This window comes from Sciurus carolinensis, chromosome 9 (assembly GCF_902686445.1).
Source record: "Sciurus carolinensis chromosome 9, mSciCar1.2, whole genome shotgun sequence".
NCBI classification, from domain to species: domain Eukaryota; kingdom Metazoa; phylum Chordata; class Mammalia; order Rodentia; family Sciuridae; genus Sciurus; species Sciurus carolinensis.
Genome location: NC_062221.1, coordinates 83,065,139 through 83,137,227, shown reverse-complemented (window position 1 = coordinate 83,137,227; position 72,089 = coordinate 83,065,139). Strand labels below are relative to the sequence as shown.

At 40.3% G+C, this 72,089-nt stretch overlaps 1 long non-coding RNA gene and 2 pseudogenes across 1 annotated transcript; all 3 read right to left on the bottom strand.

Annotated features, from left to right (window-relative positions):
- Positions 1-2,704: 2,704 nt before the first annotated feature.
- Positions 2,705-3,460, bottom strand: LOC124993010 (tropomyosin alpha-3 chain-like; annotated as a pseudogene).
- A 9,001-nt stretch (positions 3,461-12,461) lies between these two features.
- On the bottom strand, positions 12,462-13,826 carry LOC124993229 (phosphoethanolamine/phosphocholine phosphatase-like; annotated as a pseudogene).
- Positions 13,827-37,358: 23,532 nt separating this feature from the next.
- LOC124993183 (uncharacterized) lies at positions 37,359-60,682 on the bottom strand. The gene is made up of 4 exons (XR_007110261.1): positions 60,522-60,682; positions 48,834-48,949; positions 48,393-48,623; positions 37,359-38,828 (listed from the first exon to the last, which is right to left on the bottom strand). It is a non-coding gene; the product is annotated as an uncharacterized LOC124993183 (long non-coding RNA).
- Positions 60,683-72,089: the final 11,407 nt, after the last annotated feature.

Sequence of the window (72,089 nt, the reverse complement as noted above, 5' to 3'; positions counted from 1 at the left end):
GATAGAATCAATGTTGAAGCTGCCTTTTCTCTTCAGGAAAAAGAAGATATTACTATTTTACTGTTTTTAATTGATCAGATGTGGTGTGAGAGTCTCAAAGGAATAAAGGGACAAGAAGCACATAGCTTATGATGCTCTTCCGGCACTCTAGAATAATTCTTGGCACATGTTACCTTCATCTACCAATGATGAGCTAGCAAACAATCAACTCAAAAGGACACAGGAATTTATATTCCAAAGGAAAGAAAATGTAATCTAAAAATAATCATCCTCTCATTTCCAAGAAAGTTTTTACTAAATTTTACATTGACATCGGGTCACAAAGAAAATCTGTTTCCAAAGAGGAAGTCAATATTTATATTTTGGGTTTATTTGAAACTAAATTGAGATCAAATTAAATAGAAATCAAATCTATTTTCTCATGTGGCATGGCCTGGATTTGAGTCTAAGCTGTGTTCTCATCTTAAAACCTATTTGTTTCTTGGGATAGCCAAGGAACTGGTGTCTATGACTCCGAAGACTTCTGCTTGGAAGAGGGGCTCCCTCATTCTAAGAGAAGACTAAATATAAAATGCTTCTGTTTGCTTAGAAAATGGGACAGGATATGAGAGGAAGGAATCTCCCTCCAATGCAGGGTGAGACACTAAAGCCAGAGGCAACATGATGTGGAGAGCGGTGACTGAGATTGGGGGTCCCTGATTGCTTCATGGTTCTGGAGCTCCTGCTGCCTGGGAGTATTTCTGTGCAGGATGGCCAGTTGCTATGGTGATGACCTGCCCAAAGAGGCTCTGTGCAAGAGTTTTTATCAGTTTTGATCTTGATCTCAGGCACAAAGCTCCAGGGGATAAAAGAATTCTAGCATGACGAGACAACTACAATATTTCACGAGCGCTGCTACTTCCAAGCTTGCCCACTTCACAGTAACTTTACACAATGGGCTTCCTGAGTGCTGTAGGAAGCTCCAAGCATTGCAGCAGTTAAATAGCTACAAGAATGTTCCTAGCCCTGTAACTTCCTTTCTTTTTTTTTTTTTTTGTTTTTTGTTTTTTTGTTTTTTTGAAGGGACTGGTTCTTTATTTCAAAAAGACACTTGTCAATATTCAGTATCAAAACAGTTGCACTATTGGTTTCTCTTTCTCCAACTGGCCCCAAAGAGACCACAACAAAGGAGAGTACATTTTAAGCCAATAAGCTGCAGGATGTACACCTAACAGACCTCACAGAAACCTCATCTAAAAGTGGGGATTGGGTTGTGAAAGAAACTTTGAAAGATCAGCACACTGCCAGCCCAAGACTATAGGACTCTCACAGTCAGATGGGGTGGCCAGGTACCCCAGCCCCAAAGATGCAAAGTTTCAAAATAATATAAAATTCAAAAAGTTTTGTACACAAGCTATTCAAGATTTTCCAGCACTGACTGACACAAAGCACAATGAGATGGCATTTAGATACAGCAGCTTCAGACCCAGAAAAGGGTGATGAGTTTCATATGGCTAAATCAGTGGCAAAAACCTAATTTTCTCTTTCTTTCTTTCTTTCTTTCTTTCTTTCTTTCTTTCTTTCTTTCTTTCTCTCTCTCTCTCTCTCTCTCTCTCTCTCTCTCTCTCTCTCTCTCTTTCTCTCTCTCTCTTTCTCTCTCTCTTTTTCTCTCTCTCTCTCCCTCTTTCTCTTTCTCTCTCTCTCTCTCTTTCTCTTTCTCTCCCTCTTTCTCTCTCTCTCTCTTTCTCTCTTTTCTTTCTTTCTTTCTTTCTTTCTTCCTTTCTTTCTTCCTTCCTTTCTTTCTTTTTTTTTCAAGGAGGCAGGAGAGCAATTAAGTGGTCACCTCAAGATTAAGGGGCCCATGATCCATTCTGTGAACACTTGGAAGGGAGTAGAGATGGGAGAAAAATTTGGTCTCAGGGCTAAGGATATGGCTCAATGGTAGAGCATCTGAGGAACATGCAAGAGGCCCTGGGTTCAATCCCCAGCACCACAAAAACAAAAAGTCTCAGAGGTTTCCTCACCATCTTGATTTGGTCATTTCTGATGAAAAATAATAATAATAATAATAATAATAATAAGTAAAAAATAAGAATAAAGTTGTCTAAAGATACCTTAAAGTTAAAAACAAAACAAAACCTGAATAGCATGGTTTTTGTTTTTTGGCTAACTCCTCTTGGAATCACCTTTCTGATTTGACTGGTACTTTGCACAGAGCAATGAGGTTCCTATAGTACAGTCTTTCCCTGGGCTCTGTTTGGCTTTCAGTAAGGCAAGCCCATTCCTCTTTTCCTCCTCTACAGAGAGGGCAATTGGGATTAGGCTGGAAAGTTACCTTCCAAAAGTGAGAAAGGAATTAGATTGCTGCTTCAGAGCTATGAAATTATTTGGAATGTTTTACAAATGGTTACTGTAACAACAAAAAAAGTAATTACAAAATGTGTACCTCACAACATGCTTTTAAAGACACTTTGTGTTGTGCTCACATTCCCTTAAATGTTGTTCCCAAAAGTGCTCAGCCTTTAGCCCAGCTGGAATCTTCTGGGAAGAGGCAGAGACAGTTTGGTGAAAAAGACAAGGGGGTGGGGGTTGAGGGGGTGTTGAAAGGAGAAAGCAGCCTTCCAGTTAAAGATCAGCCCTCAGTTTCAAGGTCAGCTTCAGGCTGGCTGTCCTCAGGTGGTCAGGGTCAGAGGGAGGAGCAGCAGCAGGGCGGGACTGGGGAGCTCTACATCTCATTCAGGTCAAGCAGAGTCTGGTCCAGCATCCTTTGTGTACAGAGGTGCTCCTCTTTGGTGCATTTCAGTTTATCTTCCAAATCATCAATTGTCTTTTCCAGTTTGACTACTGATCTCTCAGTAAACTCAGCACAGGTCTCTGCCTCCTTGAGTTTATCAGTAAGAATCTTTATTTCTTCCTCATATTTGTCTTTTTTTGAGAGTACTTTTCTTTAGCAGCATTCAGACACTTCAGGTTCTGGTCCATCAGTCTGATCTGCTCATCCATCTCTCGGCAACAGGATTCTGCCAGCTCAGCTTGTTCCTCTGTGCGTTCCAAGTCTCCTTCAATAATCACTAACTTACGAGCCACCTCTTCATACTTCCTATCTGCTTCTTCTGCAATGTGCTTAGCTTCTTTGAGTTGGATTTCCTGGAGTTCCATTTTTCTTCATCTTTTAGGGCACGGTTTTCAATAACCTTCATACCTCTCTCACTCTCATCAGCAGCTTTTTCTGCTTCCTTCAGCTTTTGCAGGGCAGTAGCTAGACGCTCCTGAGCAGAGTCCAGCTCCTCTTCAACTAGTTGGATCCTATGGTTCAAGGAGGCGACCTCAGCCTCAGCCTGTTCCCGGCCCGCCTTTCTCCCTCAACTTCCCGTTGGAGGCGCTCAGCCCTCTCCTCAGCATCATGAGCTTGCTGCTGCAGAACCTGGATCTTGCGCTTCACCGCCTCCACGGTGGTGATTCTGGCCATGGTGCCCACCCAGCCGCTCCTCGATATCCGCCTTCTGCCTCAGCCCTGTAACTTTCTAGTGCACAAAGAACAATGCCTCTATAGTCCTTAAAGTCTTGATTATGAGACCCTATAAAAATAAACTTGTTGGGCCAGCTTGTTAGTCACCATTTCTCCATCAGGGGGCAGTGTTCCACCTGAAAGATCCCAGTTTTCTCTCAAAATCGATGTGTGTGTTTTTTTTCTTAATCCCCCATCACCCCTCACTGGTTTCTCAGGTTCAGCTGTGCAGGTTGCAGCAGCATGGAGCCAGGATGGTTGGAAGCAGAGTCACCATCTGATATGGTAATGATGTATTGTCATGGGAAGGCATTGGTGCTCATCATGATGTAAAATGCAAGATTTTAATATCATTGCAGAAAGAAATGGAACTGCCTTATATTGTAGTTTCACATTTCATACTGTACATTGTCATATTTCACATTTTTAATAGATGCATTTTGTTTTCACTTTAAGACAAACCTTCTCTGTGAAGGGATAGATTGTAAATACTTAAGCTTTGGGTGTCATATAGGTCTCTGTAGCATGCTATTCTTTTTTGTTCTTGTTGCTTTTACACCATTTTAAAACTATAAAACCATTCTTGGCCCACTGATCAAAGAAAAACAGGCCTTGGGTCAGTGCTTGCTCTAAGACATTAGGCTTTGTGTTGGTATTTGGGGAGCATGCTGTGATGGGAGAGGGGCGGGTTGGGGGTGGGTGTGCCTTGGTTTTCCATCCTTCCCCCTCAACTCCCCCCCTGTGCCCTGGTGGTTGCTGCTGGTCAGATTGTCAAGTTCTTCCACCAGTTCTTGCTATTCAGATCTGACACCTGGCGCTGTAGAGAAGGAATAAGTAGCTAATTCTGCTTCACTCCAGGGATCCTGGTAGCCGTGCTCTGTCCTCTGTGTTCCAGATCATGATGCTAGAGTTGGAGAGACGAAGGACACTTTCCCCATTCCAGCTTATTATGTGTACCTGTACACCAGTGGCTCTTGATCAGTGGCTTACTGGACTACAGGAATGCTGGGAAAGAAAACAGGGTCCTAAGTGGGCATCTGTGCTCAGCGCTGGCTGGGTATACACATTAGGAGCCAGAGGCTCTGCAGGTGTGCCATCCCATGGGTATGAAGCGTGGGAAACCCTGGCTGTGTGCATCATGCTAAAAATCGGAGCAGAAAAAGAATGTCATGACAGGTGCCAGGTGGGAACTGGCAGGACAGTGTTTCCAATTACCTGTGAGACGCCACACGGAGGCATTTAGGGGAAAAAACAGCAGGTTCTTGGTAGAGAGCACAGACCAAGCCAAAGCAGTACTGTTTCCTACCGTCAGCGTTAAAATGGGAAAATCTGAAGACTTGAAGATGGTCTGGAGAAACACAGCTCCCATGAGCTTGTCAGTTTGTTCCTGGTGTTGTTTTCCTCTGATATAAATCAAAGTGACAGTTTTCAATGAAGAGAATAGTGCTATGTGATCTGGAAACCAATGTGTCCGTTCTAGTCAGGCTACACAGTAGCTGCATGACCTTGGGAAAATCCCTTCATTCTCTTGGCCTCACTTAGGTTGTTGTTGTTGTTGTTGTTGTTGTTCTTCTTCTTCTTCTTCTTTTTCATATGGTCAGGTTGAGTTTATTTCAGAAATTCCAATGTGGTTTAACAATAGGAAATCAAACAATGTAATTCACCATATTAACAGAACAAAGGAGGAAATTCATGCCATCATCTCTATAAAAAAATTTGAGAAAATTTGATTCTCACTTGTAACCTTTTAAAAACACATTAATGAAGTAGAAATAGATATGAACTTTTTCTCCCCCAGTGGATAGTGCTGGGGATTGAACCCTGAGCCTCGCTTATGCTAAGCACACACTCTGCTTCTGAGCTATACCACCAGTCCAGAGAGAAACTTTTATTCCAATATCTACACATTTTCTAGAACAATATCATATTTAATTATAAAATATTGAAACCTTTGCTGTGTAAGAGAATGACGTGAGGTCTGAGGATGTAACTAGAGATGTAGCTCAGTGGTAAAGCACTTTCCTATTGTGTAAAGTCCTGGATTTGATACCTAGCACTACAGGGTAAGAGGAGAGGATGACACAAATATATCTACTAAGACCACTTGCAGGCAATATTGTACTGGAGGTCCTAAGTATAAGGAGTGGAAAAGAAAAAAAAATTGTCGTTATTTGCAGGTGGCAAGATCATATACATAGAAAAATCTAAGAAAAAAATATGAACAACTAGAATAAGTAAGTTTACCAAGGTAGCTGGATTCAAAGCTGATTTTAAAAAATCAATTATATTTTGATATACCAACACCACAGGAATGGAAAATAAATTTTTGAAATTATATAATTTGCAATAGCTAGCGTAAGAACATCAGATATCTGCTGGGGGTATGCTATACTCAGTGACATAGCACTAACCTAGCATGTAAAAGCCCCTGAGTTCAACCCCAGCCCCATGGAAAAAATAATTTCCAGGTGGGGTGTGGACAGAATTAAAACGGGTAAAAGAAAGAGTTTCTAAAGAAAATATAGGAGACTATCTTCAAGATTATAGCATACACAGAGTTTTCTTAAACAGGACACAAAAAGCACCAAACATAAAGGAAATACATTAATAAATCATTAAAATTAGAAACTTCTATCTGGACCATTGCTGTAATGTAATCAAAGAAACTTTTTTTTTTTTGTACTGGGGATAGAACCCAGGACACTCTGCCACTGAGTTACATTCCCAACCTCCCCCCTCCCTTTTTTTTTGGTTTGGACTCTATTTTTTTTTAATTAAAATATTTTTTATTTTTTCAGACATGTTTTGATTCATTGTACACAAATGTGGTACAACTTTTCATTTCTATGGTTGTACACAATGTATATTCATTTCATTCATGTAATCACACACATATATATAGGGTAATACTGTTTCATTCTACTGTTTTCCATCCCCACTCCCTCCCACCCCTTTTTCCACTACACCATCTGAAGTTCCTTCATTCTTCTCTTCCCCCCGCCACTCCCCACTCGTTATATATTATCATGCACTTATCAGAGAAAACATTTGGCCTTTGGTTTTTTGGGCTTGGCCTATTTCACTTAGCATGATATTTTACAACTTCATTCATTTACCAGCAAATGCCATAATTTTATTCTTCTTTATGGCTGAGTAATATTCCATTGTGTTTATATACCACAGTTTCTTTATCCATTCGTCAGTTGAAGGGCATCTAGGTTGGTTCCACAATCTAGGTATTGTGAATTGAGCTGCTATGAACATTGATGTGGCTGCATCACTGTAGTATGCTGATTTTAAGTCCTTTGGGTATAGGCCAAGGAGTGGGATAGCTGGGTCAAATGGTGGTTCCATTCCAAGTTTTCTTAGGAATCTCCATATTGCTTTAAAAGTGGTTGCACCAATCTGCAGTCCCACCAACAATGTCTGAGTGTACCTTTTCCCCCACATCCTTGTCAACACTTATTATTGCTTGTATTCTTGATAATTGCCATTCTAATTGGAGTTAGATGAAATCTTAGGGTGGTTTTAATTTTAATTTCTCTAATTACTAGGGATGATGAGCACTTTTTCATATATTTGTTGATCACCTGTATATCTTCTTCTGTGAAGTGTCTGCCCAGTTCCTTAGCACATTTATTGATTGGGTTCTTTGTATTTTGGGTGTAAAGTTTTTTAAGTTCTTTATAAACTTTGGAGATGAGTACTCTGTCTGAAGTGTGTATGGAAAAGATTTTCTCCCAAAAATCTTTTTTTTCTCTCTTTTCACACTTTTGATTGTTTCCTGTGCTGAGAAAAAACTTTTTAGTTTGAATCTATCCCATTTATTGATTCTTGCTTTTATTTCTTGTGCTATGGGGGTCTTGTTAAGGAAGTCTGGTCCTAAATCAACATGATGGAGATTCGGGCCTACTTTTTATTCTATTTGGTGAAAGGTCTCAGGTCTAATTCCTAGACCCTTGATTCATTTTGAATTGGGTTTTGTACAGGGTGAGAGATAATGGTTTAATTTCATTATACTGCATATGGATTTCCAGTTTTTCCAGCACCATTTGTTGAACAGGTTATTTTTCTCCATTGTAAGTTTTGGGCACCTTTGTCTAGTATGAGGTAAATGTAATTATGTGGGTCTCCGTGTCTTCTATCCTGTACCATTGATCTACCTGTCTATTTTGGTGCCAGTACAATGCCGTTTTTGTTACTATTGCTCTATAGTAGAGTTTAAGGTCTGGTATAGTGATACCTCCTGCATCACTCTTCCTGCCCAGGATGGCTTTGGCTCTTCTGAGTTTTTTGTTCTTCTAGATGAATTTCATGATTGCTTTCACTGTTTCTATGAGATATGTCATAGGGAATTTTTTTTTTTTTTTTTTTTTTTTTTTTTTGCAGTGCTGGAGATTGAACCCAGGGCCTTGTGCTTACAAGGCAAGCACTCTACCAACTGAGCTATCTCCCCAGCCCATGTCATAGGGATTTTAATTGGAATTGGGTTAAATCTGTATAGTGCCTTTGGAAGTATGGCCACATTGATAATATTAATTCTACCTATCCAAGAACATGGGGGATCTTTCCATCTTCTAAGGTCTTCCTCAATTTCTTTCTTCAGTGTTTTGTAGTTTTCATTGTAGAGAACTTTCACCTCTTTGGTTAGATTGATTCCCAAGTTTTTTTTTTTTTTTTTTTGAGGCTATTGCGAATGGAATTATTTTCCTCATTTCCCTTTCAGATGTTTCATCGCTTATGTATAAAAATGTTTTAGATTTATGTGTGTTGATTTCATATCCTACCATTTTGCTTAATTCATTTATGACATCTAGAAGTTTTTTGGAGAAGTTTTTTTGATCCTCTAAATAGAGAATCATGTCATCAGCAAATAGTGACAGCTTAAGTTCCTCTTTTCCTATTTGTATCCCTTTAATTTCTTTAGTCTGTCTAATTGCTTTAGTATTTCAAGTATGATGTTGAATAGAAGGGGTGAAAGAGGGCATCCCTGTCTTGTTTCCATTTTTAAAGGGAATGCTTTCAGTTTTTCTCCATTAAGAATGATGTTGGCCGTGGGCTTAGCATAAATAGCCTTTACAAAGTTCAGGTATGTTCCTACTATCCCTATTTTTTCTGTTGTTTTGAGCATGAAGGGGTGTTGTATTTTGTCGAACGCTTTTTCTGCGTCAATTGAAATAACTATATGATTCTTATCCTTAAGTCTATTGACATGATAGATTACATTTATTGATTTACAAATGTTGAACCAATCTTGCATTCCAGGGATGAACCCCACTTGATTGTGGTGCACTATCTTCTTAATATGTTTTTAGATACGGTTTGCCAGTATTTTGTTAAGGATCTTTGCATCTATATTCATCAAGGATATTGGTCTAAAATTTTCTTTCCTTGATGTATCTTTGCCTGGTTTGGGTACGAGGGTGATATTAGCTTCATAGAATGAGTTTGGTAGGGTTCCCTCCTTTTCTATTTCCTGGAATGCTTTGAAAAGTATTGGAATGAGTTCTTAGAAGGTCTTGTAGAACTCGTCTGAGAACCCATCTGGTCCGGGGCTTTTCTTGGTTGGTAGGCTTTTGATGGCTTCTTCTATTTCATTGCTTGATATTGATCTGTTTAAATTGTGTATGTCCTCCTGGTTCAGTTTGAGAGGATCATATGTCTCTAGAAACTTGTCAGTGTTTTTGGTATTTTCTATTTTGTTAGAATATAGATTTTCAAAGTAACTTCTTATTGTGTTATGTATTTCAGTGGTGTCTGTCGTGATATTTCCTTTTTCATCATGAATTTTAGTAATTTGAGTTTTCTCTCTCCTTCTCTTTGTTAGTGTGGCTAAGGGTTTGTCTATTTTGTTTACTTTTTCAAAGAAACAACTTTTTGTTTTGTCAATTTTTGAATTGTTTCTTTTGTTTCAATTTCATTGATTTCAGTTCTGATTTTAATTATTTCCTGTCTTCTACAACTTTTGCTGTTGTTCTGTACTTCTTTTTCTAGGGTTTAGAGCTGTACTGTTAGGTCATTTAGTTGTTGACTTTTTATTCATTTCTTGAATGCACCCCATGCAATGAATTTTCCTCTTAGTACTGCTTTCATAGTGTCCCAGAGATTTTGATATGTCATATCATTGTTCTCATTTACCTCTAAGAATTTTTTTTATCTCCTCCCTGATGTTTTCTATTATCTATGCTTCATTCAATAGCATATTATTTAGTCTTCAGGTGTTGGAGTAATTTCTGTTTTTTATTTTGTCATTGATTTCTAATTTCATTCCATTATGATCTGATAGAACACAAGGCAGTATCTCTATGTTTTGCATTTCCTAAGGGCCACTTTGTGGCATAAAATATGGTCTATTTTCAAGGAAGTTCCATGTGCTGCTGAGAAGAAAGTGAATTCACTCATTGATGGATGGAATATTTTATGGAATATATGTCTGTTAAGTCTAAGTTATTGAATATGTTATTGAGTTCTATGGTTTCTTTGTTTAATTTTTGTTTGGAAGATCTATCCATTGGTGACAGTGGTGTGTTAAAATCACCCAGAATTACTGTTTTGTGGTCTATTAGATTCCTGGAATTGAGAAGGATTTGTTTGATGTACATGGATGCACCGTTGTTTGGGGCATAAATATTTACAATTGTTATGTCTTCCTGATTTATGGTTCCCTTAAGCAGTATGTAATGTCCTTCTTTATCCCTTCTGACTAACTTTGGCTTAAAGTCCACTTTATCTGAAATAAGGATGGAAAATCCCCTTTTTTTTACTGAGTCCATGTGCAGTAGGTTTTTTCCCATCCTTTCACCTTTAGTCTATGAGTGTCTCTCTATGAGATGAGTTTCTTGCAGGCAGCATATTGTTGGATCTTTCTTTTTAATCCATTCTGCCAGTCTATGTCTTTTTTTTTTTTTTAATTATTGTACACAAATGGGATACATGTTGTTTCTCTGTTTGTACATGGCGTAAAGGCATACCATTTGTGTAATCATAAATTTACATAGGGTAATGTTTGATTCATTCTGTTATTTTTTCCCTTCCCCCCACCCCTCCCACCTCTCTTTTCCCTCTATACAGTCCTTCCTTCCCCCATTCTTGCCCCCCTCCCTAAACCTAACTCTAACCCTAACACTAACACTTCCCACCCCCCATTATGTGTCCTCATCCACTTATTAGTGATATCATTCTTCCTTTGGTTTTTTGAGATTGGCTTATCTCACTTAACATGATATTCTCCAATTTCATCCATTTGCCTGCAAATGCCATAATTTTATCATTCTTTATGGCTGAGTAATATTCCATTGTATATATATGCCACATTTTCTTTATCCATTCATCAATTGAAGGACATCTAGGTTGGTTCCACAATCTGGCTATTGTGAACTGAGCAGCTATGAACATTGATGTGGCTGTATCTCTGTAATATGCTGATTTTAAGTCCTTTGGGTATAGGCCAAGGAGTGGGATAGCTAGGTCAAATGGTGGTTCCATTCCAAGTTTTCTAAGGAATCTCCATACTGACTTCCAGAGTGGCTGCACTAATTTGCAGCCCCACCAGCAATGTATGAGTGTACCTTTCTCCCCACATCCTCGCCAACACCTGTTGTTGCTTGTATTCTTGATAATCGCCATTCTAATTGGGGTGAGATGGAATCTTAGGGTGGTTTTGATTTGCATTTCTCTTATTACTAGAGATGTTGAACATTTTTCCATGTGTTTGTTGATTGCTTGTAGATCTTCTTCTGTGAAGTGTCTATTCATTTCCTTAGCCCATTTGTCGATTGGATTATTTGCATTCTTGGTGTAGAGTTTTTTGAGTTCTTTATAGATTCTGGAGATTAGTGCTCTTATCTGAAGTATGATTGGCAAAGATTTTCTCCCACTTTGTATGCTCTTTCTTCGCATTGCTGATAGTTTCCTTTGCTGAGAGAAAGCTTTTTAGTTTGAATCTATCCCAGTTATTAATTCTTGCTTTTATTTCTTGTGCTATGGGAGTCCTGTTGAGGAAGTCTGGTCCTAAGCCAACATGTTGAAGCTCTGGACCTACTTTTTCTTCTATAAGATGCAATGTCTCTGGTCTGATTCCGAGATACTTAATCCATTTTGAGTTTAGTTTCGTGCATGGTGAGAGATATGGGTTTAGTTTCATTCTGTTGCATATGGATTTCCAATTCTCCCAGCACCATTTGTTGAAGAGGCTATCTTTTCTCCATTGCATATTTTTGGCCCCTTTGTCTAGTATGAGAAAATTGTATTTATTTGGGTTTGTGTCCATGTCCTCTATTCTGTACCACTGATCCAAGTCTATGTCTTTTTTTTTTTTTTTTTTTTTTGTCCCCCTTCACCTCCTTTATAGTTCTCAAACACCAGAGGGAGAAGGGGCTTGGTTTTCCCCGACTCTGCTTTAAAACATCATGGCTTTCTGTCCCATATGGAAAGAGGGGGACGTGGAGGATGATTTTGGTGAAGTCCCTGGGCTCTTGCTGCATAGACGAGGCTCGGTGCTCGGAGATACCTTCGCAGGCTGTGAAGTCCCTGGCTGGTCTTAACGGAGGTGGACGGTGTACTACCTAGTTCTACCACCAGGAGGCGACTGTTCCCTCTGGGTTTTGTTTTGTTGTTTTGTTGTTTTTTTCCATTTAGAGGTGCTGGTGGGCTGGGAGGGGGTCCGCAAGGTGTTGCAAGTACAGAAATAGTGTGGGATTTCCGTGGCTGAAGCAAGATAGAGGAGGTCTGGAGCTGTCAGCAGAGAGGATCTGTCTCCACGGAAAGTCCGGTGCGGCCATGAGGAGCTTGGGGTCCTGGGTCTCCTTGAGAGAAGACTGGGGGAGGGGAGGTTATGCAGCGGAGGCAACAGTTAAAGCAGTGGGAGGTGTTCGTTTTCTCATCTGCCAAGGAGCTCCTTCCTCCCAGTTCGGAGCACAGGGTTTTGGAAACGCTGCTGTCCTTCAGGGTATGCACACCACTCCGGTATGGACAGACTCCAGAATCGAACTGTTCGCTGTGGAACTGGGGACGGCAGCAGATCTGGGTCAACTGCATAGATAGGGATCGTTCCGAACCTCTCCCAGAACGAAATTCCAGAAATTACCGGAGGGACATAGCAAAGCGAAAAGGGAAGAGGGAGTAGTAAAACTAGGTTTGTCTTTCCCAATTCCCCCTCCCTGCCCTTCCTCAGCCCTCTCACCGGGGCGCCCCCTCCAGGCGGCAGTGCTCAGCACGTCTTCAGCACCTGTTGCAGATGGAGGCGCACATCGGTGGCGGTTTCCCAGGGCACCACGCTGGCGCGGAAGGAGCTGGGCTCGGCCTTTTGTGCCTCCTGAATGAGGCGGTGCATGGGGTAGCCAGGCGCGGGAAGGCCACATCACTGCCCGCCAGCAGCCCCATGGGGCAGAAATCGTTCGCACCATCGCCCACGTAGAAGAGGCGCTCGAAGTGCACACCATCGTGGGCCCGCTCGCGCAGGTAGTCGCTGAGCACCTTGTGCTTGCACATGTTGGCTGGGCAGCGCGTGCAGCTGTGTGTGTGGAAGGGCCGCAGCACCAGCAGTCCCCGAGCGTCAGGCCCGGAGGGATTGCTGAGGATGCGACGGAACAGGCCGTGGTGGCCGGCGGCACGCAGGGCGCTCTCTACACCGAAAGTGTTGGCATCCGAAATGAGAATAACTTCGAAGCAGGAGCCCTGCTTGGCCACAAACTATAGCAAATCTCCCATACCCGGAGACAGGGGGATGGCCTCGTAGATAGCGCGCAGGTCCCGTGGCCGCACGCCCTGCTCACCCAGATACTTGAAGACGCGCTGCATGTACTCGTTGTAGAAGCCCTCGCGGTAGGTGGCTCTCAGGCTCTTGGGCAGCCGCTGGCCTGGCGCAGCGCGCACAATCGAGTCGTCGCTGTTTTCGTCCACGATGGTCTCGTGGAAGTCGAAGGTCAGGAGGAAACGCGGTGTGCCCTGCGCAGCCATCCCGCTGTCCTGGGAGCAGGAGGAAGGGGTGCAGGAGGAGGAGGAAGGGACAAGCGAAAGGGGGCGCGGCGGGAACCGGCCGGGGAGAGGCTGGTTAGAAGGCCACGGCCAGAGGCGCTGGCACATCCAAGACCCTAGCAGGCATCGGAGGCCAGCAACTGGAAGACACCCAGTCATTGTCAGTGCATCACCCTGAGCACCACCTCTAGGGACTCTGTTGGCTGCCAGCCATTGTCCAGAGCTCCTCTGGCAGCTTTGTCCTGAGTGATCAAATCCTTTTGTGGTCACCAAAAGGGTCTCCAAAAGAGGTCAGGATCTCTGAGTTTCTCCCTCAGGGGGAAGTTGGGGGGACGCGGTGTCTTATCCACCCCCGGATTTCTGGGCTTCGCTTACGAGTCCCTCCAGTCCCGAGGGACCGTGGATGATGTGCGTCTAAGCCCTCCCCTCCACCTGGCCCCCATCCCCCCTATGTCTTTTGATTGATGAGTTTAGGCCATTAACATTCAGGGTTGTTTTTGAGACATGATTTGTATTCTCAGTCATTTGGGCTTATTTTTTATTTTTAACTTGACTTGGTTTCTCTTTGAATGGTTTTTCCTTTAAGGTAGTTCCTCCCTTTGCTGACCTACATTGTTGTTTTTCATTTCCTCCTCATGGAATATTTTGCTGAGAATATTCTGTAGTGCAGGCTTTCTATTTGTAATTCTTTTAACTTTTGTTTATTATGGAAGGATTTTATTTCATCTTCAAATCTGAAGGTTAGTTTTGCTGGGTATAGGATTCTTGGTTGGCAACCCATGTCTTTCAGAGCTTGAAATATGTTGTTCCAGGCCCTTCTAGCTTCTAGAGTCTGGGCTGAGAAATCTGCTGATATCCGTATTGGTTTCCCCTATCCCTATTGGTTTCCCCCATATGTAATCTGATGCTTTTCTCTCGCAGCCTTCAAAATCCTATCTTTATTTTGTATGTTAGGCATTTTCATTATAATGTGCCTTGGTGTGGATCTGTTGTGATTTTGTGCATTTGGTGTTCTGTAAGCCTCTTGTTTTGATTTTCCATTTCATTCTTCAGGTTTGGGAAATTTTCTGATATTATTCATTAATAGGTTGTTCATTCCTTTGGTTTGTATCTCTGTGCCTTCCTCAATCCCAATAATTCTTAAATTTGGTCTTTTCATGATGTCCCATAGTTTTTAGAGATTCTATTCATGATTTCTTACCATCTTCTCTGGGCAACTTTATTTTCAAGATTAAATATTTGTCTTCATTGTCAGAAGTTCTGTCTTCCAAGTGGTCTAGTCTTTTGGTGATGCTTTCCATTGAGTTTTTTATTTGGTTTATTGTCTCCTTCATTTCAAGGATTTCCGTTTGTTTTTTTTTTTGGAAATCTCTATCTCTTTGCTGAAATGATCTTTTGCTTCCTGCAGTTGGTCTTTCAACTGCTTATTGGTATTATTCATTGCCTTCATTTGCTCTCTTATCTCATCCTTTACTTCACAAATCATTTTAATCACATATAATCTGAAGTCCTTTTCTGATATTTCTTCTACCCTACTGTCACTGGATTCTATTAATATAGAATCTAGGTTTGTTTGGATCATTTTCTTCCCTTGTTTTTTCATGTTGTTCATGTATCTTCCCCTCTAGCCATGCAGATCTGAGGTATTGCAGTTCCCCCCTATAGGCTTATAGTGACTCTATGGGCTTCCAAAACCTTTTCTTTAAGGGGGAGATCAATATTAGCAGTGCCCAGTTCAGACAGTATGCAACCCGAAACCAAATAGCCCCTATGAGGACATTAACAATATTGTCATAATAAACAGAATGAGTTCAATTATTATCTTTAGTATAACAAATAGATTTGCAATAAGGTCTGCAGTTTCTAATGGAGGACAATGATGATGTGGAGGGGTGTAGGATGCAGTTGTTAATGGGATAAGATAAGAATATATAGAAGTTCTAGATCATAGAAAGAGTGAGAGTGTAATCATAACAAGTTGGTTTTTAGCATGTGAAAAGGGAGAAAGAGACTCTGAGGGAACAGGTAAACAAAAGGAAAAGCGAGCAAGAAAAGTAAAGAAATAAAAACTTAAAAATTTTCAATAAGGAGAAAAAAGAAAATCTACACTATAACAGTCTTATAGTATTCAAACCTCCCAGTCTTCAGTAGCCTGATGCATGAGAGGTATCTGACATTGAGCTTCAAGTCTCCAGCAGGCGTCTCAGGATGGTATTTGCCCCACCTAAAGATGGGAGATACGGCTTCCAGGATTATCCAAGATGACCGCTCTGGCTTCCAAATGTGTTGGCAAATGGGGAGCTGCTGCTTGGGGTGTGGGCGTAGTCAGCTGGAGGTCCTGGAGGCAGGGTGCAGTTGGACAGGCAGGGGTTCTGAAGGCGGGTTGTTGTTGGTCTGGTTGCGGGATCCTGGAGGTCGGGTGCAATCAGTCAGTCTGGGGGTCCTGGTGGTGGGGAGCCATCAGTCAGGCTGAGGGATCTGGGAACTGGGCTCAGTCAGTTCAGCCAGGGGTCCTACAAGTCCTGGCTGTTGTCTCAAAATGGCAGCAGCCACGTGTAACCAAACCTGCAGGTACTGTGACAGTGACTGGCAGTCTGTGGTCAGTCTGCTGACTGCTGTTGGACGATCGGGAGGTGAACCTTGGGCGGTGGGTGATGGGTAGGTGAAAGGCAGGCGATGAACAGGCAAAAGGCAGGCAAATGGTGGATGGTAGGCACCAGACAGTGAACAATCTGCACTCAGAAATTATTGATATGGTGGCAGAGTGCAGGTGATTGCAGTAGACAAGTGGGGTAAACAGCAGGGGATTGATAAGCTGCAAAAACTGCCTCACTAAGAAACAGATATCCTCTGCTTGAAACCCGAGTTATGGAGCTACAAGGAAGGCAGCCTCCCTCTAGTCTGCCACCTTGGATCTCCTCAGGTTGTTCTTCTGTATACCAAGAGTTAAAGCAAAAGATGTCTGAGGTCATCATTGTTTTAAATGTGTTCTAAAATAACAGTAAAGTTGTTAACGAACTAGCTGTTTAGAGTCACCCAGCACATCAGAAACATGGAACTAAGTAACAAGACTCTGAAGGAAAGCGAGTCTTTACCCTCAAGAATTTTGGTAAAGATAAACCAACAATCACAGCACAAGCTATTAAGAATTTGGGTAGCTGCGAGATTGCAGAGGATGGACACTTCCACAGAAATCAGACCCTGGACCACACAGTTCCTGTGCTATCACTGCCCTGGACCTCAAGAACCAGAGAAGGAGAGAAATGAAAGTGGTGCATTGACAATCCAACATGGCTGCTAACTCAGTCACACTAGACCTCCCCTGCCAGCGTGTGGAAACCTCCGTGCTTCGGGACAGTCTGTATGGGTGGGGAGGAAGGGACAGGAGCTTCACTGTCTTTCATATTCACAGTTCATATTGTAGAACAATTTCTTCCCTTACATTTGTATGTGGGGAAGGTCCCACAGCTGTGTGTCACCTGACTTCAGGTGTGCTGGGGGAGCTGGACCTTGGGGGGGTCACAGGCACCAAGGACATTGCAGTCCCATCAGGGTGGGTGTGATGGAGCCAAGTCAGAGTGCAGCCCCAACCTGGGAAAGGCTAATAAAGGTGGCAGGATTAGGAGTAGTGGCAACGAGAAGGTAGGGACTGTTTCCTGAGCAAGTGACCAAGGAACAGAAGGCATAAGTCCAGCAAGCCTGGGGAGGTGCAAAAAAGGGGGACAAAGTAAATTAAACAGAATTGAAAAGGCTTCCCAGGGGAGGAGATGCTTGAATTGCTGCTGGAAAGAAAGAAGCAATGTCTAGATGGACAAGCTGGGGGTACAGGGGGTGAGAGGTGGTAGGGATGACAAGGAAGGATGGCAACAAGCAAGTTTCAACCGAAGGGACTAGCATTTGCAAAGGCCCAGGGCGTGAAATTTGGTCAGTCTAGTGAACTGCCTGGCTGGGGATTCGAGGAGCGTGGACGAGGTCTCTTCATTCCGAACTGACATTCCATCACCTCCAGTTACCAACTGCTGAACCTATGTGGGCACAGTGGGAAAGATTTGGTATACATGAATGTGATGATGGAGAGATAACTAGTCATCATTCATTTATTCATTAAAAATATTTGGTTTTGCTACTGTGTATAAAATATGCCATTGTCCTCAAAAATTAAACCAGAGAAGTCCTCTGCATTCTTTATAAGTTAGTTTCTGGTAGATACTGGGACACAGATATTTTCAGTGACTTCCTCAATCTTTTTCACTTCTTCAGTTTGAAGTATTGATTATCAAGGGACATATATTTTTTAAACCTCCCTGTTTTCCTAAATGAGGATTAATTTTTATTCCATACATAACCCTCTCACGTGTACCATCTGTGAAATCAGCATGACAATTTGTTAATTAAATATTGACTCTTGGAACATTTTAAGCACTGACAAGTTTGTAACAAACAGCTACTGCTCTTTTCTTGCCTCTGAGCAATGAAAACATACATTGAATTGTTATTCCCTGAAAGAAAAATGTGCGAAAGGATTTTTTTATTAACAACTTTGCATATCGCCACTTGAGTTCCTTGTGAGCAGTATTTTAATGAGCCTTCAGTTTTCATGAGGCCATTTTGTACTGCTGGATTCGTATACACAGGGGAGAGAGGACTGAATGGGCCAGGATGGAGCAGAGTTGGTTTGCAACACCACAAATTTGCGCTCCTCTTGTATTTCTGGCTCACTAACTCTAGTCCTCCAGTTCCAGAATTCCTTGACCATCACCAAAGCATTTACAACCCAGAGCCCCCACTGTTATTCACTGACCCTCACTTCACCAAGATCCTTTCTTCATTTTCTGTGGAGCTGGGGTGCTTAGAGATCAAGGTCCATCACTGTAACACTTTTGCTGTGCATCCACAACTCCCTCCCAACACACACTTTCTCACTCAACTTATGTGAAAAAAATTCCTGAATTATGGTAAATCCAGTGCTGTACTTACTCCATACCCACACATGTGCTATGGTCGGGACACACATACACACACCCACACCCACACCACACCCAAGCTGACAGATCTCTCTATATTTGTGACTAATAATCTCTCACATGGGTCCTGTATGCTGCCTAGAAAATCCACTGCACTTTCCTAATCCCTTCCTTCTTTCACTCTTTTAGACAAACATGTAATACTTTCCTCCTTGACAAACTTCCAGTGTCTTCTCCATCCTCATTGTTGACACATTTCTTCTTTCAATAACAAGGTAACCGCACATTCTGAACCATATCCACCAGGCTGCTTGTACCAGACCCACACACTCATTCTTCAAGGTATCCACTATCTGGACTCCTACCTGGGGATAATCTTTCACTGGTCAGTGGAGCCCGTCTTCTTCATTTGTATCCAAGCATATCACTACGGCCACTCTCTCCTCCCTCTCTCTCCTACATCATCGAATTTTCTGTCTGTCCACTGGCTCTTTTTCTATGAGCCCATAAACCTGCTATATTCTTTCCGTCTCAAAAGAAACAGGAGGAAAAAGCCACCTTCTCTGGATCTCACATTCCTCTCCTCCTTTTCTCTGCTCCCATTAATTCTCACTCCTCACATCCATGAAACCCCCAAGGGGTTTTTGTCCCTGACGCCAGTTTTTGTCATGATCACCAATTTGTAAAACCCAATGATCAATTCTCAGTTCTAATTTTACTTGACCAGTGAGCAGCCCTTGATGAAAATGATCACTTGTGCTTCATAAAACTTGTTCTTTGCTTGATATTTGGGACATCAAGTTCTCCTCCCACCTCACTGTTCATTTTCTGTTGCTTTTGTTGGCTCAGTGTCGCTCCTCTCCATTTACATTCTCTCTCTGGGTGAATTTATTCTGGCTCATGGTTTTAAACTCCACCTACGTTCTGACGATGTTCAAGTTTCTATTTCCAAATTGAACCTTTCCCAAAAATTTTAGACTCATATACTTAACGGCACCTAAACATTTTCTCGTAGAGCTGTAGTAGGCATCTCGAACTTGACATATCCACATCCTTGCTTTCTTCCTCCATGCCACGAAAGCCTGCTTCCTTGCCCACATCCTTCCAATGCTGGTAATTTTCATTAGAGTCTTCCAGTTGCTCAAGATAAAAACAGTTCAATAGTAATTATTTTTTAATTGAGATATCTACGTGACATGAAGTTCACTTTTCCGGTATACAATTCAATCATTTTAGTATATTCACCATGTTGTGCCACTGTGACCACTAACTTCAGAATGTTCACATCACTCAAAAGAAGCCTTCTTTCAGTCATTCTTTTGTTGTCATGTTCACTTTAGTTTCTTTCTTTTTCTAGAGAAATACAAATTAAAGTCACAATGATATCTCCCTACATAGGGTGAGGATGGCTAACATGAAATACCTAGCAGTTCCCCCTCTAGGCAGGTTAACTTTCTTATGGTTTCAGTCACCTACTGTTAACTGCATTCCAAAACTGTTAAACGGAAAACTTCAGAAATAATTCCTAAGTTTTAAGTTGCACGCCATTCTGATGAGATCTCACACTGTCCACTCTGTCCTGCTCGAGATGTGAATCATCCTTTGCCCACCATGTATGTATGTGTTACCCAACATAGTGGAGGTCAACACAGGTCGCTCAGTAGCCACTTAGTTATCAGATCAACCATTCACGTTACTTTTATAATATAATATGGTTATAAGCACTCAATTTCCTTTTTAGTTATTATTATTAATCTCTTACCAAACGTAATTTACAAGTGAAACATTACCATAGGTATGTAGTGCAGATGGTCCCTGTCTTGTCATGGTTGATGTGCACGGCGTCATTTCACAGTGACGCAGAAGCCACAGGCATCCAATGGCACTCACACTTCAGATTTTCCATTTTGATCTTGTCCTGTCTAGGATCTGCAACAGGATACTCTCTCACAATGCTGGACAATGGGAACAAGCTTCAGCTCCCCGCCAATCACAAAATTATGAGGGTAAACAACTGGCACTCTACAGTGTACTGTAGTCAATAAATTACAGGAGAAATTCAACACTTCATTACGAAACAGGTATTGCGTTGGATGATTTTGTCCAGTTGCAGGCTGATGTAAGTATCTAACACACTCCTGCTCGCCACCTGCTCCCAGCTCAGCCTGCCTGAATCTTTCCCATCAGACACCCACAAGCCTGCCTCTTCACTTCCCCAAAGTCTGTGCTCAAATGTCACATTTGTGCGTCCTCCCCTGAACATTTTAAGGAATATTCACCTATTCCACTAGCCTGCCCTAGTTTTTTTTTTTTTTTTTTTTTTGTAAAGCATATTCCCATTTGACATGACACCTACATACTTGCTTGTGAACTTACTGTCTGACTCCTCCCAACCTTATGTAAACTTCACAATGGGAGGGACTTCCCATGGGAGCGACTTTGTCCTAAATCAGTGCCAGGAACATAACAATCCTCAACTAATATTTATTTGTTGAATGAGAGAAAAAAAGGAAGGGAATGTAAATGGAACTTAAAGGAATGGAACTTAAATATTTCCTGAAAAAAGAGGTTGAAATACTTAAAAGAAAGTGAATATAACTGATTACATGTTGTGAAAAATAAGTCCTAAAGAGAGAGAGAGGGCTGATGTCTTAAAATGTCTAGCTCACAGCCTTGTGTCTGTAAGGCAGTACTCCCCTACGAGCTGAGGTTTCACTTTCTGTGATCTCAGTTACCCCAGGTCATCTGCAGTCTAAAAACACTAATTGGAAAATCCCAGAAATATACTATTCATAGATTTTAAATTGCACCCTGTTCTGAGTAGTGTGATTAGCTCTCATTCACACTCCATTTGCTGCCTGCCTGTGAGTCACTTCTGGTCATCTCATTTATCAGATCCACTGACATGGTGTCATGGCTTTCTCTTCAAGTGACCCTTACTTTACTTAGTAATGGCCCCAAAGTGCAAGAGTGGTGATGTTGGCAGTTCAGATATGCCAGGGAAGCCAGAGAGTGCTTCCCCTAAGTGAAAAGGGAAAGTTCTTGACTTAATAAGGAAAGAAAGAAAATCACATGTTGAGATTGCTGAGATCTTGAGTAAGAACAAATCCTCTGGAAAATTATGAAAAAGGAGACGAAAACTCCTAATAGAAAACTGTGTGTATACGTGTGCGCGTGCACGTGCACATGCGTGCCAGGAGTTATATGTTCATACAATGTGTGTGTGTATATACACACACACACACACATATGCACACTTACATATGTATATACACATGTATATAGAACTCCTGCTAATTTTTCTGTCAATCTCAAAATGCAAAAATTTAAGCCTCAGACAACAAAAAACTCAAAAAACAAAAATCAAATAACCTGATTTTATTTTATTTTATGGTGCTGGGGATTGAACCCAGGGCCTTGTGCTTGCTAGGCAAGCACTCTACCAACGGAGCTACATCCCCAGCCCCATATCCTGATTTTAAAATGAGCAAATTGACTAAATAGACATTTCTTAAAATAAGATATAAAAATGGCCAAGTGTATAAGAAAGGACTCAACAGCACTAACCAAGGAATCACAAATCAAAAACACAAAAAGAGAACACCTCACCCCAATTATTTTTTTAAAAAACACGGTGGTGAGAATGTGCAAAAAGGAGAACTCTTAAACGTTATTGTTGTGAATGTAAATTAGTAGTGCCATTTTAAAACTAGTATGCAGTCCCTCAAAAGAAAAAAAAATAGAACTACAATGTGATTCAGCTATGTCATTGCTGGGTATATATCCAAAAGAAAAGAGATCATTGTATCAACAAGATACCTGTACTCCCACCTTCAGTGCAGTACCATTTATAATAGCCAAGATACAGAATCAACCAAAATGTTCATGAATAGATAAACAAATTTTTTTACATGTAGTAGATATACATAATGGAATATAATTTGACCATGAAAACTAATGAAAACCTGTCATTTGTGACGCCATGGATGGAACCAGAGGAGGACACTATATTCAGTGCAATAAGCCAGAAACAAAAAGAAAAATACTGTGTTCTTGATCTCATGTGGAAGCTGAAAAGTCGATGTAATCAAAATAAGTGGAGAGTAGAATAGTGGTCAGTTAGTGGTTAGGAAGAGGGCAGAATAAAAGGAGGTTGGATAACAGGCAGCAAATTATAGTTACATAGGAAGAACAGTTCTAGTGTTCTACAGTATGAGCTATGTCCCCAGCCCTTTTTATTTATTTATTTATTTTTATTGTAAACAAATGGGATACATGTTGTTTCTCTGTTTGTACATAGGGTAAAGGCATACCATTTGTGTAATCATAAATTTACATAGGATGATGTTGGTTGATTCATTCTGTTATTTTTCCCCTTCCCCCCACACCTCCCATCCCTCTTTTCCCTCTATACAGTACTTCCTTCCCCCATTCTTGCCCCCCTCCCTAACCCTAACTCTAACCCTAAAAAGTAACCCCTCCCACGCCCCATTATGTATCATCATCCACTTATCAGCGAGATCATTCTTCCTTTGGTTTTTTGAGATTGGATTATCTCACTTAGCATGATATTCTCCAATTTCATCCATTTGCCTGCATATGCCATAATTTTATCATTTTTTATGGCTGAGTAATAGCCATTGTATATATATGCCACAGTTTCTTTATCCATTCATCAACTGAAGGGCATCTAGGTTGGTTCCACAATCTGGCTATGGTGAATTGAGCAGCAATGAACATTGATGTGGCTGTATCTCTGTAGTCTCTGTAGTATGCTGATTGTAAGTCCTTTGGGTATAGGCCAAGGAGTGGGATAGCTGGGTCAAATGGTAGTTCCATTCCAAGTTTTCTAAGGAATCTCCATGCTGACTACCAGAGTGGCTGCACTAATTTGCAGCCCCACCAGCAATGTATGAGTGTACCTTTTTCCCCACATCCTCTCCAACACCTGTTGTTGCTTGTATTCTTGATAATCGCCATTCTAATTGGGGTGAGATGGAATCTTAGGGTGGTTTTGATTTGCATTTCTCTTATTACTAGAGATGTTGAACATTTTTCCATATGTTTGTTGATTATTTGTAGGTCTTCTTCTGTGAAGTGTCTGTTCATTTCCTTAGACCATTTGTCGATTGGGTTATTTGTAGTCTTGGTGTTGAGTTTTTTGAGTTCTTTATAGATTCTGGAGATTAGTGCTCTATCTGAAGTATGATTGGCAAAGATTTTCTCCCACTCTGTAGGCTCTTTCTTCGCATTGCTGATAGTTTCCTTTGCTGAGAGAAAGCTTTTTAGTTTGTATCTATCCCAGTTGTTGATTCTTGCTTTTATTTCTTGTGCTATGGGAGTCCTGTTGAGGAAGTCTGGTCCTAAGCCGACATGTTGAAGATCTGGACCTACTTTTTCTTCTATAAGATGCAGGGTCTCTGGTCTGATTCCGAGGTCCTTAATCCATTTTGAGTTTAGTTTCGTGCATGGTGAGAGATATGGGTTTAGTTTCATTCTGTTGCATATGGATTTCCAATTTTCCCAGCACCATTTGTTGAAGAAGCTATCTTTTCTCCATTGCATATTTTTGGCCCCTTTGTCTAGTATGAGGAAATTATATTTATTTGGGTTTGTGTCCGTGTCCTCTATTCTGTACCATTGATCTACCTGTCTATTTTGGTACCAATACCATGCCGTTTTTGTTACTATTGCTTTGTAGTACAGTTGAAGTTCTGGTATTGCAATACCCCCTGCTTCACTCTTTCTGCCAAGGATTGCTTTAGCTATTCTGGGTTTCCTATTCTTCCAGATGAATTTCATGATTGCTTGTTCTATTTCTGTAAGATACATCGTTGGGATTTTAATTGGAATTGCATTGAATCTGTATAGCACTTTTGGTAGTACGGCCATTTTGACAATATTAATTCTGCCTATCCAGGAACATGGGAGATCTTTCCATCTTCTAAGGTGTTCTTTAATTTCTTTCTTTAGTGTTCTGTAGTTCTCATTGTAGAGGTCTTTCACCTCTTTTGTGAGATTGATTCCCAAGTATTTTATTTTTTTCGATGCTATTGTGAATGGGGTAGTTTTTCTTACTTCTCTTTCTGAAGATTAATCACTTATGTATAAAAATGCATTAGATTTATGAGCATTGATCTTATATCCCGCTACTTTACTGAATTCACTTATGAGTTCTAAGAGTTTTCTGGTGGAATTTCCTGGTTCCTCTAAGTATATAACCATATCATCAGCAAATAGGGATAGTTTGAGTTCTTCTTTTCCTATTTGTATCCCTTTAATTTCTTTGGTCTATCTAATTGCTCTGGCTAGAGTTTCAAGGACGATATTGAATAGGAGTGGTGAGAGAGGGCATCCCTGCCTTGTTCCAGATTTTAGGGGGAATGCTTTCAGTTTTTCACCATTAAGAATGATATTAACCATGGGCTTAGCATAGATGGCCTTTACAATGTTAAGGAACGTTCCCACTATCCCTATTTTTTCTAGTGTTTTGAGCATGAAGGGGTGCTGTATTTTATCAAATGCTTTTTCTGCATCTATCGAAATAATCATGCGATTCTTGACTTTAAGTCTGTTGATATGGTGAATGACATTTATTGATTTCCTGATGTTGAACCAACCTTGCATCCCTGGGATGAAACCCACTTGATCATGGTGCACTATCTTTTTAATATGTTTTTGTATGCGATTTGCTAAAATTTTGTTCAGAATTTTTGCGTCGATGTTCATTAAGGATATTGGTCTGAAATTTTCTTTCCTCGATGTGTCTCTGTCTGGTTTAGGTATCACGGTGATATTGGCTTCGTAGAATGAGTTTGGGAGGGTTCCCTCCTCTTCTATTTCATGGAATACTTTGAAAAGTATTGGAATGAGCTCTTCTTTAAAGGTTTTGTAGAACTCGGCTGAGAAACCATCAGGTCCTGGACTTTTCTTTGTTGGTAGGCTTTTGATGACTTCTTCTATTTCATTACTTGAAATTGGTCTATTTAAATTGTGTATGTCCTACTCGTTTAGTTTAGGCAATTCATATGTCTCTAGAAACCTGTTGATGTCTTCAAAATTTTCTATTTTGTTGGAGTATAGATTTTCAAAATAGCTTCTAATTATGTTTTGTATTTCAATCGTGTCTGTTGTGATATTTCCTTGTTCATTCCGAATTTTAGTGATTTGGGTTTTCTCTCGTCTTCTCTTTGTTAGTGTGGCTAAAGGTTTATCAATTTTGTTTATTTTTTCGAAGAACCAACTATTTATTTTGTCAATTTTTTGTATTGTTTCTTTTGTTTCAATTTCGTTGATTTCAGCTCTCAGTTTAACTATTTCCTGTCTTCTACTACTTTTGGTGTTGGTCTGTTCTTCTTTTTCTAGGGCTTTGAGCTGTAGTGTTAGGTCGTTTATTTGTTGAGTTTTGCTTCTTTTATTGAATGCGCTCCATGAAATAAATTTTCCTATAAGTACTGCTTTCATAGTGTCCCAGAGATTTTGATATGATGTTTCTTTGTTCTCATTGACCTCTAAGAATTTTTTAATTTCCTTCCTAATATCTTCTGTTATCCATTCATCATATAATAGCATATTGTTTAATCTCCAGGTGTTGGAGTAATTTCTGTTTTTTACTCTTTCATTAATTTGTAACTTCAATCCATTATGATCTGATAGAATACAAGGTAGCGTCTCTATCTTCTTGTATTTGCTAACATTAGCTTTGTGGCATAATATATGGTCTATTTCAGAGAAGGATCCATGTGCTGCTGAGAAGAAAGTGTATTCACTCTTCGTTGGATGGTATATTCTATAAATGTGTGTTAAGTCTAAATTATTGATTGTGTTATTGAGATGTATGGTTTCTTTGTTCAATTTTTGTTTGGAAGATCTGTCCAGTGGTGAGAGAGGCGTGTTAAAATCACCTAGTATTATTGTATTGTGGTCTATTTGGTTTCTGAGATTGAGAAGGATTTGTTTGACATACATGGGTGAGCCACTGTTTGGAGCATAGATATTTATGATTGTTATGTCTTGCTGATTTATGGTTCCCTTAAGCAGTATGAAATGTCCTTCTTTATCCCTTCTGACTAACTTTGGCTTGAAGTCCACTTTATCTGAAATGAGGATGGATACCCCAGCTTTTTTGCTGAGTTCATGTGCTTGGTAAGTTTTTTCCCATCCTTTCACCTTTAGTCTTTGGGTATCTCTTTCTAAGAGATGAGTCTCTTGCAGGCAACATATTGTTGGATCTTTCTTTTTTATCCAATCTGCCAGTCTATGTCTTTTGATTGATGAATTCAGGCCATTAATATTCAGGGTTATTATTGAGATATGATTTGTATTCCCAGTCATTTGACTCATTTTATTCATTTATTTGTTTATTTTTGACACGACTTGGTTCCTCTTTATTTGAGAGTTCCTTTAGGATAGCTCCTCCCTTTGCTGATTTGCTTCTTTGTTTTTCATCTCTTCTTCATGGAATATTTTGCTGAGAATGTTCTGTAATGCTGGCTTTCTTTTTGTATATTCTTTTAGCTTTTGTTTATCATGGAAGGATTTTATTTCGTCGTCAAATCTGAAGGTAAGTTTTGCTGGGTATAGGATTCTTGGTTGGCATCCATTTTCTTTTAGGGCTTGAAAAATGTTGTTCCAGGCCATTCTAGCTTTTAAGGTCTGGTTTGAAAAATCTGCTGATATCCGTATTGGTTTCCCCCTTAATGTAATTTGGTTCTTTTCTCTCACAGCCTTTAAGATTCTGTCTTTATTTTGTATGTTAGGTATTTTCATTATAATGTGCCTTGGTGTGGGTCTGTTGTAATTTTGTGTATTTGGAGTCCTATAAGCCTCTTGGACTTGATTTTCCATTTCATTCTTCAGATTTGGGAAATTTTCTGAAATTATTTCATTGAATAGATTATTCATTCCTTTGGTTTGTTTCTCTAAGCCTTCTTCAATCCCAATAATTCTCAAATTTGTCCTTTTCATGATATCCCATAGTTCTTGCAGATTCTGTTCATGATTTCTTACCATCTTCTCTGTTTGTTCAACTTTGCTTTCGAGATTAAATATTTTGTCTTCAATATCTGAAGTTCTGTCTTCCAGGTGTTCTATCCTATTGGTTATGCTTTCTATGGAGTTCTTAATTTGGTTTATTGTTTCCTTCATTTCAAGGATTTCTGTTTGGTTTTTTTTCAATATCTCTAACTCTTTATTGCAATGGTCTTTTGCTTCCTGTATTTGCTCTTTTAACTGTCGATTGGTGCATTCATTCAATGCCTGCATTTGCTCTTTCATTTCATCGTTTGCTTCCCTTATCATGTTGATTATGTACATTCTGAACTCCCTTTCTGACATTTCTTCTGCCATGCTGTCATTGGATTTTATTGATATAACATCCAGATTTGTTTGAGGCATTTTCTTCCCTTGTTTTCTCATGTTGTTCAGGTATCAGTGGACTGCTGAGATGTTGCAGATTTGCTCTATTGACTTATAATGTCCTTGAAGATTGCTAGTGTATCCCCTCTTATCCTTCAGTAGCCTGAAGTCTTAGAGGAAGTTGATACTGCGGTGTTCCCCTAGGAAGCTGCTTCTCTAGGGGTGGTGACCCTCAGGTGGGGTATATTCCCTGCTAGTGGCCAGAGGTGCCTCTACTTGTTGACCAATGGTCATCTAAAGGGGAACCAGACTGCGGGCTGAGGCAAGGCCTGTTTGGGCCTGTGTCTCTGGTTTTACCGTCCTTGTGGGAAAACCTCACCCAGCGGGGAAGACTCACCCGGTGGGGAGGTCTCGCTGGTCAGTTCCCCTCCTAGAGGTTCCCCTCAGTCCACAACTACTGCCTAGGCAGGACAGCCTTCCCAGGTAATGTTCCCAGGGGCCTGGACCTACCTGCTGGGCCTGGGAGCCCTGCCTTTTGCAGACGAGTCTCCTTAGGTAGCCCCTCCTCAGAGAAGCTGCCTGCAGTCCTGGAACCTTCGCTCCGCCCCTCAGCTTGTCTCTGTGTAGCTCTTTCAACAAAAGGTGCCTAGGTCCCCGGACCAGACCATGCTTTGCACCTAATCGCCTGGCTATGCGACCCCTCCTCTGAGCAGTCACTTGGAGCCTCGTACATATGCTCCAAGCCCCAGTGACCCGCCGCTCATCTCTTCCTCCAGGCAGCCACCCGGTGTTCTGTGTGGGCGCTTGGAGACCAAGCAACTCACTGCGCACCTCCACCTCCTCAGGACAGCCCCCTCCCCGTTGTTCAGGCGGTTGCTGAGTCCAAATAACTCGCCGCCCAACTCTTTCTCTGGCAGCCACCGGCGCCCCAGCAGATTGCTCCAAAACCAAGCGCTGTGCTGCATGGCCTCCTCTGCAAAGTTCCCTGCTGTCCATGTTTACTGCTCCTGTGGGGGGAGGGGCGTCTCGCTGGGCAACTCTACTTCACAAAGTTCCCTGTGTTCTGGGGCTACCGCCCCATCCAGGACGCCTCCCCAATGGGAGAAACTCACCCGGCGGCTTTGAGTTGGTCCCAAGTCACTCACTATCTCCTCTTTTGAATCCTGAGTCCTAGAGCAACATGAAATGCAGCCGCCCTCTAGTCCGCCATCTTGAAACCCCCCCTTTTTATTTTTTGACAGTCTTGCTAAGTTGCCTCAGCCTCCCAAGAAGCTGGGATTACAGCTGTGTGTCACCATGCCCAGTTTGTTTTATTTTATTATTAGTCATTGCTGTTAATGTCTTAGTGTGACTAATTTTTAAAAAATCAAACAAATATAAGTATATATGTATAGGAAAAAATAGCATTATAAAGTTCTGTACTAACCATGATTACAGACATGCACTGGAGATCTTGAAATATATGTACCATGGACAAGGAGGGACCACTGTAGTTGACCTTCATCCAAGTGTTTTCAGTCTTTATGCACTATATCCTGGATGGCCAGGAAAAAAAAAGACTGAATGAAGAAAGAATACACTCCAACTTGAGGATACTTCTTTTAGTATTAGATAGAAGTTTTCTGATTGCAGTATCTGTCCTGCCTCCACATACACATGAATCAGCCCTCAGGCTTATCTCTGGATACCCTTTACTTGGGTTGTTGGGAACTTGTGTGTGGAGAATATAAACTAGCCCTAAGGGGAGAAAAATTTCTTCCAGAGATCTATGGCCTAACGCATAGGGGTAGAAGCAACAGGGAAAATCTATTTCACAGATTAAAATCAGAAGAAAAGAGACTTGTCTGCTAAGAGAGTAGGGAACAGGAGACTGGCCACCAACAAGATAAACTATAGAAAAGCAATCACTGGTGTGTAAACCATTCCCCAAGCAAGGCACAGTCAGCCAAAACCGAAGGCACATTGGAAGAGCAAGGTGCCCAGAAAGGAATCCCTCTAGAAAGCAAGAAAACAATATTAATAGAAGCTTAGATTTATTGAATGTTTTCTATGTTCTGGGTCCTTACATAAGCTGCTTATCCATAGTCATTAATTATTCTCACCATGATCATATCAAGTAGGTACCATTATCATCTCTGGGAGACAGAGATTAACCAAATCTTCCCACAGCCTCAATTTAGGAAGAGAGAAGGGCAGGAGTTGAATCCAGACATTCTGGTTCCACAGTCTATCATTTTTCTAATGAAAGCTTTATTGAATTATAATACAATTATATGCCATGATTTTAATTCATGATTTTAATGTGCACAGCTCAATGATTTTTAGTGTATTTGTGAAGTTGTGTGATCATTGCTATCATCAATTTCAGAACATTTTCATCATTTCAAAAGAAGCTCCATACCCCCATTTCCCTCCACTTCCTCAGTTCCAGACAACCACTAATCTATGTCTCTATGGATTTAGCTCTTCACCTTCTATTTACCTTTAAAATAGGAGAATTCATAGAATATGCGGTCTTTTGTTCATACGTGTTGTGGTTTGGATCTGTACTCCATTTCTTTTTTTTGTCAAATAATATCCATTGTATGGATACATCACATTTTATGTATCCACTTAGCAGTTGAAGAACATTTGGGTTGTTTCCACTTTTGGACTGTTATAAATACTGTTTATGAACATTCATGTGTAAATTTTCATGTGGACGTATGTTCTTATAGTCTGGATATGAGGTGTTCTCTAAGGCTCCTATGCTAATGCAGACAAAATGATTGGATTATGAGAGCTGTAACATAATCAGTCCATCCTAGTTTGAAAGGACTAACTGGGTGGTAACTAGAAGCAGGGAGCATGTAGTTAAGGAGGTGGGTCACTAGGACATGCCCTGGAAGAGTTCATCTTCCCTATGACCCCTTCCCTCTCCCTTCTCCGCTTTCTGGCCACCATAAGTAGAGAAGCCCTCCTGTGCCACACTCTTCTACCATGATGTTCCACCTCACTTTGGGCTCAGAGCAATAACAGAGTTTGCCAACCATGGACTGAACCTCTGAAACCATGAGCCAAAATGGACTTTCCCTCCTCTAAGATGTTCCTGTCAGTTATTTTGGTCATAGTGACATAAAGCAGACGAACACCTGTGTTTTCATTTTTTGGGGGTATAGACTAGGAGTGGACTTGTTGGGGCACACAGTAACTCAGTGTTTCACCTTCTGAGAAACTCGTGCTCCTAATCACTGCACCTTTTGGCACCTGACATGATATCTCACAGCAGATATGCAGTCACAACCACTCTAAAGAAAGACGTTGGGGCTATTGTTGCCTCTTGATTTTTAGAAACTTTGCCATTTTCTTCTTTTGAAGTTGAACACACTGGGGCTGGGGAGATGGCTCAGTTGGTAGAGTGCTTGCCTTGCAAGCACAAGGCCCTGGGTTCGAACCCCAGCACCACAAAAAAAAAAAAAAAAAAAAAAATCATAGTTATAATGAAGTTGAACACACTGACCCTTATAGAATAAATTGAAACTTGGCTAATTTGAAGTTTAAGGTGAGAAAATGTTATTGAATGTATAGTATGTGCCAAGGACCATTATGAGATATGTGAGACATTCAGGGGAAATTAATTTTTCAAGTATTTCTTCCATTTTTGGCTTTTTTGCTGCTGTTCTTATTGTTCTGGGACTCAAACCCAGAGCCTCGGAGATGCTAGGCAGGGCCTCTAACACAGAGCTACATCCTCAGCTCCCATCTTGTCTTTTTTTTTTTTTTTTGGATAAAATTTGAATTTTATGGTATTTCTGCTCTTCACTCATTATAAAAAGGGATAACAGTTATGAAGAAAAAAAGTCTTCTGAAATAAGTTTAAGTGTCTCACTGATTCCATTAAATATACAACAGTTCATCATTGAGTTCACAGCCCAGTTACAAATTTCCTCATTCTTAAACTATTTGATTTTCTATGTTAGGGGGACATCCAGCATGCTAAAGAATAAGGGACTTCCCACTTATACCATAAAAGTCAGCATATGGTGCAGCACCACCACAAGCAGTGAAGATCTACATCCCAAGAACAGCTGGGCGCATGTGGGGTGGATGACTTTGCCTTCCACTTCGCCATCTCTATCACTCTATCAAAGAACATGTACAATCAAGTCTGAGAGAAGAACAGCTAGCGATGGTGGCTTCCTCCCCATACTGTGACAGATTGGCAGGTTATCCCATGTTCTATCATCACGACATAATAAAATCATGTTGCATAGGCAGGGTAACGAATCTTGAATCCCTCATGACAGGTGATGATTAACTTATCTCCGTGTCTATACGTCTTGTTATAAATTCAGCATCTTCAATTTGAGGGATACGGCAGTCAAGTTCTCCTTGTTGACATTCTGTTCTCTCTCAGATTCTAACATATCATGAAGACTTTTAGCTCTGTCCTCAAGAATCTCATTAGTTTCTTCAAGTAGCTTGATTTTATCCTTATATTTCATTGCTTCATCATAGAGGACCATATTTTCTTTCTTGGACATGTTTCTTTGATTCCTTGATCTTCTGTTCATAATTTGACACGTTTTGCCCCCAGTTCTTCATTTTCATTCTTCATATTCTTTAACTTTTCAGAAATTTGCTGTTCACTAACTTGATATACTCTTTTACAACAAGAACAGTTCTCCAGAAGAAAATGGCAAATGAAACAATTCCCAAGAAGACAGTGAAGAGTGCAGGCTTCCACGGCAGTCCATAAAAATCAGGCCCAGGCTGAACATCCTTGGGCAATGTGGCAACTAGCTCCTCAAAATTCTGCAATAGCTTCTTCGAGAGACAGGATCCTGGCAGTGTCATATTTCTTGTTTGCCCGCAGTGTTCAAATACTTTAAATTGAGCATATATTTCCATTGGAATAGGCCCTGCCAACATCATATTGTCGTCTCTAACACCTGGCTAGAATCCCTCCGTATGATACTTCTCATAGATAACCCGGTCGGCTCGCTTAGCAATCAGCTGGGTGCTGCCTGCCCGGGCCTGACACGCTCCATTTCCCCGTCGCCGTCAGTCAGTGCAGCCACTCCGCTCACCACTCAGCCACCCCGCCTGCCACAGCGGGGTCCCTCCCTACGAGGGTTGCGTAGAGCACCGTCAGGGGTCCCAGAAGCTCGGGGTCCCGGGAGAAGCGGCCACAGAAGGCAGGCGGCAGGTGCTGAGTCCATTGTGCACGGACAGCTGAGCCGAGACGATGCTTCCCTGCTGAACGGCACAGGACTCAGACCTCTTCCGCTGTTTCCTACTTGCGAAGGATGCAGCACAGCGGGACGGGTACTGGGAATGTCCCTCGCCTTCCCGCGCCGCTGGCGCTTCCCACCCTACGCCTGCAAAACACGTCATCAGCCCCATCTTGTCTTTTTATTAATATTAGTTGAGCATCAACCAAGTGATACACACCAGTGCTTGCTCCAGGAATCCAAGGGGGAGTCAAAAGTCTCATAAACTCTGCCACATGGAACTTAAAATCTTCTGAAGACGATGCATGGAAATATGAGCTGTTATAAGGACTGTCAGAGAGAGCTGTGCAGTGTTCTGAAGTACTCCAGAAGAGGCATGGCTCAGGGAGGTTAGGAAAAGCTTCCTTGGGTAATCTGGATTGTGATGAAGAGTAGGTAGTGGGAGTTCACTGTGTCTGACTAGACTTTTCTCTACCTTGATTGAGCTTCAGCAGAATTCAAAACTGCTGGTGGGAAGGTGGAAGGACTTCAGGAAGGCCAAGGCAAAGCCATTGTCTTGCTCACAGGGAGCTGGCTTGCAGTTCCTGGTGGACTGTATTTATCAGAACCCGAAAACTCCAGCATGACTGGCCATGGGCTCGTGGGTGTGACTGTCACTGTGCCAGAGCAACCTTCCTGGAGTGCTGCGCCAGGTTCATGAAAGTTCTAGAACTGGAAGGAAATGCATGGAAAGACTGGGAGGTGAAGGGTACCAACCCTCCTCACTTGCTATTCATGGGCATGGGACTCAGCCAGGCTATGGTTCTAGGTGGGGTGTCACTCCACATCCACAGACCTCTGATGGAGAAGAGCAGACCACAGAAGACCATCTAAAGGCTGTCTGGATTCTGTATACTCTAACAATTGTCTGATGCTGGTGCTTCCAGTGGACTTTAGCTCTGTGAAAACCACAATTTGGCCTTTTTATAAATTCTATTTGAGCAAGTTGCAAGTTTAGTTTTTCAACCAAATTTCAGCATTCACACCTTAACCATATTTAAGTATAATGGTGGCTTCAAAGAAACTATTGATTCTAAAGTAGTAGGTTTTGATTGAGTTAACTTTTGTTAAAGTTTGAGTTTTAATCACGATGCAGAATTTATAGTAACAAATATTTGGTTTTATACAGACTTATTTCTACTAAGATTAATAAAGATTATATCCTAGACAAACAAATGAAAATAATAAGAAAGAAAGAAAGAAATGGAAAGAAGGAAGGAAGGAAAAGGAAAGGGAAAGAAAGGAAAATAAAGACTTCCTTGACGTAAGAAAACTCTTAAGTAGGTATCTGCGGGGTTAGGAGGAGTTAACTGGTGAAATGCAGTGAAGGGGAGTGGATCCCAGGCACATAGAAAGGCCTGTGCCAAATACCTGAGACAGAAAGGAACTTTGCAGAAATGAGGGTTGCAAAGAAAAAAGAAGAGAATGCTTGGAATGAAAAGTAGAGGGGCCAGACTCTGCAGAGCTCTTTCAGGTCAGGTTAATAAGTTTTCCATATTGAATTAAAAAGATGCAAAATAATTAAAAATAGAAACCCAGATAACTGAATGCCAGTGATCATTGCAGCATTTTCTTACTAACCAAAAAGTGGAAACAATCCAAGTATCCATCTGTAGATAAATGGATTAACAAAATGCAGTATATCCATAGAATGAAATATTATTCAGTCATAGAAAGGAATGATGCTCTGATACATGCTACAACATAAGAAACATTATGCTAAATGAAAACAGCCAGTCTAAAAAGGGAAAATATAATATGAATCTACTAATACAAAACATCTAGAATAGGCAAATTCATAGAGACAGAACATAGATTAGATGTAACTAGGAAGTAAGAAGGAAGGGAAAAATGAAAAGTTATTGTTTAATCCTTACAGAGTTTTGGTTTGGGGGTTATGAAAAAGTTTTAGAAGTAGATAGTGGTGATGGTTGTGTGACATTAATGTACTTAATGCCACCGAATGTACACTTAAGATTATTAAAATGTCAAAGTTTCTGCTATGTTATATAGGTTCTACCATAATGGAATTTTTTAAAGTAGAAGAAAATAAGCCATTAACAGATTTAACATAGGCTGCATTGGGTGTGGTATATGACATGATTAAATTTGGGTTTTCAAAGATCTCATGTGTTGTCTTACATAGCGGAAGGTTTGGATGGAATTCAGGATGAATACGAGTAGTCCTGTTAGATCTGTAGTGCAGGTGAACAGGAGTGGACAGATCTGAGAAGTATAAAGTTTGGATTTATGATTGGGTGTAAGTGTAGAGGTAGGAAGAATGTCAGTCTAGACAGGGAATGCTGGGACATTTGTCCTAAATTTGAATGGGACAAAGTTTGAGGTGTGTGATGCCCGTGAATGCAATGAAGTAGATAGTTTGCCACCTGGGTCCAGAGCTCAAAAGAAAGATATAGAACGGATCTATAAAATGAAGACTCCAGTCTTCATTTTTTTCCAGATATTGTTGAGACCGCAAGAATTGTCTAGACAGATAAGTTAGGGAGAAAGCACAAGCTGTAATCATTTGGTAATCAAATGCCAAAATATTTGGCATCAATGATAATTTTTATGGAGATAAAATGTATAACTTAATGGAGATGCAGATAAAGACAAGCATGGTTGGGAATTACCAGGATACATCTTAAAAGGAGTAGGATGGAGTTGTCCTGAGAAGATAGGCAAAATTTGGTTTGTCAGAGAGAAAAAGAGAGGGCACAGATTTCAACAGACAGCGGGTGGAAAAGCTGTGCAAGCAATTAGAGACTTTAAAGTCTTGGTAACAAAAACCTAAAGAAAAGGAACTGGAGCTCTGATGGATGGAGTAACCATCATCTACCATGATTATACAGTACCGGGCACTTCAGACCCTCCACTCAAGCTCTCAGGTGCTGGGTGTACTGGCCTCTCACCACAGTGCCTGGGAAGCAGCCCGGCCACCTGGCGGAACTCCAGATCTCCTGATGAACTTTGTGTTGAGAGCCAAACACCCTGCCCAACTTGGCACTAACAACCCACCACTCCTCAGAGCACCCATGCTGTTCCCTGTGGGTGGGACCACCTGGCCTCTGAAAGGAGCCATTAAAGACCCAGGGCCACCCATAATCCCCACAGAGTTGGCTAATGGAGATGATCACTGTCCAACCAGGCACACTCTCTGGGACCCTGAGCACAGCAGATCTCTTTCAGCCACACAGTGATTCATCGTCATCCAACCTCTTGCTGAATCAGGGCTCAGGCTGTGCTCTGTTATCACTGCTGGAACTTGGCAGAAAGGGATGTCTGGTGCACAGTACCAGGCTCTGTGCCTCTCCCACTCAGCCTCCAGTGGCCATGCTCTTGCAACGGGAAAACTGCATCAAGGAGGAAGGAAAGAAGGGAAGGAGGGAAGGACCAACCCGTAGTTGAAGGAGGTCTGGAACTTGTGCTGCAGTTATTTTTTAAAAAATCAATTTTGCAATATAGTAACGTCCTTAGAATTGGTATCAACATTCTACCTCAGAAACATGATCTAAAGGGCATGATCTAAGTAAGTTTAATGCACACGTGTTCATTACGGAGTTATCTAAAGTGGTAAGAAGTTGGGGAAACCTTAATGTCCACCAGTTAGGGAATGGTTAAGTGAACTATGATATTATTGTGCCTCATAATATTCATCATCAAAAATACTTTTATAACGATTTATTATTTTATTAAATCTTATTCTATATTACAAAATCAAGTCACAAAATCTAAAGAAGGGATACATAGAGTGTAATCTCAACATTTTTAGGATGAATAGAAGACTGAAAAAATAGTTAACAAAAGCAGGGAAATAAGCTGGGCGTGGGGGCGCACACCGGTGATCCCAGCAACTTGGGAGGCTGAAGCAGAGGATCTCAGGTTCAAAGTCATCATCAGCAATACAGCAAGGCCCTCAGCAACTTAGTGAGACCCTGTCTCAAAATAAAGAATGAAAAGGTAACGTGTCCTGGAGTTTAGTAGTCAGTACCAAAAAGAAAAAAGAAAAAAAAAAGATATTTAACAAAATAAGTAGTAGTTATCTCTATGGTTCACGGAATTTGGGTGATTTTAAAAATTTTCTAGCTATATTTCACAGACTTTCTGCAATGAGATTTTTTATTGTAAATAAATATGTAATTAGAAAGAAAAGAAAGCAAAAACAGTGCTTATAATCCCAGCAACTCAGGAGGTTGAGGCTGGAGGATCACAAGTTTGAGGCCAACTCCAGTAACTTAGCAAGACCCTCAGCAAATTAGCATGACCCCATCTCAAAGTAATAGTGATAATAATAATAATAATCAATAATAATGATGATGATGATGACAATGACGAAAGGACTAGGAGGTAGCTGAGTGTCCCTGGGTTTGATCCCCAGTACCAAACAATAAGAAAGAAAAGAAAACAAAAACAGGAGGCAAATAGGAAATCATGATTTAATTGTTTACTTTTATGGGATTCAGAATTACTTTGTATTCTGCCTTCTCTGCTGACCACAAACATTGCCTTCCTCCTCCCCAAAGTCGTCTCCTTTAGATAGACATTAAATCAGTGAGAAGATCATTCTCAGAGGAAGTCCCAGGTCAGGCAACTTTTATGTCTGCCATCAGGGAAGCTGGCTGCCCTGGGCTTGGAAGCAAAGGACCCTACCTCATGAGTGTCAAACACTGATCTCAGCACGGCCCCGGCCCTCCTGTGCCTGGTATGACAAGGTATGAGGCCAAGCGGGGGCAGCCTAGACTGACAGCTGGCGCATTGGGCTTTGCCAGGCATGCTGAGTGGCTAGCCAGCTTGAAAAGGCAACAGGAAGCAGATGGCCAGCCCAGTCCTCTCTTTGGCTAGCCTTGAGAGCCATCTGGAGGAAAGGAAATTGGTCCGCCGCCTGGAGGGGAAGGTGCTGGTGATAAATAACTCTGATCCTCACATTTTGCAATGTGTAGTGTCCAGAGAGACACTGGGGAAGATCTTCAGGAAACGATGGGAAAACAGTTCCAAGCATCATTGCTTCCAGGAGCTTTGGTACTCCCTGCTCCTGCAGGGAGCAGCTTTCTGGATCAAGGAGTCCACAGGATTCCACAACCCGACTGACGCAATGGGGGGCCACGGTGGTGTGAACACTGACCAAGCAGGCACAGAGACTCTAGAAAGCCCCTTCTTCTCGCCAGACTGCAGGCTGGACAATGTGCACGTGGTACGGGATCTTCCACTCCTCTGTGCTTGGTTCTCTGCCCCACCTTAACTCTCAGGTTGCCACAGAGTTAAGAACCCATTCTGCAAGAAACCATATGCAGCCTCAGTTTAGTTACTGTCTCTTCAGATGTTTTCCTGTTGAATTTGAACTTCTGCCTCTTCCACATGGAGGTTAAAACCCCAGTTCTTCAGTGCTGGGGAGGACTTGTGCCCTGGGAGTTGAAGTGTGAACCAAGTGTTGCTTGAGTGGAGACCAGAGGGAAAAAGAGAGGAAGGGGTGAGATGAGCAGCTCTGACTGCTGCCCCTGCAGGTCAGTGCTGTGGCTTCCTGCAGCCCTGCAGCCCACCAGCGGGCCAGGTGGACCATTGGGCCCTGGTTAAGAACTCAGCAGCCTCTTACAGACCATCACAGGCAGGTGCTGCCAGCAATTCTTGCAAATATTAGAAGTGTGCCCTCTAGGCTGGTGCAGCCTCTCTCCAGGCATATGACATGGAGAATGGACCAAAGTGGATTTCACACATTAATCGTCCCTCTGGTTGTGGCAAGGCAGTGAGCAACCAGCATGGCAGGATTCAAAGACCTTGACTAGACTTAGTTCTTGACTGTTGAAACAAAAATAGGGTCAAGTTTTATTATTGACATAAACTGCCATTCCTTCAAAGATCTCAAAAAACATGCCTTGTTTATTTAAGCTTGTATGTATGTGTGTATATATTTTTGTGATGCTAGCAATCAAATCTAGGGCCTCATCCATGCCAGACAAGCACTCTGGGAGCTACATGGCCTGCTCCGTTTATTTATTTATTCAACAAAAATTTATCAAGGCTTATTCTGTGCTGGAGGCCAAGATAAAAAGTTGGATGAACCACGATCTCAATTTATCATATATACAAATTTTTTGTATCTATCTGTTAATATATCTCTATTTATTGATCAATTGATTATAAAAACCAAGAGTTTGGTGAGCATGGGGAGGTGAAACTCTTCTGTGTGGGGGAGTTAGGGGAAATTTGAAGGCTTTTGAACTGGTTCTTAGAGGTATGACTTAAAGACTTTTTTGTTTTTTCTATCTGAAACCCTATATTGAAGGGAGATTGGCAACATATTCAGGTACAAATCTACATTTTGCAGCTTCACAAGTATGATCATGTGACCAAGTTCTGGCTAAGAGATGTGATTTGAAACTTCCAAGAAGTCACCTTAAAAAACAAATTCCTCTTCCTCCTTCTCTCCTCCTTCTCCTCTCCTTCCCCTTCTTCTTCTTGTCAGCCTGGAACTTAAATATAATGCTGAACTTCTATAACCCACCTTGGATTATAAGTACATTTAAGAAAGTAAGCAATGTGGAGACACATGTGGTGGCACGTGCCTGAGATCCCAGTGACTCTGGAGGTTGAGGCAGAGGATTGGAAATTCAAGGCCAGCCTCAGCAACTTAGTGAAGCCCTGTCTCAAAATAAAGTAGTAGAATAAAATAAAATAAATGGACTGAAAGTGTAGATAAAAAAGACAGATAGGAGCCTGGGTCTCTGATTATTGAGGGACTGTCACATTATTCTTGGACTACCCAATACTTGAATCTTCTATGTAAAAGAAGTTTAAGATTGTTTCTTAGGTGAGATGCTAATAAATTTTTTCCTTTGCACATATCCAAATATAATCCTAATGACACAGAGAATTAAAGTGCATGGAGTTGGACAGTGAGTATGTTAAAAAGTAAAGGCAGGTATTCTGGAAACAGTGATTAGGATTTGGGATATATGCTAAGGATTTGGATGTCTTTACAAACTAAAAGGATATGATCATCGTTTTTTGGAAACAGCATGGAGAAAGGGTGGGGACAATTCACAGTAGCCAAATTATGAAACCAGCCTAGATGCCTATCAATGCTTGAATGGAAAAAGAAATAATGAAAATGAGATTTAGCCAGGTGTGGTGATGCATGCCTATAACACCAGCAACTTGGAAGACTGAGGTAGGAGAATCACAAGTTCAAGGCTAGTCTCAGGAATTTAGTAAGACCCTGTCTTAAAACTTTTAAAAATAAAAAATGTCAGGAGATGTAGCTCAGTGGTAAAGTGCCCCTGGTTCAATCCCCAGTACTGCAAAAAAAGAAAGAAGGAAAGATCGAAACAAAAAAAAACGTGGCATATATACATACAAACATGAATATTCGTCTATAAAGAAGAATGGTATTATGTCATTTGCAGGAAAATGGATGGAACCACAGAAAATGATGTTAAGTGAAATAAATCAGACTTAAAAAGACAAGTAGAGCATGTTTTCACTCAGGTGGAAACTAGGGGAAGAAAAAATGACATGAAAGTAACAACAGGACCAGTGGAGAAGAAGGGGCGTGGGGAGGGGAGTGTAAGGAAGGTTAAGGAGGTGGGGGTGGGTATGACTGAAGTATTTCATTTGCATACACAATTATGCCCCTATGAAACCCTAACTCTGTATAATTAAAATCACTAGTTCAAAAATTGTATGTTTCCTTTTGGTTTTACGATACAGTCAACAGATTCATTCAATTCAAAGGGGGAAAGAGGTTAACAGATAAATTAAGTCCATTTTGCAGAGACTGAAGTTCCTAAGAAAGAACGTGAGTCAGCTCAGCTAATAGAGCTGAGTGAAAAATACATTATAAAAATAAATGTCAGAGAGATTAGTTAATAAACTTTCCTCATACTTGTTTTTCTAGTTATTAGAAAGAATCTGAAATAACAATCTATCAAAGTTCTCTTGTTATAAAATCCCAAATTTTATATATTTTTCTTTTGCTCAAATTTTGGAAGTCAGAATCTCCCTTTTATCTGAGGTATGCCCCCAAATGAAAGCCTTAAGCATGCTCAATCAGTACTTCTTTCCTTAATTAGCAGTTTTTTAACTTGAGATTTCAAATTCAATTGCTCTGCAAGGGTTTTCTGATCTTGTTACCTGTAAGAAATGAGTGGTGAAAGCGAGGTGTGGGAATTCATTGCTTTAACATTAGGGTCATGATAAACTCCTCTCATCAAAGACGAACTCTCCTCACTGCCTCATTTATTTAATAAATCCTTATAGAATGTCAGACACTTGTCCATATTCTGAAAAAAGGTGCAAAACATAAAAGGATTAAAACTCTTAATTTCCTAGAGTTCATATTCTAGGGGAGAGGAGGAGAGATGGATAATGCAAAGTATGAATAAGTAGATTACATATTCTGGTTGGAAAATGATAAATACCAAGCAAAAGGGGATTATACATATTATAAAGGAAGATCAAATGTTCCGTAAAGTGTTCTGGCAAGCCTCACCAAATGATGAGGAAAGACCTGAGAGAAGCCACCGGAGTACGTGAGGCCTGTATTTGGGAGAAGAACAATTTAAGCAAGAGGGGACAGAAAGGGCATGGCCCAGAGCCAGGGGAATTCCCTAGCCTGTTAAAGAAGCAGGGAGCCGGGCACCAGGATAGGCAGAGAGAAGGGGCCGGGGAGTAGGAGTTAAAGACAAAGGGATTAAAATGGAAAGTGAAGCCTGAGGTGTCTTCCTCAGAACAGAAGTGACACTAATAACACATCTTGTTTAACTATCTGCCAGTTTACAAAAGCAGAGGATGAGGTATGCATTTAAGGTCCTGACGAGAGGCTCAAACTCGGGGAGTGAAAATTTCCTCTGTGCTGAAGGAAAATTCCTTGTTTACCAAACTTCTAAAAAAAATCTCTGTTCTGGTTTTAAATGTATCCGTGAGAACAGGGCAAAACAGAATGGACTTAAAGGAAGGCCAGGGAGGTTCTCGGAACGGAACTGGCCCGCTAGTGAGAGCCTTTCTGACCAGAGCAGGCTCCGAGTCCCGGAGCCGCTGCAGCGCAGTGTACTCCTGCAAAGAACCAGCGGAGAGCCTCGATCTGCAAGCAGCCTCAGGGATCAGGGCAGGGCAGCCGGAGACCTCTTCAGGCGGCTCTGCCCACTCCGGCTGCGGGCTCTCTTCACGGGGCGATCCAAGATGGCGGCCTAGAGGGAGACTGCACCCCAAGTCACTCCAGAACCCAGGAGTTAAGAAGGGGAGGCATTGAGAGACTCGGACTGAAGTGGAGCCACGGGTGAGTCTGCCCACTGGGTAAAGCTCGGCCCGGGTGGCAGGCCCAGATAGAGGTGGCTTATCGGAGCCGGGCAGGGCAGCTAGAGTCATCCACAGGCAGTCCTGCGCACTCCGGCGGTGGGCCCCGCCCACACAGCCAGCTTCTCCAGTTCTCGGAACGGAACTGGCCCGCTAGTGAGAGCCTTTCTGACCAGAGCAGGCTCCGAGTCCTGGAGCCGCTGCAGCGCAGTGTACTCCTGCAAACAACCAGCGGAGAGCCTCGATCTGCAAGCAGCCTCAGGGATCAGGGCAGGGCAGCCAGAGACCTCTTCAGGCGCCTCTGCCCACTCCGGCTGCGGGCTCTCTTCACGGGGAGATCCAAGATGGCGGCCTAGAGGGAGACTGCACCCCCGGTCGCTCCAGAACCCAGGAGCTAAGAGGGGGAGGCATAGAGAGACTCGGACTGAAATAGAGCCACGGGTGAGTCTGCCCACTGGGTAAAGCTCAGCCCGGGTGGCAGGCCCAGATAGAGGTGGCTTAGCGGAGCCGGCAGGGCAGCTAGAGTCTTCCCAAGGTAGTCTTCCACACTCCGGCAGTGGGCTCTTCTCACTGCAGGCCCACAGTGAGAGCATTTCCGCACAGAGCCAGTTCCAAAACGTGGAACCAGTAGGGGGCTAGGGGCAGTATTCTTCGAATGAGCTGCTTTATCAGATTCCTCCAAGACATCAGGCTACTGAAGGCTGGGAGGTGATACACTGGAAATCTACTGGGACACTATAAGCCAATAGTGGAAAACTGCAATATCTCAGGGTCCCACTGACAACTGACCATTATGAGAAAACAAGGGAAGAAAATGTCCCAAACAAACCTAGATACTACATCAATAAAACCCAATGACAGCACAGCAGAAGAAATGTCAGAAAGGGAGTTCAGAATGTACGTAATTAAAACGATCAGGGAAGCTAATGAGGAGATGAAAGAGCAAATGCAGGCATTGAAGGAGGAGATGAAAGAGCAAATGCAGGCATTAAATGATCGCACCAATCAACAGTTAAAAGACCAAATACAGGAAGCAAGAGATCATTTCAATAAAGAGTTAGAGATATTGAAAAAAAACCAAACTGAAATCCTTGAAATGAAGGAAACAATAAACCAAGTTAAAAACTCCATAGAAAGCATAACCAATAGGATAGAACACCTGGAAGACAGAACCTCAGACATTGAAGACAAAATATTTAACCTTGAAAACAAAGTTGAACAAACAGAGAAGATGGTAAGAAATCATGAACAGAATCTCCAAGAACTATGGGATATCATGAAAAGGCCAAATTTGAGAATTATTGGGATTGAGGAAGGCTTAGAGAAACAAACCAAAGGAATGAACAATCTATTCAATGAAATAATAACAGAAAATTTCCCAAATCTGAAGAACGAAATGGAAAACCAAGTACAAGAGGCTTATAGAACTCCAAACATACAAAATTACAACAGACCCACACCAAGGCACATTATTATGAAAATACCTAACATACAAAATAAAGACAGAATTTTAAAGGCTGCGAGAGAAAAGAATCAAATTACATTCAGAGGGAAACCAATAAGAATATCAGCAGATTTTTCAATCCAGACCCTAAAAGCTAGAAGGGCCTGGAACAACATATACCAAGCCCTGAAAGAAAATGGATGCCAACCGAGAATCTTATACCCAGCAAAACTTACCTTCAGATTTGACGATGAAATAAGATCATTCCATGATAAACAAAAGCTAAAGGAATTTACAAAAAGAAAGCCAGCATTACAGAACATTCTCAGCAAAATATTCCATGAGGAGGAGATGAAAAACAACGATGCAAATCAGCAACAGGAGGCGCTAGCCTAAAGGAATAGCCAAATAAAGGAGAAACCAAATCATGTCAAAAACAAATATGAGTCAATTGACTGGGAATACAAATCATATCACAATAATAACCCTGAATGTTAATGGCCTGAATTCATCAATCAAAAGACACAGACTGGCAGATTGGATTAAAAAGAAAAATCCAACAATATGCTGCCTGCAAGAGACTCATCTCATAGAAAGAGACACCCATAGACTAAAGGTGAAAGGATGGGGAAAAACATACCATGCACACGGACACAGCAAAAAAGCTGGAGTATCCATCCTCATCTCAGATAATGTGGACTTCAAACCAAAACTAGTCAGAAGGGATAAAGAAGGACATTACATGCTGCTTAAGGGAAGCATAAATCAGCAAGACATAACAATCATAAATATCTATGCCCCGAACATTGGCGCATCCACGTACGTCAAACAAATCCTTCTCAATTCCAGAAATCAAATAGACCACAACACAATAATACTAGGCGATTTTAACACACCTCTCTCACCACTGGATAGATCGTCCAAACAAAAATTGAATAAAGAAACTATAGATCTCAACAACACAATCAGCAATTTAGACTTAACGGACATATATAGAATATACCATCCAACAAAGAACGAATACACTTTCTTCTCAGCAGCACATGGATCCTTCTCTAAAATAGACCATATTTTATGCCACAAAGCTACTGTTAGTAAATACAAGAAGATAGAGATACTACCTTGTACTCTATCAGATCTTAATGGATTGAAATTAGAAATAAATGACAGAATAAAAAACAGAAACTTCTCCAATACCTGGAGACTAAATAATACACTATTATATGATGAATGGATAACAGAAGACATCAGGAGGGAAATAAAAAAATTCTTAGAAGTAAACGAGAACAAAGACACATCATATCAAAATCTCTGGGACACTATGAAAGCAGTACTTAGAGGAAGATTTATTTCATGGGGTGCATTCAAAAAAAGAAGTAGAAATCAACAAATAAACGACTTAACACTACAGCTCAAAGCACTAGAAAAAGAAGAGCAGACCAATACCAAAAGTAGTAGAAGACAGGAAATAGTTAAAATCAGAGCCGAAATCAATGAAATCGAAACAAAAGAAACAATTGGAAAAATTAACAAAATAAATAGTTGGTTCTTTGAAAAAATAAATAAAATTGATAAACCCTTAGCCACACTAACAAAGAGAAAGAGGGAGAAAACTCAAATTACTAAAATTCGGAATGAACAAGGAAACATCACAACAGACACGAGTGAAATACAAAACATAATTAGAAGCTATTTCGAAAATCTATACTCCAACAAAACAGAAAACCTCGAAGACATCAACAAATTTCTACCTAAACTGAACGAGGAGGACATACACAACTTAAATAAACCAATTTCAAGCAATGAAATAGAAGAGGTCATCAAAAGCCTACCAACAAAGAAAAGTCCAGGACCAGATGGGTTCTCAGCCGAGTTCTACAAAACCTTTAAAGAAGAGCTCATTCCAATACTCCTCAAACTATTCCATGAAATAGAAGAGGAGGGAACCCTACCAAACTCGTTCTATGAAGCCAATGTCACCCTGATACCTAAACCAGACACAGACACATCGAGGAAAGAAAATTTCAGACCAATATCCTTAATGAACATCGATGCAAAAATTCTCAACAAAATTTTAGCAAATCACATACAAATATATATTAAAAAGATAGTGCACCACGATCAAGTGGGTTTTATCCCAGGGATGCAAGGTTGGTTCAACATTCGGAAATCAATAAATGTCATTCACCATATCAACAGACTTAAAGTTAAGAATCACATGATTATTTCAATAGATGCAGAAAAAGCATTTGATAAAATACAGCATCCCTTCATGCTCAAAACACTAGAAAAAATTGGGGTAGTGGGAACATTCCTAAACATTATAAAGGCCATCTACGCTAAGCCCATGGCTAATATCATTCTAAATGGTGAAAAACTGAAAGTGTTCCCCCTAAAAACTGGAACAAGACAGGGATGCCCTCTTTCACCGCTTCTATTCAACATCGTCCTTGAGACTCTAGCCAGAGCAATCAGACAAACCAAAGAAATTAAAGGGATACGAATAGGAAAAGAAGAACTCAAACTATCCCTGTTCGCTGATGACATGATTATATATTTAGAGGAACCTGGAAATTCCACCAGAAAACTTTTAGAACTCATAAGTGAATTCAGTAAAGTAGCAGGTTACAAGATCAATGCTCATAAATCCAATGCATTTTTATACATAAGTGATGAATCTTCAGAAAGAGAAATTAGGAAAACTACCCCATTCACAATAGCATCGAAAAAAATAAAATACTTGGGAATCAATCTCACAAAAGAGGTGAAAGACCTCTACAATGAGAACTACAGAACACTAAAGAAAGAAATTCAAGAAAACCTTAGAAGATGGAAAGATCTCCCATGTTCCTGGATAGGCAGAATTAATATTGTCAAAATGGCTATACTACCTAAAGTGCTATACAGATTCAATGCAATTCCAATTAAAATCCCAATGATGTACCTTGCAGAAATAGAGCAAGCAATTATGAAATTCATCTGGAAGAATAAAAAACCTAGAATAGCTAAAGCAATCCTCAGTAGCAAGAGCGAAGCAGGGGGTATTGCAATACCAGATCTTCAACTCTACTACAAAGCAATAGTAACAAAAACGGCATGGTATTGGTACCAAAATAGACAGGTAGATCAATGGTACAGAATAGACACAAACCCAAATAAATACAATTTCCTCATACTAGACAAAGGTTCCAACAATATGCAATGGAGAAAAGATAGCCTCTTCAACAAATGGTGCTGGGAAAACTGGAAAACTATATGCAATAGAATGAAATTAAACCCCTATTTCTCACCCTACACAAAACTCAACTCAAAATGGATCAAGGACCTCGGAATCAGACCAGAGACCCTGCATCTTATAGAAGAAAAAGTAGATCCAAATCTTCAACTTGTTGGCTTAGGATCAGATTTCCTTAACAGGACTCCCATAGCACAAGAAATAAAAGCAAGAATCAACAACTGGGATAGATTCAAACTGAAAAGCTTTCTCTCAGCAAAGGAAACTATCAGAAATGTGAAGAGAGAGCCTACAGAGTGGGAGAATATCTTTGCCAACCATACCTCAGATAGAGCGCTAATTTCCAGAATCTATAAAGAACTCAAAAAACTCTACACGAAGAATACAAATAATCCAATCAACAAATGGGCTAAGGAAATGAACAGACACTTCACAGAAGACGATGTACAAGTAATCACCAGATATATGAAAAAATGATCAACATCCCTAGTAATAAGGGAAATGCAAATCAAAACCACCCTAAGATTTCATCTCACCCCAATTAGAATGGCGATTATCAAGAATACAAGCAACAACAGGTGTTGGCGAGGATGTGGGGAAAAAGGAACACTCATACATTGCTGGTGGGGTTGCAAATTAGTGCAGCCACTCTGGAAAGCAGTGTGGAGATTCCTCAGAAAGCTTGGAATGGAAACACCATTTGACCCAGCTATCCCACTCCTTGGCCTATACCCAAAGGACTTAAAATCAGCATACTACAGAGATACAGCCACATCAATGTTCATTGCTGCTCAATTCACCATAGCCAGATTGTGGAACCAACCTAGATGCCCTTCAGTTGATGAATGGATAAAGAAACTGTGGCATATTTATACAATGGAATATTACTCCGCAATGAAGAATGATAAAATTATGGCATTTGTAGGCAAATGGTCGAAATTGGAGAATATCATGCTAAGTGAGATAAGCCAATCTCAAAAAACTAAAGGACGAATGATCTCGCTGATAAGCGGATGAGGACATATAAAGGGGGGTGGGACGGGCTAGCATTAGGTTTAGGGTTAGGTTTAGAGTTAGGCTAAGGAGAGCGGTAAGAATGAAGGAAAGAAGGACTGTGTAGAGGGAAAAGAGGGGTGGGAGGGGTGGGAGGGGTGGGAGGGGTGGGAGGGGTTGGGGGGAGGGGAAAATAAAATAAACATCATTACCCTATGTAAACGTAAAAAAAATAAATAAAAAAAAAGAAAAATAAAAAAAAAAAAAAAATAAAGGAAGGCCAGGAACGCACTCTGAAAAGCTTCCTGAGAGAGACTCCCAGGGGGTTTCAGGTGCACTTGGAAGAAGCTCGTTAGCCTTGTCCGCAGGTGAATTATGACCTCTCACGGTCACTTACACATGGTGGAACTGCAAGCCATCTGCCCTCTGGTGTTTTAACAGGCCCAGTCTGATTCTGCTTTATTTTTCTTTCCTCCTCCTCCTCCTCCTCCTCCTCTTCCTCCTTCTTCTTTTTTAATAAACTCAGTCCATTATTCCATGCTGTCTGATTCCTATGGCAGGCTCAGTTCTGCAATCAGTTCTTAGAAGTTTTCATCAGCTGAGTCATTGCAGTCGAATAGACATAGTCCTGTCCCCAGGAAATAGACAAGATGACCCAACCTGTGTTTTTCCTTTCTACCACCAGTAATACCAGGAATGAAAGACAGTCAGCATGCCCAGTGCGTGAAACAGCAGAACCTCTAGGTATTTTTCAAATAATCAGTGCTCATGAGAAGCAGAACAGTGTGAATTAGTGACTGCCACACTAGAAGTCAGAACATAAAAGCTGCATTCCTACCTTTATTCCTGATTTACCATGAGACCGTAATTGACGTGCTGCATCTTCTTCTGCCTTGTTTTCCATAGCAGGAAAGTCTGAACTTACCTTCATTCTGCAGTTTCTGATTATTAGCACTATCAGAGATAAGCAGGAGTATAATCAAGGGTCATTTCTGTTTGTTCTGAAATATTCATTTACTTTTTTGAAACTGACTTTTAGAGAAGTCACAGCTTTTAAGTTCAGAATATAAAGTCAGCCTTTAAAAAATCGACTTAGGTGCAGGGCGCAGTGGTGCGGGCCTGTAATCCCTGCGGCTCTGGAGGCTGAGGTGGGAGGATCACAAGTTCAAAGCAGCCTTAGCAAAAGTGAGGCCCCAAGAAACTCAGTGAGACCCTGTGTCTAAATAAAATACCAAAAAGGAATGGGGATGTGGCTCAGTGGTTGAGTGCCCCTGAGTTCAATCCCCAGTACTCCCCCCCAAAAAAAATGATTTAGGAAAAAATAGAAAAATGTGTATCTCATGGCTTTTCCTTCCTTCCTTCCTTCCTTCTTTCCTTCCTTCCTTCCTTCCTTCTTCTACCTCCCTCTCTCTCACTTCTTCCTTCCTTTGTCTTTCTTTTCCTTTCCTTCCTCTCTTCCCTCCTCCTTCCTGCTTTTCTTCCTCTTCCTTATTTCACTATCAAATAACAAATCTCTCCTTGTTTTTTCTTTTCAAGCAGTCTCTCTAGATCACATCTTATCTACAGGCTGAGAAATAAATGTCAGTTTTTTTAGGAAGGGAAATTGAAAACACCTGGACTTTAAACATTTGCATTTATAACATCTATCCGGAGGTATGATAGCAGGTAACGAACAGGTAACTGAATTAAATTGTAGGTACCAGGGTTCAAGGTCAGAAAACCTAGGCAGACTTATTTTAGTGGCTTTCTCCTTTGAGCAATCTGCAGACAAGGAGCCAGCATGGGCAGGTGCTTTGCTGAATGCAGTGAGTGTGAGTCTTGCCTTTGGACTGAATGTCTTCTTGCATTTTACCTCAATTCCAGATTAGTTCTAAAGTGCTTTTCTTCCTCCAGATATCAAAGTTTCCTACTATCTAGGCCTCTTAAGCCAGGGGGCAGTCTTAGAAAATACACTCAGAAGTATTTAAGGGCAAAAGGTTGTGACATATATGGTGTACCCCTAAATGGTTCTAGAGGAAGAAAACCTAGACAAACAAAAAGAAAGCACACATGATAAAGCAATTGGGGACAAATACTAGTAATAAGTGAATCTGGGGAGATGATGAGTATTAGTTGTAACATTTTCTTATTTGCAAGTTTTCTGTGAGTTTGAAATTATCTTTCTATAAAAAGGTACTAGGTGTGAGTATATGTATATTATACTATATAGAACATGTTACTATATATATATACTATATATAGTGGTACATAAAATGCATTACTATATAGACTCACATATATGAGTGTGTGTGTGTGTGTGTGTGAGTGTATTACCATATTTCATGCACAGAGAAAGCTCTGGAAGGAAAGGCAATAAGGTATTACAAGGGAGATCGCGTGGTGGAGGAAATGTAAAGTTTCAGTTTTTGCTTGCTTACACTAGTTTATATATCACATACATAGTACTTCTGTAATAATAATTTTTTTAAAGAACAAAAACTGAAGCAGTAGAGCACTTTTCTTGCTGTACTGCCTTCGATGCGGCACTGCAGTCTGTGCTCAGTTGGGCTCCCCATGTGAGGTCTTCTTTGCTCCATGCTTGCACTAAGAGTTCGAGGCTCCAAGCCTACAGAATAGGAGAAAATGTTTGCCACCTCAGATAGAGCATTAATCTCAAGATATATAATGAACTCAAAAACTTAACACCAGAAAAAGAAATAACCCAATCAATACATGGGCAAAGCAGCTGAACGGACACTTCACATAAGAAATACAAATGGTCAAAAAATATATGAGCCCACCATTTGACCCAGCTATCCCACTCCTTGGCCTATACCCAAAGGACTTAAAATCAGCATACTACAGTGATGCAGCCACATCGTTTGTTTTTTTTTTTTTTTTGGTTTTTTTTTTTTTTTTTTTTTTTTTTTTTTTTTGCGGTGCTGGGGATTGAACCCAGGGTTTGTGCTTGCGAGGCAGGCACTCTACCAACTGAGTTATATCCCCAACACTAGCAACATCAATTTTATAGTAGCTCAATTCACAATAGCTAGAATGTGGAACCAACCTAGATGCCCTTCGAAAGATGAACAGATAAAGAAAATGTGGTATACATACACAATGGAATATTACTCAGCTATAAAGAAGAATGAAATTATGACATTTGCTGGTAAATGGATGCAACTGGAGACTATCGTGCTAAGTGAAATAAGCCAATCCCAAAAAAGCAAAGGTCAAATGTTCACTCTGATACGTGAATACTAACCCACAAAAAGGGAGGGTGGGGAGGGGAAGAATAGAAGAAGTTCCTGGATTAGACAAAAGGGAATGAAGGGAAGGGAGAGGAGATGGGGATAGGAAAAACAGACTGAATCAGACATAACTTTCCATGGCTCATATATGAATGCACAACCAGTGAAACTCCACATCATGTATAACCGCAAGAATGAGATCCTAATTAGAACAAGTTATGCTCCATGTATGTTTAATATGTTAAAATACATTCTACTGTCATGTATATCTAAAAAGAACAAATAAAAAAAGTGTTTGAGGGGCTGGGGAGATAGCTCAGTCGGTAGAGCGCTTGCCTTGCAAGCACAGGCCCTGGGTTCGATCCCCAGCACCAAAAAAAAAAAAAAAAAAAAAAAGTGTTTGAGGCTCTTAGAGTGTTTTCTGCACCCCTGCTGCCTTGAACAAGATGGCAAAACTCTGCCTTGAGCACTGAATTATTAAGGGATATCAAAATTTTGGCCCTAAGTCCTTCAGGACGACCACCTGCTCCTTGTGAATTGTAAATTGCCTTGACCCTTTTAGCAGCACTTTGATCATCCTATTTAAAAGGGCTTTGGGGATGTGCCTCCACATATCTTGATGCTTAACCCTAATTAATAATAGAAACTGGAATGTAAGCTAGGTCAACCATTTACCATGATGTTTATATAGATCGGAAACATGAATACAAGTATATTGTTAATCAAAGCCACCCACTTCATATGCCCCTAAAATTAGTCCATAATGGTGCATTTTAGGGTTAGAAAACACTAAGATATGTGTAGTTCTTGAAGTCGCAATCCAACAGAAAATAGCTGGTGAATACACTGGCTATGTTTCCCTGCTTTTGGCAGAAGAGTTCCTGACCTTGATTTTGACATTCATATAAATAATAAGGCATAGCAGGGTTTGTGGGCCAAGTTAGGTTTCCCTGGCTATCTGCTCACAAGCTTTCAACCAACAATCCCTGAAAACTGGAGTAGTCACATGACTACAAGCTGGATATCCCGTGACCTTTCTTCTTGACAGGGTAATATGTCAAGTTGTTAATGGCTTCACAATGAGACAATATTCTTTAGTATCTCCTCTGTTTATCATGAACCTCAAAGAAAGTTTTTAATTAATGTCACTTGGGTTAGCATGATTTTTTTTCAGGAACAGTGTCCAGTTCATGCTGTGCCTTTGCTAGCCCATCGTAATTCATGGCTTGCTGACATTAGTACTCAGCAAGGGACATCATCAACTCTGCCCTTCCAAACTTGAAGTCTTCACTCAGGCTTTCCCAGTATACTGCCAAAAATGATTATGCCATCTAAATAGATAAATGGCTGTAGGTAATTTATATTCCCCAATTACTTTCTCCATTAAACACTGAAAACTGGCAGAAGCCCTGGAAATACCTTTGGGCTGTTTGTCAAATGGATACTTCACCAACTTCTCACACACAGAGCAGTATTCTATTTCTTTCTTGATCCTCTTCAGCCATAGTTACTTAATCATTTTCACTCCTAAAGTGACCTCCAATGTCTTCCTGGAGGACAGTTCAAGGTGTCTTGAACCCGAAGGACAGGTCCTACTCTATTTTAGGGTACATACTCAGAAAAAAATAGTCCATGACATTACAGTCTGTCAGATTTCTTTCATACCACCATGATGGGTCATTCCTACAGTTTTGGGATTTGGGTATAATGCCATTAGTGAATGACTCCTTCATATCTTATAAGTACTTGATTTCAGACTTCATAACTTTCCTAGAATGCTTCTGGAAAGTATGTAGGTCATTTTTATTGTATTCTCTGTTTTCACCTGAACATAATGTATTTCTCATTCATGGAACGAGAAACAGTTCTCCTGATTTGAGAGATTTTTTTTCTGGTTTCTTCTTCTCATTTAGTACTGAGAAAATTTCAAAATCCAAATATTTTGGCTTTGTCTTGGTAGATTCCATAGATGCAACTCTAGTTGGAAAAGCAAACCACATCATATACCTGTTTTTCTCAAATATGTTCTCTAGTTCCCTCTCTCTCTCTCTCTGCACCAAATAAAAATTAGTAGAAGAACACATCTAAATATGCAAAGTCTGCCTACTATGACACTGATGGACTTGCCTTTATAGAAAATTAGAATTCATTCTTATAAGTAATGACATGCTCCACAGGTCTTCCAGATGGGTGCATATAAATACAAAACTACTTCCTAGATGATCCCAGAGCCACCGAAATAAATTCTACTCTAAAGTTTAAAAAAATAATAATAATAATTCTCCAAATTTAAGCCACAAAGACTCAAAGCTGTCTACCCCTATGTTGTGAGATGGCATCAAAATTCCCCATTAGAGCTGGATCCAGAATTTTAGGGGTTTCAACCTTATGCAATTTCAGAACTCTAAAAGAGAAAGAATACAAAACTACATATGTAAAATCAGATGTAAAGGAAATTACTTATTTAGAATGAGAAAAAAAAAAATCACAAAGACAAAATTCCCAAAGCTGACTCAGGTACAATAAAGTCGGCCACAAAGTCTTTGCTACTTGTCTCTTTGAGAGATGGAGTCTAGTTCCACTCTCCTTGGATATGAACTGGCTTTAGTGACTTGAAAACCAATTCACTGGCAGAAGAGAACTTGTGTTATGGTTTGGATGTGAGGTGTCCCTCAAAAGTTCACGTGTGAGACAATGCAGGAGGGTTCAGAGGAGAAATGATTAGGTTGTGAGAGTCTTAACCCAATCAGTGAATTAACTCCTGATGGTATTAACCGAAGTGGGAGAGTGGTAATTGAAGTGGTAGGGTACGGCTGGAGGAGACTGGAATTTGGGTGTGACTTTAGGGTGCATATTTTGTATACGGAGAGTGGAGACATGTTCTCCCTCTGCTTCCTGATGATGTGAGCTGCTTCCCTCTGCCATGTTCTTCCACCATGATGTTCAGCCTCACCTCAAGCCCCTGTGGATTAAGACCTCTGAAACTGTAAGTCTTCAAATAAGCCTTTTCACCTCTATGATTATGCTGGTCAGATCAGTTAGTCACAGCAGTGAAATAGCTGACTAAGGCAACCTGTAAGTCTAGGTCACAAGAAGCCTCGTTGCTCTACTCAGGACTCTTGGAACAATGACTCCTGGAACTAATCCACCATGCTGGGACAAAGCATAGTGTCCCAGGAGGCCACATGGGCAGGACTTGAGGCACAGGACTTGAATTGCTCCAAATGAGCTGCCAGCCAACAGTCAGAACCAACTTGCCAACCTCGTGATGCCTTCCCTTACTATGGATAGTCTATTGAGCCAGAGTGATTAGAATGAGACTCTGCAGCCAGACTGCCTGAACTGGATCCTCTGTCCCCACTTAGTAGCTGTGTGACTTTGGGAAAGTTACCTCAGTTTCCTGTCTATTAAATGGAGACATAGGCTGAGAAAAGGAGAGGAGAGGAGTGGGTGGGAGAGGCTGGTTAAAGTTATCTTTAAATGGGAGGAATAAGTCCTGCTGTTCTGGCACACAGTAGGGTGACTATATTAATAATATTGTATGTATATTTCAAAAAAGCTAGAAGAGAGGGTTTTGAATGTTCCCACCACAAAAAATCTTGAAGTGGTGAATATTATTTATCCCCATCTGATCTTTACACAATGCACGTAGATTGAAATATCACGTTACCCCATAAGAATGCACAACAATGTGCCAATTAAAAATAAAACAGCAATTAATAAAATAAAATTGCAGGGCACAGTGGCACGGACCTGTCATCTCAGTGACTTTGGAGCCAGACTGCCTGAACTAGATTCTCTGTTCCCACTTAGTAGATCTCAAGTTCAAGGTCAGTATCAGCAATTTAGTGAGAGCCTGTCTTAAAATAAAAAGAACTGGGGATATGGCTCAATGGTAAAGTACCCTTGTGTGCAATCCCTAGTACCAAAATAATAATAATAAAATATATAAAGAGAATCCTTTCTGTCTCAGATGTTTTGAGGATTAAAACTTAGGATCAGATCACGTGTTAGTCTTATTTTAGTAAAGCACTCAGAACAATGCCTGTCACACAGCAAGGGTTTAGCATGTGTGAGCTATTATTATTAACTATCTAGGATTTCACAACCTCTTTGATGCCAGCTCTCAGAGGGTGCTGAGCAGTCTCCTAATTCTAGCCTACCCTCCTCCACGTGGTTCTCTGAGGTCTTCTCTCCTCTTACCTTCAGACCTCCTCTCAGACTTCCTTCCTTTCCTAGAATCCCCAGGAAAAAGGAGCAACTCAGGCTCATCATCTGCTTTCCAAATGCTTCTTTCTGGGATAATTCTATATCCTTCTTTAGATCTTCCCCTTTGACATTTTATCTTACACAGTATTTTATTCAGGTTATAATTTTTTTGTTTCTGAAGGTCACATGAATGTTTCAATCAAGGAAAAGCTTTCATAACAGGATATTGGCTAGGGGGAGCACAAAAGTGAACGTTTTAAGATGCTTTCTCCCTATACTTTATGGTCATCAGCAATTCCCTCATCTACTTGACTTCCCTGTGCTGAAACTCTTTTTTTTTTTTCCCCTCTCAAGAATGTTGCTTCTTAAGTTGTGTCTTCTTCTGCACCAACCCATCTTTCCTCCCCATTGAGTCACTTCCCTTATGCAAAAAATGTCCCATTATTATCCATTCAAAAGGTCAAAACCAAGTAAAACACGCCAAGACCCAATAGTCTTCTTTAATTATTTCCCCAATTCTTTTATTCTTTACAACCAAATAGTTTACAAAAAATTTTACATATAGAATTTCTATTTCTTCATCTGTCATTAACTTCCAATCAACCTCAATCCCTGAATAACCTGAAACTTCTGTATGCTCTTATCCACAGTGACATCCAGACCTTGGATGTCATCTTACTTGGCCCACCATCTCATTCTTGAATGACCTTCTCCTCCTAGCTTTGTGACACCACCTTTCCTTATTCTGGCCACCACTTTCCACTCTCTCTTGTCAGCTTCCCATACAAATGTTGGAAATTCACCTGACTCTTTATCCATCTTCTTTGGGTGATCTCGTCTACTTTTTTTTTTGTTTGTTTGTTTTTTTTTTTTTAGTTTTTAAAATTTTTAAAAAATTTTTCTCATCTACTTATGTAGCTTTTAACACCATCTCCATTTGCTCATATCTCCCAAATTTTTATACCTATCGTACCCTCTGAGCCCTCAGGGTTGTACATCCACCCTCCTACCTGACAGTTCTTGAAAGTTTTACATGCTTCTCAAATACAGGATGTGAAAACAAAACTCTTGATTATTCCTAGGGCATGATAAATGAACGAGAAGATCATATTTATACATAAAGCACCAATAAAATAAGGGAAACCCTTCCCTTCCCAGCTTTTTAAGGAAATAATTTAATATTTAATATTTTGTAGTAAGACCATATAAGTAGTTATCAAGTTTAGGTCTTGGTTAGATATTTTTACATTGTTATAACTTAGTGGGGTTGTGTGTGTGCATATGTGTGTGTGTGTGTGTGTGTGTGTGCGTGTGCGCACACACCTGTCACATTTAGGGGAAGGAGACAATATCATTATTTTCCTGCGTAAGACTTCTCAAGAAGTCAATCAACCTTGATCCTTGTCCAGTTTTCTGCATGTCAGTAAAAGCATTGGTCCCGTCATGCATTCGATTTCAAAGCCAGATACCTGGTTGTCATCCTTGCTAACTTCCCAGTTTCCCACGTTGACATGCTAGCAAGTCTTAGTGTGTTGTTCCCCGAGGTACTTTAGTCTGGGCTGCTCGCACCCAGCTAGACCACTGCAAAGAGACTCTCACACTTATTCCACTTACTCCCTTCTGGTGCATTCTCCTCTCAACAGGAGGTGTTCATCTAAAAATTCATGATGTCATACCACCACAAGAATGGGATCCTAGTCAGAATGCTATATGCAACATATGTATAATATGTCATGGATTCCTAAAAAGAACAAATAGTAAAAAAAAAAAAAAAAAAAAGAAAAAGAAAAATGCATAATCTCACTTCCATTGCTCAATACTCCTTGATAGTTTCTCATTGCCCTTCAAATAGAATTTCAGATAACTGCCATGGCCATGTGCCCTGCCGGCCCTGGTCACTGTGCTTTTTCCCCAGTTACAGCAATTCGTATTCAGTTCTGTCATGCTCCTTCTTATCATTTAATCTTGCCATTCTTCTATGATATCACCTTATAGAAACCTTCTGATTAGAACCCACCCTCTTGTCTTCTATCAATTCACCCTGTTTGTTATCATAGTTTGGCAGTTTTTGTTCTTTGTTTTTGTAACAGGAATTGAACCAGGGACACTTAATCACAGAGCCATATCCCCAGTTCTTTTTATTTTTTATTTTGAGACAGGGTCTCACTAAGTTACTTAGGGCCTCACTAAGTAGCTGAGGCTGGCTTTGAACTTGCAATCCTCTTGCTTCAGCCTCCTGAGCCACTGGGATTATAGGGGTATGCCACCACCTGGCTTGCTTCCTTTTCAAATGTTTCTTCCACTAGACTTTGCTGTTTTCCTATGCTTGATGCATAGTGGGATGCAAATATTAATAATGAATTAATGGATTCTATCCAAAGTTAAATCAGTGCTCAGTCCCATGACAATAGATTCAATGCATATTCCACTCCCTCTCCTACTGAAAGAAACAACTCAAAATTTTGGGGCACTAGACTGCCTTTTTTTTTTTTTTTTTAGTTGTCAATAGATCTTCTATTTAATTATTTATATGTGGTGCTGAGGATCAAACCCAGGGTCTCACATATGCCAGGCAAGTGCTCTATCACTGAGCCACAACTCCAGCCCCACTAGACTGCTTTTGATCACAGGGTCCAATCAAGAATCATGGTTATAGCTTGTTTTTAGTGAATGGTAATGGGAACGATGAATGAATAAATGAGCAAGACACCCTGGTTTTCTCATGAGTCTCATGAGAAAAATATTTAAACAATAGGTGGTTTAGTCACAAGTTGACTCTACCACTAAAAGCTTCCTAGCAAGTTAGTTCTGAATAGAGATTTTCCAGAATTCATTAGAGTGATGTCACCTTCCTGTCTCCAAGCTGATTGAAAAACTGAGTGACATTCTTTTGCTTTTTTCTATATGAAAATAAGGTGCAATTAGATTCACCATTACTTGGTAAATACTGATAAGATTGAGACGTTCTTAAAGATTACAGTACAAATGTTTAGGAAAGTGTCTACTACAGGCTAAGTCTCTAATAAATGGTAGTAAATATAGGAAATGTGTCTCTATATATGAGTATAATCAAATATCACGTTATTAAAACACAGGAGATGTTTCCAAATGAACATAGGGAATTTTTAAACTTTCTATACTAATTCTGTCTGCAGAAGAAACATCACAGAAAATTCTGAAAAACTACTTAGAAGTAGAGATTTGACCTCCCTAACTGTGCATGCTTTCTTCTTCCCCACTCTGAATACGGTATGTTAAAGAAGATGGGCAAGTTAATAAAATTCAATAAGATATTTAACAGTTTCTGATGCATCCCAACTGAGAGTTTCTCAGAATTACTATTTTAACATCCATGGGATTTTTTATTAGGCTTTAGTAAATCTATTTGATATATTAAAATTAAATCACACACTAAATTGCAGCATTGCACACTTAATTTCAGTCCCTCTATACATGGTGGGTATTTACTCCAAATGACCTATCACATTGAATAAAGATCATTTTCTAAGACTTTTTTTTTAAAGCCTCTCACTAGTGTCTGCTGAATTAGTGGTCAAATACTAAGTCATAAAAATCATCCATGAGAAGCTGGGAACACACACCCCAAGATGGAATAAGCTTGGTAATCATCTTGACAGGGGCGAAATTGAAGTAAGAGACCTTGCTTAATCCACTGAACCAAACGTAAAGAAGTGTGATAAAGACGCTGCCCTTCAGTTCTGTACTCAACCAGACACTCCTGTCTGGGGTGCAGGAAGTAGAGTCACCAGAAGCAGTCTCACCCCATATGGTGGTGGTCTGAGCTTTGAACCAGTTTTTGAACCAGCTGGCACCCAGTCCTTACTTGGGCACAGGTACAAATCTAAGATCTCCTCTTAGACACAGATGCATTGGCACAAAATCTATCCTTAGGCCCAGGAACTGGGACTTTTGGCTACATTTGCATAATATTTCATTCCAGAAAAGTGACTAAACAGGAGGGGGGCGCATATTTTTTGATAAAAATGCAGCAGGCAGAGGAGGAAGAATTCAGACATTTTAGCGACAGACCTACAGTTTCATGTAGCAGATTTCTGGAAGAATATATGCCACACTGTTCATAGTAGTTATCTTAAGAGAAAGGATTAGTGGAGTTCTTTCTTTTAATTGTGCATGTCTATAATTTAAATTTTTAAAAGCGTATATTATTTATATGATCAGAGAAAAATAAAAACATTTGGAAAGCAAAAGAAATGCTATACTTGTAATTTATCTGGTAGCACTCAATTCCCGGATCTTTACTTTTAGATCCCTGAAAAGGAAATTGGGAGTTTCTCCCCTTTGATTTCCACTTGGGAGGAATAGGCTGTCATTCCTTTCACAAATGGTAAATGATTCCTTGTCTTCTTTATGAATAAATGCCTGACAAAGTCGATTTGTCTGGTGTTCAAAGGGAGACTGAATCACATGTATAAGATAAAGACTTTTAGTTCATATTCAATAAAACAGAATATTCTTTAAATCAACAGTGCTGGGTAAAATGATTTCATTAACAGAAACATTTGACCAAGATTGTGGATGGTGCTTTTCACCTGCCGTAGCAATTAAAATGCCCTTAAGAAAATATCATTGAGATAAATTATGGTTCTTTATTCAGAGCTCATCAGAAAAGACCTAATTTATTGCATTGACTATAACTTGTTAAAAACTCTGTTTGAAAGCTAATACCATGATAAATTTTAATCATGTGGATAGAACTAGCTTCAAAGCTATATTAATTATACATTTAAGCTCTACATACAAACTCATACATTACAGTACACCCAGAACATGTAAAATACAGTGTGAACCAAATTAAAATATGCCAATTTCCTCAGCAGTTATTTGCTTTTGATATACTGCAGTTATTTCAGTCCAGTCTTTACAAACATTAAATTATTGCTGTACTTTCTTAACTGGTTTGCTTCTGTAGAGAGAGCTCCATGTTCTGGTTAGATTTCTGGCAAGATTTTTACTTCTGCAGAATACAAAGTAGATATTCAGAATGCCTTTCTCCATCCAAGATAAGCACTTTAGTAAAAGAAGTGAAAGTTGCTAGCAAGTATTACCTTCTTGCCCCAAGGACTTCCAGCTGTGTCCACCCCACACGCCACAATTCCTAGTCACGCATTCCTCTGATTACTTTCAGGATTTTCATCCCTAGCATAAGGAACACAGAGTCACCAGAGTCCTGGTAAGTACAGGCATATTTTCCCAGCCTGAGACACAGCCTTCACCACTACACTGAACTGTTACCAATTTGCAACAAAGGAGCTTCGGGAGCTATAAATAGACATTACTTCCTTTACTGAGAAAGTCTTGGTACAAAGAAAGGAGAGCTAAACTGAGTGGTATGCTTAATGTTGTAGTGACTATTATATATAATTCACTACTTTAAAAAATTCAAGTGGGTCAGGCATGATGACACACTCCTGTAATCCCAGCTACCTGGGAGTTTGAGACAGGAGGATTGCAAGTTTAAGGCCAGCCTCAGCAATTTTCTGAGACCTGCCTTGTAGCTCAGCAGCAGCATACCCCTGGATTTAATCCCCAGTACCACAAAAATTAAAACTAAAAACTAAAAATTCATAGATTAAAAATTCAGTTTTAATACCTCTCTCTTTCATCTTGTTTCCTAGCTTCACTTCTTGGAAGTGACCATCTTTACCAGTTTATAGATATTCATTGCACACAAAAGCATTGTATTGATTGCATGGTTGGTTTCCACCCCCCCTACATGTTTACTTGCATAGCTGAGAAAAGTACCCTTTGGGCTATGTCATGTATTGCAAACAAATATTTTTCCTGTTTTATCATTTGTGGGATTGTCTTTGTTTATGGTATTCTAATGTCATGAAAATTTTATTTTAATTATATGTGGTCAAATTTATCTTTCTTTTCATTTATGATTTCTTAGTTTTGGATAAACCTTAGGAAGTTCTTCCTAACACAGACATACACATCACCTGTGTTACACATATATATGTATATATATACTTTCCCTAGAATATTTATATATTTTTTTAATTTAAATCCTTGAAGCATCTGGAATTTTGTATTAGTAATGAGGTAAATATCCAAAAATAAATTTGTATTTTCCAGATGACTATCCAATTGTCCCAATACCAATGGTTAAATAATACAAGACTGACCCACTGATTTGTCATTCAATTCTATGTACTAACATCTGATACCTAGTTGAGTCTGCATACAGACTTTATTTGTTCTTCCATTTGTCTAGCTGACAATTTGTGCAATAATTGCTACAGTTCTTTATCTTAAGATGAAGTAGTGGTGTAAGTTTGGCTTTTCTTTTCCTAGAATTTTCTTGGCCCTTTTTTCTTATTTTCCATGAACCAATCTTTCCATTTCCAAAAACAAAGGAACAGATAAACAATATTCTTACTTAATTTATTGGTTAGAATTTAGTTTGTTATTTAAATTAGAAAGAAATGACACTTGAAACTTCCTTTTAAAAGTATGTATTTTCCATTTTTTGGTATAGTCTGCAGCTCTTGTTAGATTTATTTCTAGAAATTAATTTTTTGCTATTGTAAATGCAATCTTTTCTTCTATTATATCTTCCAGTTGGTTAGTGCTTGTACTCAATGAAAGCTGTTGATTACCATTTATTATTGCAGTCAACTAGTTATGAATTACCCTATTGTTTGTTAGAGTTTTAGTTGATTCTTATGTATTCCATGTAAGCAAGTGTAAGATTTGCAAATAATGGTAATTTTATTTTCTTTTTTCATATATACATATTTCACTTCTTTCAAATTGCATTGGCAATTATCTCAGAATTCTATTTTAAAAAGAATGAGTATGGACATTTCTGACTTTTTCTTGACATTAATGGGAATTTTCCCAGAGTGTTTTCATTAAGCATGATGATGACTTTTTAAATTATTTATTTATTTGTGTGTGTGTGTGTGAATGTGTGGTTCTGGAGATTTAACTCAGAGCTTCATACATGTGAGGCAAGAGCTGTATCACTGAGCTGCACCCCAGCCTAATGCTATCTTTTAGATGGTGATATTGAAATGTGTGCATGAAATCCTTTATGAAGAGTTTTTTCACTAGTTGATGGGGAGAGAGATGACTTCTCCTGTTTGTTTTTTTATTAGTGAAACGGGTGAGCAGTTTCTAATGCTGAATCCACTTCCCCACTCATGGGTTAATACCCTGCTATTACGCTTTCCAGGTTCACCGTCTGGGGATAGGGACTGATTTCCGTATGATCACCAGAGTGGACCTCAAGGCCAACAGTCGGAGGCTATCATGGACTACGTTCCTCACAGCAGTTTCTCTTGAAGGGGATTTGAGCAGCACATTTCTCCAGCTACCATATGAATCAATAAAGGACTAGACGTCAGAAAATCTAAGCTCCAGAACTGTGACTTCCAACAGCAGTCAGTATTATCTTAGGGAAGTAATGCTTTCTCCAAGCCTCATCTTATGGTTTGCTTGATACTATAATAACAGAATAGTGAGCTAATGATTCTCATGGTATTTATTTTAATATTAGCTCTAAGAATAGTGTTTAGCACTTACTAATCACTTTTTAAGTATTGGTTGAAAGAATAATAAATGGGTGAGACTTTAGGAAAGAGAAGATAGAGTCCTTTATAAACATATGTTAAAAAAAAAGCTTTAAAATATGGATTCTATCTATCCCTTATTGTCAATGTCTGCCTTCCTCAAGCGCTTCAATTACAGAATGTAAAAGCTGCTTCAGTGTATATGTCGACTTTTATAACTCCACATCTTTGTGCATGCAGATCCCTCTCCCTGGAATGATTTTGACCCTTCTCTGCCTGACAAAAACTCCCTACCAGAATCTAGCTTCAATATATTCTCTTCCAGAAAGACTTTATTTATTGGGGGTAGGAGGCAGAGCTGGTAATGGATCCCAGGGCCTCTCACATGGTAGGCAAGTACCTCACCACCAAACTATATCCACAGCCCCAGGAAGACATTCTTGACACCTCCCAGTTAGGGATGGTTTCTTCTCCTCCTTTGAGTCCTCGCCACATTGTGTTGGTATACCTGTTATAGCACTTTCTTATCCATAATAACCCATCTGTATATCTTCCTCCCCAACCCCCAGTAGATGATGGAACACCTTAAGAGATTTTTAACTAGTGAGCCCCAGTTGGGTTACAGGTATGGCAGAGTATTGATTTCTCTCATTTATTCTCAGTTTCCGGAGTATCTAGAGAGTGAAGAAACTGTCTCTGGTTACAGGCAATTTCATCCATTTATCCCGCTGAGAAAAACACATCTGCTAAGCATGACATGATTGGGAGAAGGGAAAAATCCCTGAAATGTAGCAATCCCAAATTATATGTCCTTGTACACGGGACACCTATGACAGAGACTGGTGCACAAATATTAGCTATCCCTAAACTTATGCCTTTTGCCTCCTGAATGAATAAGGAAGCTGTCCCTGGTTTCAAATTGTTATTGAATCTTGGCATTCATGCTTACATAATATTTGATTAATATTTATCTTACTCACTAGACTAAAATTCAGTGGCGATGGGACTATTTTTTTTTCCTATCATTGTATCCCTAGCACATAGCACAATGCCCAGCTGGCCCAAAGGAAGCATTCAATAAGTATTTGTTGAATAAAAGAAAAATGAATAAACTATAAAATCCCTTTGCTTCAGGGGACTTACTTTCAGGGTTGTTATGCCCACGCTGGGCCTGGCAGACCTGCCCTGCCCTCAACAGTTCCCAGGGGTAACTTCAGCCCATCCTTGCACAGTGCTTTCCACCTGCCCAGCTTTCATAGGGGTTGCTTGGTGCCCAATTATCTTGCATGTTCTCCATCTGTCCAGTCATTAGAAGAGGAATAACATAAGTAGGGACTAACTAGCGGTCTCCCTCCTGGGGCAGAATTAGGTATCCTTATTACCCTGAGGACATGGCTGTGCATGAACTCATCACATGACCCCTTCCTTGTTAATCTTGCCTTCTGCCACAATCATGGGCAAAATGACTGGCATATAATAGGTGAAAGCACCCAGAAACCATTCCGGATGCGGGAACTCATGCAAGAGATTCTATTAAGCAGACAGGCGGAGTGTCTGCCCGCAGGATGAGAGAGAGAGAGAAAATGAGAGCTACCGAGAGAGTGAGTGAGAGAGAGGAGGAAAGAGGGAGGGGGAGGGAGGGGACAGAGGGGGAGGGAGGGGACGGAGGGGGAGAGAGGGGGAGGAGAGAGAGGAGAGAGAAGAATGAGGTGGGAGGGGGAGGGGGAGGGAGGGAGGGAAAGAGAAAATGGAGGTGGAGCCATTCTTAAGTAGTAAAATTCTCGGGCTATTAACCATGGACCAATGGCTGCTGAGGAGGTTCCAGGCTAACAATCTGGGTGTAAAGTGGTGGAAGGGAGGGAGAATAGTGGCTGCAGCGAAATAGCAGATCTGATGCCAATAATAGGTACTTCTCAAATGTTGGTTAAACTGAACTCTAAGACCACTGCAAATGATCAATTAATCTACCAATTATCACACCAGATAGCCATTAAGTCATCAGATGTTTTCTACAGTCATTGCCATTAGTTCAGCAACAGGATTGGTGCTCAACGGGAATCAACAAAGAGCATAGGTGTTCCAGAACAGGTTAAAGCAGAGCAAGGATGGTGAGAGGGTAAAAGCTGCATTTCCAAGCTGAATTTCTGAGCTTGAATCTCATCTTTTCTACTTGCCAAATGGTTGTTCTTGGGTAAGCTCTATGGAGGTACTGATTTTATCACTTGTAAAACAGAAATGATAATATATGTACCAGATTGTGTTGTTTTGAGGATTAGTGAAGTATATGCATTGGAAGAGCCTGGTACAGTCAGTGCTCATTGAATATCAGCTGAGATTATTTTTATTCTTAGAAATTCTTTCAGGGAGAAGGCCCAGACCCTGAAAGGTAGTAATAGCTGTCATTTGTTGATCACTTACTATAGGCCAGACAATCTGCTAAGAGCTGAGCATATATTATGTGAGGTTAAGTATCATTAAACCCTCATTTTACACATGAGCAGCTGAGGATCTGGAGAGTTGAAGTAAGTATAATTTAGTGGTAGGGCACTTGCCCAGTGAGTTCAAGACCCTGTGTTCCTTGGATTCTAGAACCATGCAAGGAAGAAAGAGAGAGGGAGGGAGGGATGGAAGGAAGGAAAGAGATAAAGAAGAAAGGAAGGAAGAAAGGAAAAGAATGTTAGTTGCTAGAGCTGGGATCAATAATGAAGTGCCCAAATTCCCTTCTTTGTCCTCCTTTCCTCCCTCTGATGCTCTGTTTCCTTCATTGATACAAAAAAAGTAATTTTGGCCCTAGGGGAACTGGAAGAGTTCCCCTCATACACCATCTCCAAGGGCTTGGGCAGGGCTGGGGTGGGAATGTTATAACCTCCTGGTAACAAAGTCTGGGAATTTTATGACATCAAGATGTGGCCTATGCAACATTAGAGCTGGAAGTTCTTGAAACCTTTAATGCTTTATTTCCTCTCATTCTCTCTTGGGCAAGTTGATGCATTTTATCTAAGAGGTACATTTAGAGACCTAGAGAGGTCATGTGGCATCAGGGAAAGGAAGAGAGTCTCTGGCATTTGTAATTTGCTGGGACAAAAAAAGACTCTTATTGAGAGAATAACAGCAACAACGAATTTTTTCTCTAGATGTGTTTAGTATAGTGAGAAAATAACGAGGATTTGGGGTGGAAGCAACATTCAGAATGAAATGGGCTCTGGGCTGGAGATTTCATTTGGCCCTGTCTCTGGGGTCCCCCTGGAGGCAGGATGAGTGAAGGAAGATCACAATGGCAGATTCATGGTGTGTATCTAGCTCAGGCACTCATGACTTCCAATCCTGCACCTTCCACTTAGAAAATCTGAACAAAATCCTTAATTCTCTGTTCCTCATCTTTGAAGTGGCTTTGTTGGAGAGAATAAGGGAGACGATTGTAATATATGTAAAGCAATTGACACAGAATCTAATAAATGTAGTTATTATTAGAGTATAACTCACATGTTTTGCAATGACCTAAATATTACCTACAAAACTAGTGCATGAAATGATGTTAATCTTTAATATGTGTTGACAATCACCAAAAATGTTTTTTTCATGAATTTAATCTCAGAATTCTTGGAGGGGAAAAAAAAAATCAAATATGCTATGATGTTTTTCAGTATCCTTCTACCCTAATTAAAGTTTCTTTTTTAAAAAAAAAAATTTTTTTTTTTTTTTGATACTGGGTATTGATCCCAGGAGCACTTAACCATTGAGTTATATCCCCAACCTTTTTGTTTGTTATTTTGAAACAGAGCCTCATTAAATTACTTAGGATCTCGCTAAGTTGCTGAGGCTGGCTTTGAACTTGCCATTCTCCTGCCTCAGTCGCCCAAGTTGCTGAGATTATGGACTTGCACATGGTTTCCAGCTTCTAATTAGAGTTTTGGTCATGTATACATACACACACACACACACACAATCTATATATTATAGTCAAACTAGCTAAAATGATCCTTTCAAAGTAAGTCCTGGACTGGGGGTGTAGCTCCGTGATGGAGCATGAGCCTAGCATGTACAAAACTCTGGACTTGGTTCCTCAGTACCACAAAATAAAAAAAATAATAATAATATATAGTAAAAGCAATCAAAAGTTACTCCCTTTCAATTTCCAAGACACATGTAATAATTGAAAATATGAGCAATACAGAGGATTCAAGATGGCAAATTAGAGGAAGGTTACCTTCCTAGTTTCTCTGTGGTACCACTCTTATAGCGAACAAATAAACAGAAGATCCAAATAAGGTCAACTCATACTGGTAAAGGAAACAATCCAACAAGACCTACAATGGTAGTAAATATTTATATTCAAAACATGGTGCAACTGCTTACAAAAAAGAGACACTATTCAAACTGAAACCTCAGAAAGACCCCATTACAATAATATTGGGTGACTTCAACACACCTCTTACCAATAGATAGATCATTCATACATAAACTGAGTAAAAATTCTGTGGCTTTGAAAAATATTATAAATCAAATGGACTTAGAATATTTCATCCAACAATTTCTAGAAACAATTTGTTCTCAGCAGTTCATGCAACCTCCTCCAAAATAAACCATATTTTAGGCCACAAAGCAACTCTTAGCAAATACAAAAAAAAGTTGATATAATTCCTTGCATCTTATCCTATTATAATAGAATGAGGATCTAAGATGGCGGACTAGAGGGAGGCTGCTTTCCTTGTCGCTCCATAACTCCGGTTTCAAGCAGAGGATATCTGTTTCTTGGTGAGGCAGTGTTTGCTGCTTATCGATTCCCTGGTGTTTACCCCATTTGTCTACTGTGATGACCTGCAGTCTGCCAACATATCGATGCCTTTTTTGAGTGCAGATTGCTCACTATCAGGCGCCTATCATCCGCCATTTGCCTGCCTCTGGCCAGGCCATCGCCTGCCTTACACCTATCCATCACCCAATGCAAGAGGTTCACCTCCCGAGCGTCCCACAACAGTCAGCAAACTGATCGCCGACCGCCAGTGGAGCACCAGCTGCCTGCTGTTGCCTGGAAGTTCTCTGTTACAGTACCTGCAGGTTTGATTACACGTGCCGCCATTTTGAGACAACAGCCAGGCCCTGTAGGACGCCTGGCCTGACTGACTGAGCCTCGTCTCCAGGATCCCTCAGTCCAACCAATCACTCCCTGCCTCTGGGACCCTCACATCGACTGACTGCTCACTGCCACCAGGACCCCCGGACCAACTGACTGCGCCCTATCACCGGGAACCCAGACCGACTGATTGCACCCGGCCTCCAGGATCCCACAACCACACCAAACACACCCCACCTCCAGGACCCCTGCCTGACCAACCACATCGGCCTCCAGGACCTCCAGCTGACCATGTCCACACCCTGAACTGCAACTCCCCATTTCCCAACACATTTCAAAACCAGAGTGGCCATCTTGGATAATCCTGGAAGCCGTAGCTCCGATCTTTAGGTGGGGCAAATCCCATCCTGAGACGCCTGCTGGAGGCTTGAAGCTCATTGTCAGGTACCTCTCATGCATCAGGCTACTGAACACTGGGAGGTTTCATTACTATATGACTGTTATACTGTAGATTTTCTTTTTTCTCCTTATTGAAAAATTTTAGCTTTTATTTCTTTACTTTTCTTGCTCTCTTTTCCTTTTCTTTACCTGTTCCCTCAGAGTCTCTTTCTTCCTTTTTTGCATGCTAATATCCAATTTCTTTTGATTACACTCTTGCCCTTTCTATTATCTACAACTTCTGTATATTCTTGTCTTTTCCCATTAACAGCCACATTCTACATCCCTCTGCATCCTCTTTGTCCTCCATTAGAAACTGCAGACGTTATTGCAAGCCTGTTTGTCTTACCGAAGATAATATTTGAACTCATTTTGTTTATTATGACAATTTTGTTATTGTCCCCATAAGGGCTATTTGGTCTAGGATTGCATAGTGTCTGATTTGGGCATGGCTAATATTGATCTCCCCTTAAAGAAAGGGTTTTGGAAACCTATAGGGCCACTATAAGCCTATAGGGGGAAATCTACAATACCCAGATCTGCACTGCTAGAGGGGAAGATACATGAACAACATGAAAAAACAAGGGAAGAAAATGATCCAAACAAATCTAGATTCTATATTAATAGAATCCAATACAGTATGTTAGAAGAAATGTCAGAAAAGGACTTCAGATTATACATGATTAAGATGATTTGCGAAGCAAAGGATGAGATAAGAGAGCAAATGCAGGCAATGAATGATAATATCAATAAGCTGAAAGAGCAAGTGCAGGAAGCAAAAGATCATTTCAACAAAGAGATAGAGATTCTCAAAAAAAACCAAACGGAAATCCTTGAAATGAAGGAAACAGTAAACCAAATAAAAAACTAAATGGAAAGCATCACCAACAGACTAGACCACTTGGAAGACAGAACCTCAGACAATGAAGAAAAAATATTTAATCTTGAAAATAAAGTCGCCCAACCAGAGAAGATAAGAAATCATGAACAGAATCTCCAAGAACTATGGGACATCATGAAAAGACCAAATTTATGAATCATTGGGATTTAGGAAGGCACAGAGATACAAACCAAAGGAATGAACAAACTATTCAATGAAATAATGTCAGAAAATTTCCCAAACCTGAAGAATCAAATGGAAAATCAAATACAAGAGGCTTACAGAACACCAAATGCACAGAATCACAACAGATCCACACCAAGGCATATTATAATGAAAATGCCTAACATTCAAAATAAAGATAGGATTTTGAAGGCCGTGAGAGAAAAGCATCAGATTACATATAGGGGGAATCCAATACGGATAGCAGCCAACTTCTCAACCCAGACTCTAAAAGCTAGAAGGGCCTGGAACAACAAATTTCAAGCTCTGAAAGAACATGGTTGCCAACCAAGAATCCTATACCCAGCAAAACTAACCTTCAGATTTGAAGATGAAATAAAATCCTTCCATGATAAACAAAAGTTAAAAGAATTTACAAATAGAAAGCCTGCACTACAGAATGTTCTCCACAAAATATTCCATGAGGAGGAAATGAAAAACAACAATGGAGGTCAGCAAAGGGAGGAACTACCTTAGAGAAAAACCACTCAAAGGAGAAACCAAGCCAACTTAAAAACCAAAAATAAGCCAAATGACTGGGAATATAAATCAAATCTCAATAATAACCCTGTTAATGTTAATGACCTAAACTCACCAATCAAAAGACATAGACTGGCAGAATGGATTAAAAAGAAAGACCCAACAATATGCTGCCTGCAAGAGACTCATCTCATAGAAAAAGACATCCACAGACTAAAGGTGAAAGGATGGGTAAAAACCTACCATGCACATGGACTCAGTAAAAAAGAGGGAGTTTCCATCCTTATATCAGATAAAGTGGACTTCAAGCCAAAGTTAGTCAGAAGGAATAAAGAAGGACATTTCATACTGCTTAAGGGAACCATAAATCAGGAAGACATAACGATAGTAAATATTTATGCCCCAAACAATGATGCATCCCTGTACATCAAACAAATCCTTCTCAATTTCAGGAATCACATAGACCACAACACAATAATTCTGGGCGACTTTAACGCACCACTGTCACCACTAGATAGATCTTCCAAACAAAATCCAACCAAAGAAACCATCGAACTCAATAACACAATCAATAACCTAGACTTAATAGACATATATAGAATATTCCATCCATCAACGAGCAAATTCACATTCTTCTCAGCAGCATATGGAACCTTCTCCAAAATAGACCATATGTTATGCCACAAAGCATCCCTTAGGAAATGCAAAAAAATAGATATACTGCCTTGTGTTCTATCAGATCATAATGGACTGACAGTAGAAATCAATGACAAAATAAAAAACGGAAATTACTCCAACACTTGGAGACTAAATAATATGCTATTGAATAAAACATGGATAACAAAAAGCATCAGGGAGGAGATTAAAAAATTCTTAGAGGTCAATGAGAACAATGATACAACATATCAAAATCTCTGGGACACTATGAAAGCGGTACTAAGAGGAAAATTCATTGCATGGAGCACATTCCAGAAAAGAATGAAAAGTCAACAACTAAATGACCTAATATTACAGCTCAAAGCCCTAGAAAAAGAAGAACAGAATAACAGCAAAAGTAGCAGAAGACAGGAAATAATTAAAATCAGAGCTGAAATCAATGAAATTGAAACAAAAGAAACTATTCAAAAAATTGACAAAACAAAAAGTTGGTTCTTTGAGAAAGTAAACAAAATAGACAAACCCTTAGCCACACTAACAAAGAGAAGGAGAGAGAAGACTCAAATTACTAAAATACATGATGCAAAAGGAAATATCACGACAGACACCACTGAGATACAGAATATAATGAGAAACTACTTTGAAAATCTGTATTCCAACAAAATAGAAACTACTGAAGACATTGACAAATTTCTAGAGACATATGCTCCTTCCAAACTGAACCAGGAGGACATATCCAATTTAAACAGATCAATATCAAGCAATGAAATAAAAGAAGCCATTAAAAATCTACCATCCATGAAAAGCCCAGGACCAGACGGATTCTCAGCCAAGTTCTACAAGACCTTCAAAGAAGAACTCATTCCAATACTTCTCAAAGTATTCCAGGAAATTGAAAAGGAGGGTACCCTACCGAACTCATTCTATGAAGTTATTATCACCCTCATACCCAAACCAGGAAAAGACACATCAAGGAAAGAAAATTTTAGACCACTATCCTTGATGAATATAGATGCAAAGATCCTTAACAAAATATTGGCAAACCGTATCCAAAAACATATTAAGAAAATTGTGCACCACGATCAAGTGGGGTTCATTCCTGGAATGCAAGGATGTTTCAACATTCATAAATCAATAAACGTAATCCATCATGTCAATAGACTTAAGGATAAGAATCATATGGTTATTTCAATTGACGCAGAAAAAGCGTTCGACAAAATACAACACCCCTTCATGCTCAAAACACTAGAAAAAAATAGGGATAGTAGGAACATACCTGAATATTGTAAAGGCTATTTATGCTAAGCCCATGGCCAACATCATTCTTAATGGAGAAAAACTGAAA